The sequence below is a fragment of the Callionymus lyra genome, chromosome 10, assembly GCF_982586985.1.
Source record: "Callionymus lyra chromosome 10, fCalLyr1.hap1.1, whole genome shotgun sequence".
NCBI classification, from domain to species: domain Eukaryota; kingdom Metazoa; phylum Chordata; class Actinopteri; order Syngnathiformes; family Callionymidae; genus Callionymus; species Callionymus lyra.
In genome coordinates, this window is record NC_141827.1 from 8,319,025 (window position 1) to 8,391,113 (window position 72,089).

At 37.2% G+C, this 72,089-nt stretch overlaps 3 protein-coding genes across 7 annotated transcripts in view; all 3 read right to left on the reverse strand.

Annotated features, from left to right (window-relative positions):
* Nucleotides 1-19,197: 19,197 nt before the first annotated feature.
* Nucleotides 19,198-33,362, reverse strand: rbm6 (RNA binding motif protein 6). 4 transcript variants are annotated; one of them, XM_087800414.1, is made up of 22 exons: nucleotides 33,221-33,362; nucleotides 32,727-32,793; nucleotides 29,636-31,103; nucleotides 29,454-29,543; nucleotides 29,302-29,371; nucleotides 28,567-28,640; nucleotides 26,581-26,655; nucleotides 26,135-26,447; nucleotides 25,158-25,315; nucleotides 24,994-25,094; nucleotides 24,858-24,921; nucleotides 24,686-24,770; nucleotides 24,574-24,620; nucleotides 23,527-23,641; nucleotides 23,349-23,446; nucleotides 22,257-22,769; nucleotides 22,125-22,193; nucleotides 20,897-21,124; nucleotides 20,754-20,828; nucleotides 20,560-20,681; nucleotides 19,596-19,647; nucleotides 19,198-19,514 (listed from the first exon to the last, which is right to left on the reverse strand). In XM_087800414.1, the coding sequence occupies exons 2-22, from the start codon at nucleotides 32,771-32,773 to the stop codon at nucleotides 19,416-19,418; spliced, it is 3,963 nt and encodes a 1,320-aa protein (XP_087656540.1). In that variant the 5' UTR covers nucleotides 32,774-32,793; nucleotides 33,221-33,362; the 3' UTR covers nucleotides 19,198-19,415. The 4 variants fall into 4 exon arrangements, with proteins under 4 accessions (XP_087656540.1, XP_087656539.1, XP_087656538.1 ...); XM_087800413.1 differs by having other exon boundaries at nucleotides 24,574-24,623; XM_087800412.1 differs by having other exon boundaries at nucleotides 24,686-24,785.
* A 473-nt stretch (nucleotides 33,363-33,835) lies between these two features.
* Nucleotides 33,836-49,846, reverse strand: LOC148070142 (caM kinase-like vesicle-associated protein). Its single transcript, XM_087800309.1, has 11 exons — nucleotides 49,635-49,846; nucleotides 40,320-40,447; nucleotides 40,056-40,187; nucleotides 38,903-38,977; nucleotides 38,699-38,837; nucleotides 38,508-38,628; nucleotides 37,704-37,779; nucleotides 37,501-37,634; nucleotides 37,356-37,434; nucleotides 35,271-35,358; nucleotides 33,836-35,193 (listed from the first exon to the last, which is right to left on the reverse strand). Exons 2-11 carry the CDS (start codon nucleotides 40,412-40,414, stop codon nucleotides 34,912-34,914), a joined length of 1,221 nt encoding a protein of 406 aa, XP_087656435.1. The 5' UTR covers nucleotides 40,415-40,447; nucleotides 49,635-49,846; the 3' UTR covers nucleotides 33,836-34,911.
* Nucleotides 49,847-65,409: 15,563 nt separating this feature from the next.
* The window catches only part of LOC148070143 (macrophage-stimulating protein receptor-like), a 31,580-nt gene continuing 24,900 nt past the window's right edge, over nucleotides 65,410-72,089 (reverse strand). Inside the window, exons 19-22 of one of the 2 annotated variants that reach the window (XR_015712944.1) lie at nucleotides 70,951-71,116; nucleotides 69,300-69,436; nucleotides 68,136-69,234; nucleotides 65,410-67,975 (exon numbers count right to left, since the gene is read on the reverse strand). Coding sequence is in view for 1 of the 2 variants with exons in the window: in XM_087801646.1 (XP_087657772.1) it covers nucleotides 69,030-69,234; nucleotides 69,300-69,436; nucleotides 70,951-71,116 (508 nt within the window). In the remaining variant the exon portion in view is untranslated. Of the gene's footprint in view, nucleotides 69,235-69,299; nucleotides 69,437-70,950; nucleotides 71,117-72,089 lie in introns of both variants that reach the window. The other variant, XM_087801646.1, reaches the window with a different exon arrangement.

Consider the following 72,089-nt stretch of genomic DNA (forward strand, 5'->3'; position numbering starts at 1 on the left):
CAGTATATATATACATGTTTAATTTTCTTTAGTTGAAGTCACTTTTTTATTGAAGTACATTTTTATTTTAACAAATTTGAATTAACTTTTTTATATATTTTCTTTAAATTGAAGTACATGTTTAAAACTTTTCTTTTAATTGATGTAAACTTTTTCTCTGAAAATGTTTTTTTTTTTACTTACCTTTTTTTATTGGAGCAACAATATTTTTTTTTCGAATATATATATATCTTTATTTGAAGCAAGTTTTTACTCAATTTATCTTAAAGTTCAACTAATTCTGTCTCTCCCAGTTGAAGTGAACCTATGATGAATATTACAGACCTCTGTCATCATTTTAAGTGGGAGAACTTGCACAATCGGTGGCTGACTAAATACTTTTTTGCCTCACTGTATTAGTTATAATTTAACATATTTGATAATGATGAAAATTCATGTTTCTGCCGAGATAAAAACAAATACGTCAACAGAAGAAATAAAAAAACTTGTACGTAGTCTAAAAATACAAACTTTTAATCAAAAATGTAACTAAAAATGAGCAAATTCAGTAGATTTTTAATGTTATTTAGGGCGACAGGATTACATTTTCTTTTTTAGTGTGGTCGTATCAAGACTTATGAGTTTTAAACTCAAGAGCGCCACCTTGACTTTTGTTGTAAAAGCAACCGCAGCACAAACATACCAGTAACTGAGACTCAGGTGTTACTTCATTAATGACAAACACCGACGACGGAAGATTAACAAAAAACAAATAAATACTAAGAGGTCAGTGGAACCTCTTGGTCCTGGAATGCATGCATGGAAACTATTAGATTTATTTATGATTCAATTGAAAAATATATATATATATATTATTTTGAATACAAAAAAATGTAGTGTTGATAAAAATAATTATATTTATATAAATTTAATATATATTTTAAATAAAAAAACAGATATTGGAACTTTTTCACATCACTAAAAAACATTTTAAAAACGATTGATATATATACTGTATATATATTTTTTCCTTTGTTTTTTTAATTGAAACACTACATACAATTGTAACATACAATTATCCTTCTCATAAAAGGGCCCAAGCAGAATAAAATAGTAGTTAATTATCAATTACTTCTTTTTTACTATGTTTGCCTCTGTCAATTAATTTAAAAAAATAAGGTTTTTCAAACTTTGTGAAATTTAGAATTTTCTTTTTTGATTGAAGCACATTATTTAACAATAAAGAGACAAATCTCACATTTTAGGAAGCTTCTTTTTTTATTAAGTTGGTTTAAGCAGATTTTGTGTTTATTTACATTTTTTTATTATTAAAAACGGCAGTTTTTAATTTTGTATTTTTAATCTTTTGCAACTTAAATCTACATAAAAAAATGTATGAAATGTAGTTTATTGTGTTTCTGAGCTGTTTTAATGCACATTATTAGCATTATCTTTGTTCTTTGAACAATAATATTATTAACCACAACATCATGTTAATAATAGACACTTACCGGTACTTTTATTATTATTATAATTAAATTATCATCATTATAGTTTTGTTTATAAACGAGTCCTCACTCCATGTGAGTGAAATGACAATAAAAACTCTGCGAATCTTTGACAATCATTCGTGTCGTTGAGTCAAAATCACAAATCTTATTTATCCATCAAAATGCTGAGTCATCATTTTACCGTAGAAATCCTGCAAATTATGACTCAGCAAAATGATTATTATTATATTATTATATTTCTACCGCGTTCATTCCAACACGTCGGGTTTCTTGGCTCAAATTAAAACAATATTGTTGAAGGAGGTCGAAGGTCAAGTCAACCTGAGCTCCGCAGCCGAATATTCTTAAATTGTGCAGCTCTGCCGAGACGTGACCTCTGACCCCGGAATATCTCGTGTCGGGGACGAGAGGATGAAAAAGTGCTGACGTAAGCAGAATTAAAGCCCAATTAAAAGTTACTGTACGATGATTGAAGCCGCAGATGTTGGTGAAGAAACACAAGTGAAAGTTCAGTTCCTCCATGTTTCTCTCAGGCAGCGGTGAGTCTGGAGGTTCGACCCCCCGACACCCCCCAGCCGGGTTTGATTATCGGGGTTAACCTTCAGAACCTGCTGCGCTCGCCCTGCGGTCTATTATGACTGAGAGGAAGTCGTAGCGAGAGTCAAACACACTGTCGACGTGATAAGATAACAGAGACGAGAGTCGCTTCTGGGCGAAGAAACGTCCGGATGGAAGTTTGAAGTTCGTCCGACAAGTAAAGAACACGACTGTTAAAAAACAAACATACAAACAGTAGAGTTATGGAAGTTTATCACTGAATTTAACATTTCAAAATGAGAAACTTGGATTTTTTTTTATTGAAATATTGCTGTTTTATTGAAAAAGGCAATTCGGCCAATCATGTGACGCGAAGATGATCATGTGACGAAGCAGAAGCAGTGGGCAGCACAATTATGAATTCAAACAAGCTACGAATAAAGAACATTTAGTCTTTAGTATTTGTTTATTTTAAGTTTTTTATATTGATTTTTTAAATTAGTGGAATTCGAATATCAAACTCTATGTATAAAACAAAAGTTTTGTTTGATTAATTAAATAGTTTATTTTAGTAGTTTCCTTGTTTAAATAATAATAATAATAATATCACTGGTCAAATGTGGTTGTTTTTGTTATAAATGGACATATTGAAAATATAAATAATATTGAAAATAGAGTTTCTGCCGAGATGAGAACAAATGTGTTCACAGATTAATAATAATAAAAAAAAATCAATTTAATTTAAAATTGCCTTTCAGGAGAATCAAGGTCGTGTCACAGAAACCAACAATAAAGTCACACAATACAATAAGATCAAGAGAAGGAGGATAAGAACAACACAATAAAACAAACAAGTTGTTAACAATAAGTTTGACGTAGTTCAAAAATTTGTTTTATTATAAAAATAAATAAAAACCTGTTTAATATATAAAGCTCAGAATTAAATTATTTAATAAAAACAAATTCAAACTTTCAATAAATAAATTCTTAAATATACACTAACATGAACAAACCACAATCTGGGCGAACGAGAGGTTACGAGAGCAGACTCCATTATGACTTAATAATGGGTTCACTCATCCTCCAGCCAGCTGTAATCACACCCCGCTTTGTTTATACAACGAATCCCTTGGAGGTGGAGACTAACTGGATTGATGACGTGCACAGACACAAAAAATAATGAAAATATATATATATATTTGACCAATCACAGCAGAGTGGGTGTTCTTATGGTAAACAAGATTTAATCTCCAGAAAAAAAAAAAGTTTACAGTGGGCGGGGCTTAAGATCATTTTCTCATGTAAATATTTCAATGAAAAGAGAGTAACAGACACTGATGATACAATAGAGTCACAACATATATTTAAGACTCACTTAAATCAACACTTGAGTTGTTCCTTAAACACCAAAAAATAGTGTTTAAAGTTGAGTTATTGCTTCAAAAAAAGCATAAAAACAGACTTCGCTCACATCAACGTCCATCTTTGTTCGTTTAGCTTCACTCCAGGCACCAGAAACACTGCGAGTGTGAAACGGCTCGAAACTAATGGGAAGAAGATGTGGAATTCAAGATTTACGCAGGTCCGGTCAGAGTTCCCCCGTCGGTGCAGGTCCAGCCTGAACCCGCCGTAGACCCGGACGAGACTCGACTACAAGAGGATGTCAAACGGTTTAGCAACGTCTCTTAAAAACCTCCTCGCGCCACGAAAACACTTTCGTGCGAACAACAGTCTTGATGCTAAACAGACTCCACTTGATTATTTGTGCAACAAAAAAAGTCATGGAAACTTTTCTTGTCGCTTCGTTTATATCGATTAATCTCAATATTCTGAGTCAAAAATGTTTAGCAAACAAAAGTTATTTTTGTGTGTGTGTCTATGTGTACTTGTGTGTCCATCTCTGCGTGTGTGTAGCAATACAGGTGTGTGCATGTTTGTGTAAGTGTACAGGTGTGTACGTGTGTATGTCTATGTGTGTGTGTGTCTATGTGTACTTGTGTGTCCATCTCTGCGTGTGTGTAGCAATACAGGTGTGTGCATGTGTGTGTAAGTGTACAGGTGTGTGCGTGTCTATGTCTATGTGTGTGTGTGTCTATGTGTACTTGTGTGTCCATCTCTGCGTGTGTGTAGCAATACAGGTGTGTGCATGTGTGTGTAAGTGTACAGGTGTGTACGTGTCTATGTCTATGTGTGTGTGTGTCTATGTGTACCTGTGTGTCCATCTCTGCGTGTGTGTAGCAATACAGGTGTGTGCATGTGTGTGTAAGTGTACAGGTGTGTACGTGTCTATGTCTATGTGTGTGTGTGTCTATGTGTACTTGTGTGTCCATCTCTGCGTGTGTGTAGCAATACAGGTGTGTGCATGTGTGTGTAAGTGTACAGGTGTGTACGTGTCTATGTCTATGTGTGTGTGTGTCTATGTGTGCGTGTTTGTAGCAATACAGGTGTGTGTGTGTGTGTGTTCGTGTCTATGTCTATGTGCGTACGTGTGTGTCTATGTGCGTGTGTGTCTATGTGCGTGTGTGTGTGTGTGTGTGTGTGTGTGTGTGTGTGTGTTTGTGTGTGTGTGTGTGTGTGTGTGTGTGTGTGTGTGTGTGTTTGTGTGTGTGTGTGTGTGTGTGTGTGTGTGTGTGTGTGTGTGTGTGTGTGTGTGTGTGTGTGTGTGTGTGTGTGTGTGTGTGTGTGTGTGTGTGTGTGTGTGTGTGTGTGTGTGCAAACAAAAGTTATTTTTCCCTCGAGTCGAACCGGCGATAAAAATCAGAAAAAAACGAAAAACCTAAAACTTTTCGTCGCTGAAACTTTATGACGAGCCTTTATTGAAACAGGCCGTCGACGTGCGTTCAGAGCAATAAAAATAAAATAAAAAAAACCCGCGACAAGGTCAAACTTAAACTGTCACTTCCAGACCCGGGGTCTGTGATCCAGACACGAGCCCCGGGATCTGTGTTCCATCAGCAGGTCCAGATGATCCTGGATCAGAATGAGGTGAGATCTGGTGTCGCACCTTTTTCTCTCCTCGGTTTCCTCGGCGGAGGGCTCGGGTCCGAGGGCCGCTTCACGCCTCGCCTCGCGGGCCTGATGACGAGGACCAGATGTGGTCCAGATGCTGGGCCCGAAGAGGAGCGCGAGACCCCCGGGGGATCCATCAAACCGTTCGCCGGTTTATGCTCAAGTTCTCTCGGCGTGCGGACGATTCCTCGGGAAATATTCGCCTCGTGTCGGTGAGAAGTTTATATTCAGGCGAAGAAAACTTTTGGCTTTTATTGCGTTTTTAAAAAAACTAGTTTTTTTTTGTTTAACAAGTTCAAAGTCAAGGTCATGATGACTTTTCTAATAGAGTTTTTTAAATGTTTGTGATTCATTTGGCAAAGTTTCCCTCATGATTGTTAAGCTTGTCCAGGGATGTGTCGCGGGGGCAGCAGCTTCAGCAAAGAAGCCTGGATCTTTAGCATCTTTAGCATCTGTAGCATCTTTAGCATCTTTAGCATCTTCTAGCGCGACTGAAAATAACCAAAAAGCCGTAACACGTCATAAAATTGACCCAAAAAAAACCACCTCATGTGGAGAACGAACATCTGGTTCTCTTTCCCAAACCAGGAAGTGGCGAGTCCATGACATGATTGTTTCAAATAATAAAAGCACAAAAACAAATGTTCAAAAGTAAATCAGAAAAGGATTCACTGGCAACAGAAAAGCAAATCAACTCTCAATGCGTCACAGTTACTCTGTGACAAGACTTTATACGTCGTATATATAGTTTACAAGTGTTTAAATGTAACTTTTTATACATAAATATAGATAAATAAACGTTTTTTTGAGCGTAAAAAAAAAATAGAAAATATTAACCTTTTTTAATTAATTACAGTGTTTAGATGATGTCAGTATATTAACCAGCAAATATTCTAATAAAGGTTTTTTTCAAATTCTGCTTTTACAATTTTCCCCTCCCTAAACCAGGCAAGTGTGGCCCGGGGGCCATTTGCGGCCCTTGAGCAGATTTATTTCGGCCTTCTTTGCAAAATGAATGAACCGTATCATAACATAACATAACATACACATTTTGAAGAAAAACTGTTTGAATCAAACAAAAATATTTTATAACAAGATCATGATTCAATGAAAAAGCTTCTGTTTGTGCGTATATGTGTTTGTTAGTGTGTGTTTGTGCATATGTGTGTATGATTGTTCAGGTGTGCTTGTGTCTTTGTTGTAAGGTGTGCCTGTGTGTGTGTTTAGGTGTGTGCGTGTATTTGGGCATGTGTGTGCATGTGTGTGTAAGTGTACAGGTGTGTGCGTGTCTATGTCTATGTGTGTGTGTGTCTATGTGTACTTGTGTGTCCATCGCTGCGTGTGTGTAGCAATACAGGTGTGTGCATGTGTGTGTAAGTGTACAGGTGTGTACGTGTCTATGTCTATGTGTGTGTGTGTCTATGTGTACTTGTGTGTCCATCTCTGCGTGTGTGTAGCAATACAGGTGTGTGCGTGTGTGTAAGTGTACAGGTGTGTGCGTGTCTATGTCTATGTGTGTGTGTGTCTATGTGAACTTGTGTGTCCATCTCTGCGTGTGTGTAGCAATACAGGTGTGTGCATGTGTGTGTAAGCGTACAGGTGTGTACGTGTCTATGTCTATGTGTGTGTGTGTCTATGTGTGCGTGTGTGTAGCAATACAGGTGTGTGCATGTGTGTGTAAGTGTACAGGTGTGTACGTGTCTATGTCTATGTGTGTGTGTGTCTATGTGTACTTGTGTGTCCATCTCTGCGTGTGTGTAGCAATACAGGTGTGTGCATGTGTGTGTAAGTGTACAGGTGTGTACGTGTCTATGTCTATGTGTGTGTGTGTCTATGTGTACTTGTGTGTCCATCTCTGCGTGTGTGTAGCAATACAGGTGTGTGCATGTGTGTGTAAGTGTACAGGTGTGTGCGTGTCTATGTCTATGTGTGTGTGTGTCTATGTGTACTTGTGTGTCCATCTCTGCGTGTGTGTAGCAATACAGGTGTGTGCATGTGTGTGTAAGTGTACAGGTGTGTACGTGTCTATGTCTATGTGTGTGTGTGTCTATGTGTGCGTGTGTGTAGCAATACAGGTGTGTGCGTGCGTGTGTGTGTGCGTGTGTGTGCGTGTGTGTGTGTGTGTGTGTGTGTGTGTGCGCGTGTGTGTGTGTATGCATTTGTGTGTCTGTGTGTGTGTGCGTGGGGGTGTGTGTGTGTGCGTGTGTGCGTGGGGGTGTGTGTGTGTGCATGTGTGTGTGTGTGTGTGTGTGTGTGGGGGTGTGTGTGTGTGTGTGTGTGTGTGTGTGTGTGTGTGTGTGTGCAGGGGTGTGTGTGTGTGTGTGCGTGTGTGTGTGTGTGTGTGTGTGCAGGGGTGTGTGTGTGTGTGTGTGTGTGTGTGTGTGTGTGTGTGTGTGTGTGTGTGTGTGTGTGTGCAGGGGTGTGTGTGTGTGTGTGTGTGTGTGTGTGTGTGTGTGTGTGTGTGTGTGTGTGTGTGTGTGTGTGTGTGTGTGTGTGTGTGTGTGTGTGTGTGTGTGTGTGTGTGTGTGTGTGTGTGCGTCACTTTACGAGCCATGACAATAATCTCATTTGCAGTTGAATCAGTCACGGCCACACGCTGATGTCAGATGTTGAGCCGAGAGTGAACAGATGTGATGATGTGGAGATTAATTCTTCTTTCCACAGAGACGCTGAAGACAAGTTAACAGTGAACCCTTTCATTTCCCTTCAGAGCAACCACTGCAATGATGGCGCAGAAAATTATTTTTTAATAAATACACGAGCAGAAAAAACATCAATTGTTTCAAAATATAAACCTTAGTTTTCTTTCTCAATAATCTGACAACTCTTTGCAACTATAGCTTTGGTTATTTCCTTGCTTAACAGTTTTTTTTATATGTAATCAGTAGAAAACATTTCCTAGATCATCATCATCTGTCAATCAGCCTGCTTTCCATTACTTAGAAAGTGACTTTCATTGAGACACTAACCCTTATTTTGATGTTTTAGAAAAAGTCTATTAACAGTTTTTATTTATATCCTACGAACTTAAAAATACGTCTTTATTTTAAGATTGTTTTTAGAGGACGTCGCTAGGCTAGCTGCTAGGCTTAGCTGCTAGGCTAGCTGCTAGGCTAGCTGCTAGGCTAGCTGCTAGGCTAGCTGCTAAGTTAGATAGTTCTTTATATTTATAGGAAATCACAAAGAATACTGAACAGGTATTACGATTATTTTAAAATAAAAGGTGGAAACTAATGAAAATTAAAGCAGGTATTGATAAAAAATCTTTGTATAATTGAAGTTATAAAACTTTCCAACCATATGTGGCACTTTTGACTTCAAAAATCTTGACCCTCCGTCATGTTAAACATTTTAACTCAGTGATCCACTGCATGTTCTGTCTTTGCCGTTCCTATAAGAGGGCGAGACGTAATAAAAATGTTTATATTCAACTGGTTCTTAACATCTGTATTGGTTTGCAAAGTTTACGTTTCCACTCGGTTTCCGCTGCTGAGGTTTTGTTCAATTAAGAGATTTGCGGTGCAGAAATATTACGATATTGTTTTTCAAGAGAATTTCAAAAGATCGGATTCTCCGCGAGAACCGCAGACCGAACTGTGGTCATGAGTGAAGCGTCTATGAGTGAAGCGTCCGTTTGTGCAGGTCGTATGTGACTCGAGGCCCTGGCTCCGTGTGAGCTTTAAAGATGTTGGTGTTTAAGATAAGGGACGGAGAATATGGATGTCAACTATACAGTTACACTTCTAATTAGAGGTCTTTAACTTCCTCTCCAAGATGCAGTAAGTTCCTCATCAACACCATGTTTTGTACGAATTACTTTATAAAGTTGATCTGAAATCTGGGCGAACAAGAGGTTACGAGAGCGGAGTCCATTATGACACAATAATGGCTCCAACCCTCCTCCAGCTGTAATCACGCCCTGCTTTGTTTATATAACAAAAACCTTGGAGGTGAAGACTTCACGGATTGATGACGTGCGGTGACAAACCTCGACCAATTAACACTAATTAACACATTAGTTGAACTTTAAGATAAATTGAGTAAAAACTTCAAATAAAGATATATATATATTCGAAAAAAAAAATCTTGTTGCTCCAATAAAAAAACGTAAGTAAAAAAAAAAACATTTTCAAAGAAAAGGTTTACATCAATTAAAAGAAAATATATAAAAAAGTTAATTCAAATTTTTTTAAAGTTAAAATAAAAATGTACTTCAATAAAAAAGTGACTTCAACTAAAGAAAATTAAACATGTATATATATATATATATATATATATATATATATATATATATATATATATATATATATATATATATATATATATATATATATGTGTGTAAATTAACTTCAAATAATATATTTTCAATCCAAAAAAAGTTACTTGGATAAAACCTTTTTTTTTTTTTATTGAAAGTACATTTTTTGATTGAATAATAAATAAAAAAAACTATATACATAGAGCTTCTAGTAATCCCACGATGTAGTAAATTATCCGCTTTAATCCAAAACTCTGTTTGCACCTGATTAGTTTCACATGTGATTTATAAATCACCACCTCTGTGTTATTTCAAGTACATTCACACGAGATAAACGACGTCTGTAAAATAATCTGTTTTACTGAAATTACGCCCGGATACGTCGTCGCATCCGTTTCTACTTCAGGCAACGACGCCAGTCATACCTCGACGCTTGTGTTGGCGAAATCCAGTCGGTTATTTCAGCAGATATATTACATAACAAATCACAGACATGGCACATTCGCACAGGATTAAATCTCCGACATTCTCCGCAATGATTACAAGTCGCCTTTGGTCCACAGGTAATACTTATCCCGTGAGAATCGGGCTCAAGACACACACCCCAAAAATAAAATCAGCGAATGAAAGGAAGCGTGATACAGCGAGGTGTAAGGATATGACACCTTTACTGTAATCCATCATCTAGATTTAACACACATTTCAAATAATCAATAATCTTTCCTATTTAATTCATATTAAATAATCATTGGCTCTCTTTAGAATCCACTTGCTCAGCTATTCGTCAGGTCAAACCTACACTCACACTGAGAAAGACAAAACAATCTGTCGATGGTGAAGGACAAGGACAGACATCTGCGTAAGTCAACTGATAAACAGATTCTCTCTAGAAGACATCAGCTGCGGTAAATTTCCACAACCACCACGTGAGACGGCCATCTTAGAAGACAAATGTTTCGAGTATCTGACCAATCATACATGCACAAATGACTAGAGGCGTTTACCTGAATATTCATACTAATAAAAGATCCATTCGAAGACGTCTCTGCTTTGCCAAGGCCCATGAATCATGCAAGTTGTGTCTCTGACTTTTGCATATTTCACTCAACCAGCATTTTCTCTTCAACTCAGTCCGTCCTTCTTGACCACTGTACACTGTACTCCATGTTCATGGATCAAACCTGACATTGAATATCGAAAAACCGTTTGTCATCTGTTGCTAATGTCCTCCAACGTCTGGATGTTTGACAAACTCTCACGTAACACTCGACTCCTCCGGGCTAATCTTCCGTATTTCCACAGCTGTTGAGTTTCAAAGAACGGCTCCTTCGTCTGGCTATTAAATCCATCACACGGCTCATTACCTCACCACGGCGGCGGCGTCTTCTCCCCACTTATCAGCACCTTCGGCGCATATTTGTCCGACTCCCATATCAAAGGCCGGGAGCGCCGGGAGGATCCAGGTAGGACTGCGAGACCAAGGGCGGAGATAATGAACGGCTGTCACGGGATACGACGGGGGATGCGGCGCGATTACGGATGACATATAAATTGCTGTGTAATTTCAGATGCTGAGTTGTTCCTGCGCCGGAGCAGGTCTCCTCTTGTAGCGACAGACGATATTAGCCGCGGCCGCGGGGATAACATGCCGTTGTGAGGCCGCGTGGATATGCCAAGGACGGCAGATCAAGCGCCTTCTAGGGTTTCATGAGAACACGGTGCAACACGGAACGCCGGCGCGAATGATTTTCCTCGGCTGTGTCAGCTAGCTACCTGTGGTCGGGTAATCTGCGAGGGGGGATTTAGTGCGTGAGTTCCGAGGTTGTGGTGGAGATGATGGAAGCTGAGCTGGAGAGGTTTTAAAGCCGCTTAACGCCGAAGACAGTTCATGTCAGGATTCATCCAGAAAACCATCGACTGTGGAAGTATTTCATGACTTTCTAGTCATTATTCCTGCTCTGGTGTTGAAGCCTCGTGAAGCACTGACCTCGTGCTCTTCGCTCAGCAGGGGGCGCACTTGGCTCTCAGTGTCTGGTTTCATCAGGATAATAAAGTTATTTAAAAGCTTAATATCATACAGTTAAGAGTGACATCTAGTGGCTACGAAAAATAGGGCAATGCTTCGTGAAGCCTTATGAATACTTTATACTACATGGTTTAACACTCGCTCACACACAAACACAAACACTCAGGCACATAAACAAACACACAAAAAACAATCATGAATGCACACACAAACTCAATCGAACGCACACACAAACACTCATGCAAACTCAAAAAAACAAGAACACACACAAACATTTATACACATATACACACTCTCACTCAAACGCATACAAGCACTCACACATACACAAACAGACACACAAAAACGCGCATACAAAGACACACTCATGCAAAAACACATGCACACTCAAAAACATCGACGCACATATACACAAACACTTTCGCACGCACACACACAAATGCAAGACAACAAACATACACACTCGCTCAAACTCACACAAGCACTCACACAAACACACACACACAGAGACACTCGTGCAAAAACACACACACACACACAGATACACCTGCGCGCACACACAAACGCTCTAGCACACACACACACACACACACACACACACACACACACACAAACACACACACACACACACACAAATGCACGACAACAAACATACATACACACACTCAAATAAACACTCACACACTAACAAACACAAACATACGTTAATACACACACAAATACACACATGCACCTACACACAAGAAAACAAACGCACCATAGAAGAAAATGTTTTCCCCAGTAAGAGAATGAAAACTGTAGTAGGGTTTAGGAAATAAAGAATATTAGAACGATTGACCTTCGAAGAATGAAAAGACAATAACAAACATTTTCTCTGTAACAGACACTTTGATAAATACACATTTTGTTCGACCTAATTCTCTGAAAGGTTTTGTCTCCTCGGATGGGATGAAGACATGAATATGATCTATAACCTGAGCCTTTCCGAGGTCCCACAAGGCTCTGTATAGGGCCCTAAAACTATCTCTTCATGACAGAAATCTTCTAAATCCACTGGTCTCAAATGAAGGTTTGAATCTAGAACTTGATGTTTCTTTGTGTGTTGTTTTTTTCTTGAAGGAACTCCAGAAGATACATATCTAACACAACCTGTCCATGAAGATTCTCATCCATGTAGGTCATTGTAATTTTCCTTGTAAGTAGCTCCTTAAAACGCAGTGAGCCCTCTCTCCAGAAACGTCTCCAAGAATCGACAACTGGGATCATGTGATGGTCGCACCTTGCTGGACAGTGAGGGACAACAACCCTCTCCAGGTGTTAAAGACCATCCCCTGGCCCTTAGCACCCTGATGGGTTTCTACGAGTCTTACCAGGCCTCACCACCGTGATGGGTTTCTTCTACCCTCACCAGGCCTCAGCACACCAATGGGTTTCTAAGACCCTCACCAGGCCTCAGCACCCTGATGGGTTTCTTCTACCCTCACCAGACCTCAGCACCCTGATGGGTTTCTTCTACCCTCACCAGACCTCAGCACCCTGATGGGTTTCTTCTACCCTCACCAGACCTCAGAACACCAATGTGTTTCTTGAGTCAACTGGACTATGTAGAGTTCTAGCAAGACATGTCGCCTCTCATCCGAGAAGCTCCTTCAATAGTTCTTCAACTGAAGAAGCTTCTCGGGCGAAATGTGTTCCTTGAACCACTTGGATTCTTCTGACCTTGTCTGGACCATTATATATGCTCGACTACAGCAGGTGGGTTTGTGGCCCATATGGAAGCACAGGTGCTGGACCTGGCTCCCCTGGCATCCCAAAATCCACTCCAGCTCACCATCAAGCCAAGGGTGCAGAATCCCGACTAATCCCGACACCTCTGCCACATCCCTCGGACACATATTTACAAGCCACGATTTCTCCGGATGACCTGAATAAACAAAAACGACCTTCTCTCCACTCCAAGAAGTGAACGGAAGACAATAACATCTGCAGGTTCACCGGCAGCCACATCTATTCTCATCAGAGAGAGCCACAGATTACTATAATTCCTCAAAGCTGACAAACGCCGGTACAACAGTTAATGTGCGTCGCAGTGCGATCTCGCGCCTCCAGGACGATGAATAATTCCTGGAGTCATTTTCACTCCCGGAATTGGCAGCAAGGAAGGTGATTGTGTTGCGAAAATGCCGTCGTATCAAGAGAACGCCAGGCAGCCGAGGAGGAGGAGGAGATATACTGTATATCCCGAAGCCAGTCGGGTGTGTTGGGTCGTAGTACCGGCTGAACGAGGGACGGCGGCGGAGATCACGTCTTCATCTGGTCCCCCCTCGCCCCCCCCCCCCCCGGCACTGATGGCTTTATCAGCTGAGGAGAACCAACACAAGCCCGATGAAAACACAACGGTTTAAAACCGCCGAGCCCCGAGACGACTGGGGGTTAAGAGTCGGTTGTTGCCAGCAGCTTTCAGCGCCCCCCCTGATTCACCGCACAGTCGCCGGGGCCCCCAGCGACACAGGTACCGCTGCTCCGTGAGAGCCTCGGAAAAACAAAAGGCCGGATCTGTCATCGACGGAGTGCGGCTGGGATCTGGAGTCCAGCTGTTACAATGAGTGCTTGGGAAAAAAAAAAAAACGGTAATCCGGAGCAAAGTCCAAGAGTGATGAGGCTTCACTTATCTGGGAGTCTGCGGCCCCTCGTGAGGAGGGCCTGGGTAGGGGACTCTGGATCTTTTGTGGCACCGAACCAAAAGGCTTCGGTAGAACCGAGTTTTAAAACATGCCTCGTCTGTCGTGACAAATTTCGGTACTAAAAGATACTTGATCGAGACTTGATGCTGCCGGTGATGTTTACCTGATTGTCTCATGAGCTTCTCAGTAGTGGCTGATGAAGCTTCATGAAGCTTCATGAAGCATCGTCCGCCTTTTCAGAGTCAATCTTTGAGTTATTCTTGGAATTAAACCTCACATATTTTTATGACAAGAGCGCCACCTACTGTACTTTAAATATTAGGACAATGCTTGGTTAATTTGTGACGGGACAACGAAGCTTCATGAAGCATCGTCCTCTTTTTCAGAGCCAATCTTTGATCCATAATCTTCGATGTTGAACATTAATGAAACTTCACTTTTTTTTAAAGCCAAGAGCGCCACCTACTGTAATCTAAAAATGAGGACATTGCTAGATTCATTAGTGAAGGGCTGTTGAAGCTTCATGAAGCATTGTCCTCATTTTAATGAAAACCACAGGTATTTTTAAGCCAAGAGCGCCACCTATGGTGCTCTGAAAATGAGGACATTGCTTGATTCATTTGCGACCGACTCATGATGCTTCATGAAGCATCGTCTTCACTTTCAGAGACAATCTTTGCTGTACATTCAATGTCATTAAACTTCACATATTGGGAAAAATTGTAGCGCCACCTATTGCTCATCACGCAGGAAAAATACGTGGTGACCACAGGTTTTGTATAAACAGTACAGTGGTTGCTATGATGCCGTTTACCTATCACTTCTCTTCCCGTCAGTCTTCTTCAGCTATTCCACCAGGCCTGCACTCTCTTCTTCACCTCCCTTGATCTGCATTACTCTGCCAAGACCTCCTGGCCTTTTATAGTATATAGTACTAACTGTGTATTGTTTTTGATTGTTTAAGCGCCTTGTGACCCTGGACTAGAAAGATCTTTACAAATAACTATTACTTACTTACTTACTTACATATTTACACCATTAGAAGGAACCCAGTGAAGAGCCGAAGCCAATCCCAGCTAGCTGGGGTGAGAGGAACGTCTTTAACAAACCAAAAAAAATCAAATGTAATGAAGAAGAGGAAATAAGGAAACTGTTATTTCAAGATATGAACGTTTCAGGAATGCATGAAAACTCGAGCAAGTGTTTGTAATTTCCACTTCATCCAACGGCTAATAAACTCCAGAGGAAAACAGAAATGAAATGTGTCGTCCATATGGCCGAGATGTTAAAGCCATCAGCGGGTTTTCATTACTACCGTTAACAACCTCACTGTCAGCGGTCCAGGACCGAGTACACACTCGTAATAACGACTGACCCACAAGTGAGTCGTTTTAATTCTGCTAATATCGTTATTATTATTATTAATAATATTCCTGCACTGAGTCTGGGCTCCTCGTCCTCCTGCAAACCTCATCAAAGATTCACTCCTGCATCAATAATGGAAGGAGACGAGTATGAAAGACGATCCTTCGCGACTCATTACGACACTCGACTCACCTGGAGAGTCAGCGCTTCTTGAATTATTGAAGAACACGGAACTTAAAGTCGTGCAACTCTCAGCCACCGTCTGCAGGAATGTTCCCTCGGGATTTAAAGCCAGAACGAAGGAGCGGAAACAACCGCTTTAATCGGATTAAACTATTATTTAATGTCCATGTTGTGGTATTTAAGGAGGAGTTTTTAAGGGTTTAATTTTAGGAGGAAGTCCAAACATAAAACGAAAATTGATTATAACAGTTGATAGTTATCAACAACAATACAATAAATGAATTATGTATAAATAAATGTTTGGATAAATATCAAAATGTCAAAATAAATAAATGACTTATGTATTAATAAATGCATAAATAAATGTATAAATACGTAACAAAATGTATAAATGTACAAATAAATGTTTGGATAAATATCATTATGTCAAAATAAATAAATGACTTATGTATTAATAAATGCATAAATAAATGTATAAATACGTAACAAAATGTATAAATGTACAAATAAATGTTTGGATAAATATCATTATGTCAAAATGTCAAAATAAATAAATGACTTATGTATAAATAAATGCATAAATACATTTATAAATACGTAACAAAATGTATAAATGTTTAAATAAATGTTTGCATATATATCAATATGTCAAAATGTTCCTTTTTGTCAAAGAATGGAGCTATTTCACGTATAAATACACATTTTGTCATTTAACATTTTGACATTTATTTATACATTTTGACTTCTTTTTATATTTAGGTATTTATACATTTTGACATTTTGTCAATTTGTTGTCCGTATGTAAATTAAGTGGGCGGGTCGAACATAAGTCTAAGCCAGTGATTGGTTAAACAGGCGAAACAGACTAAAGTAATCGATGTCGATCTCAAAACTATCTATTTATTTATCTATTTATTTTTCTATTTATACATTTATTTATACATAAGTCATTTATCGTCCTTCATAGATAATAGGTCATTAAAAAAAAAACTTTATTTAAATATATATTTTTAAAGCGGTTTTGAACCACAAATAATGTACTTATGAATTAAATAAATATTTATTCTCCATGCAGGGAAGTGATCGAGTTCTTCAGCTCAGTCTGGTGATCTTGGAGGAAAAAAAGCTCAAACTTGTTTCTCTTCTGTTTCTCATTTGCTTCTCAAATCGATCGGAACATTTAAAGTACTTCCTGCGGACGAGTGTTGATGGAAGAGTTCGGATCGTTTAACATCCAAATAAAAAGTTAATACGAGGAAGAAAGACCACAACAGAAAATCTTGTTCAAATCAAAACAGGTATTTTTGGGGGTTAGGGTGGATTATTGGGGTGTGCAGCAGCGCCCCCTACCTGTGAGGGCGTGAGTTTCCTCTGAGAACACAGGTTTCCTCCCAATCTTTAAAAACTTACAGAGGTTGATTCAAGCGTTTTCTCTCTCACCCTGTGTAGCTGGGACATAACAATGAATGTGATTAAATATAGTACGAGTTTTATAAGAATTATAGAAGATAATTTAGACGATGATTAATTTAATTATTTTATATTTCAGGTAAACATTTGAAAAAAACAAAACTATTAAAGCAAAATTGTTTAAATGGAATTATTTAAATACAAAAACATATATATATATATTCAAACAAAAAAATAAACGTATTTTCCAGGACAAAACAATCAAATGTAAAAAAGCTAATAATCCAAACCAATTTTAATTATGAAATTATTTAATTATAACATAACATCTTGTTAAATCATCAGTTTTATAAATAATTTAAAGAAAAATCAGGGAAAAATAAAAGGAAATTTAGGTGAATAAAGTGGAATACATGGAATATATAAATGGGAGTACACTTAATAATAAACATTTTTACTTTCTTTTCTTCCAATTATTTTCCAATAATTTAAACCTTAAATTCATAATATATATATAAGATTATAAAACCCCAAAACTTCTTAAAATTAAAGAATTTAATAAAATGTATCTAAAAAAAATACTCCAAATAGAATAACGTGTAAAAATATGAAGTTAGACTTAAAGGTACTAAAAATGATTGAAAATATAGTATTTAAACTAGAAGAACTCTATCAAATATTTACTGAGCAGGTCATTATTCTACTGACGATTGACTGAACAGAAGTAAAGACGTGTCACATGTATAAGAGATTAACTTGTGAATCATACGAGAGACTGAAGATAACAAGAAATATAATTACATTTGTGACACTGAGAGAAAAACATTTGCATTTGATCCGGTCGTATTGAAAACTAAGACAAGAGAGCCTGAAGAACATCTGCACATAATCCCGGCAGGTGATACGTTCTCCATTTAAATGCAAATTGTGGATTAAAAAAAATGTATGATAAGAAGAAAAAAAATGGTTATTCCTCAGAATTCAGCACAAATGCCCCGATAATCCACAGATACAAGAAAACCGGCTTTTGGATCATGAGCTTCTCAGTAGTGGCTGATGAAGCTTCATGAAGCTTCATGAAGCATCGTCCGCCTTTTCAGAGTCAATCTTTGAGTTATCGTTGGAATGAAACCTCACATATTTTTAAGACAAGAGCACCACCTACTGTGCTCTGAAAATTAGGACAATGCTTGGTTCATTTGTGATGGACAATGAAGCTTCATGAAGCATCGTCCTCTTTTTCAGAGCCAATCTTTGCTGCAAAATCGAGTTCAACATTAATGAAACCTCACACGTTTTTTTTTTAAGCCAAGAGCGCCACCTACTGTAATCTGATGAGGACATTGCGAGGTTAATTAATGAAGGGCTGATGAAGCTTCATGAAGCATCGTCCTCATCTTCAGAGTTCCTCTTTGAATAACTATTAACTATAACTAATAACTAAAGAAACAACACATATTTTAAGCCAAGAGCGCCACCTATGGTGATCTGAAAATGAGGACATTGCTGTTCTTTAGTGACGGACTGATGAAGCTTCATGAAGCATTGCTAATTTTTTCAGAGCCAATCTTTGCTTTATAATAGTTGAGTTCAATCGTAATGAAGCCTCACACATTTAAGCCTAGAGCGCCACCTATCGTGCTCTAAAAATAAGGACAGTGCTCGACGTATTTGTGACCGACTCATGATGCTTCATGAAGCATCGTCCTCACTTTCAGAGACAATCTTTGCCGTATATTCAATTTTCATTAAACTTGGCATATTTTGAAAAAACCATAGCGCCACCTATTGCTCTCTGAAAACGTGAACATTGTTACACTCGTGATGAGCTCATGAAGCTTCATGAAGCATCGTTCTCATTTTCAGACCTCATTGGGTGGATTACATGTGATGCGAGGGTTCATTAGAAGCTCAAAGACGAAGATTGTTCAGCAAATAGCGCCATCTAGTGATCAACGAAGCTTCATCATCACATGACTTAGAGGAGGATATTAACTGAAGATGTAAGAAGCCAAAAAAAATGAATAAAATGTAACTGTTGTCAAAATTACTAAACCGAAATTCATATTAACGTTAATTTATTTGATTAAAAATGTCGACACTGTTAAACTATTTAAATAAGAATAAACATCTGATCTTCACTCAATTGTTTCATAATCATAGATCAAGTAGTTTTGAGCTGAGAAAGTGTTTTGCTGCCCCCTTGTGGAGCCACAAAAGAAACGCAACCACGAGTTGAGCAAATTTCTCTTTTATGTAAAAAATACGTGAACATACATCACTGGCATTTCAAGTGTAAAAAAAAAAAAAAAAAAATCTTTTAATTTAAAGACCAGCAGAAAGATATTTGCAAAAGAGAATTTTCAGCTCAACAGAGACTTAAGAAAGAAATCATGACTCTTCAAACGAACGCTGGTTCCTCTGAGCTGCACTTTTGATCAGGCGACGACGGGTCACTCCAGCTCTTTGAAGCGAGCGAACATGGCCTTACGTACGGCCTGTTTGTACGAGGCGTAACCTTCCCACACCACCGGCTCCTTCTTCTTCTTCTTCTGCAGGACAGTTGAGACGCCATCGGTCAGAAAACAAGGAGGATGAAAGAGAAAGTGTGTAGAGAAAGAAATGACACCGACCTGGACGGGTTCTGCTCCTAAACCGGGCCTTTCGCTGAGCAAACCTTCATCCCTTTAGGAAGATTCAAAATTAATATTTTACATTTGACTCAGTCAGAAAAATTTGATTAACATTTTTGTCTGTTGACCTTTGACCTTTTTTATCGTGTTAAATGAGTTACAATTACAACTTTATTGACACGGTCAAAGACGTGATGTAGTGCTGCTTTTTTCGTCATCGAGTCTGAGACGTAAAAGGTGTCATTAGATCAACCAGCTGTCAATCAAAACAGCTGATCAGGTGTTTGACAGATTGAGGGATTGAACTCAATGTTGGGAAGAAATGAAGCGAAACTTTCATCACGCTTGGATGCGTCGGTGAATGTGGGCTGGTTATGAAGTTATAGTATGAATTAAAACAATGTTCTTACAAGTGAAGTATCACATTTTAACGACTTTTTAAAAGGTTTTTCAAGCCATTTTGATGCCAATTAAGGTCTTTTTTAAAAAGTGATTTAACTGCAAATCCTGTTTTATTTTGTAAATTTACTATTTCCTGTCTGGATAAACTGGAAAATAATGCCATTTTGGCTGAAAGGTGCGGCTTTTCGTACGAGTCCTCTGGAGCAGGGGATCCTAATCCCTATTCCGTAGACTGGTACTGGTCCATGAGACATTTGTTATCGGGCCGATCATTATATAATTTATATAACTTCTGATCTATTGATTATTACTTTCTGAACTGTGTTTTATTTTGAAAAAAGATAGTATTTTCTCTGAAGTGACTATTGACACTGATGATGATGATGCTTGTTTCAGTCAAGTTCAGTACAAAAATAAACCTGAAAACTAGTCAAAATGAATGAAACACAAACTATTTACACAAACCCTGAGGAAATTATAGCCAAAATCTCTGATTTTATCAAAGTCAGCAGCAACACTACGAGTTGATGTTTCTGTAGATGATTGATTGACTTTAGCTCACCTCGAACTTCCAGCCCAAGAACCATGTTGTTGCTGTTGTTGTTGGTTTTGTTGTTGATGTGTTTTTTTCCGTTTAGTTTCCGGCAACTTGCCGACGTCTTTGACACTCTTGGAGGACTTGACCTGCGATAAAAGAGAAAATGTAACAATGCATTGTAATAACATTGTAATAACATTGTAATAACATTCACTCACTTGTTTTTCTTGGAACTCTAGAGCTTCCAGTTCCTTCTTGGATCTCTTGATCTTCAGGTGAATTTCCATGTTTTGCTGCGGACACAGAAGAACGGAGGTTCAGACCAGCGACCCCGGTGGTTCAGACCCGAGTCGGTCTCTACCTTGTGCAGGTCCGACAGCTGCTGGTGGCGGATCAGAGCGTCTTTGTTGGGGAACTGACGCCGGCACAACAGACACGCCATCTTCTTCCAGTCCGTCAGCTTGTCCTCCCGATCGTCCGAGCGCTTCATCTGGCTGCCCTTCGAAGAGTCCTCCAGGACCTCCTCCACCTCCTCGTCGCTGCCGGCCGCGTAGTCTGAGGCCAGGAGGCCGAGGGATCCCATTGGTCGCTGGAGGGTTAGAGAAGCAGAAACACTTTAAAAACAAAAACTATTTCCCCTCATGGTTCCCCGAGGGGTAAAAATATCAAATATACAGGAAGTGCATGCCATGTATAAAATGCCAAACCCTGATTAAATTAACATAATAATAGACATTTATTGGAAAGAAACTTGCAATAAGATACGCATCACGATACAAGGACAACGATACGATATATAGTAACAAGTATATATTCGTAGTATTGTCGAGTACTTGACTCTGGTGTTACAGAATTTACAGACCACATGACTCTTGACGAAGTCGTAACCGATTTAATTTGTTTTGAAACCAAAATATGTCCAAACATCAGCTTTAAAAGCTGCTGGAGTCAACTGTATCCTCTCGTCCTCAGCCATCGCCTCAATCTCGCTGGATTTAGTTTTTAACTTTAGAGGAGGACGTAATAACTGCTGCCATCTAGTGGTCGGAAGTTTAATTGCGACACAAAAATGAACAAAGGGCATGAATTAAAAAAATAATAAAAATATAATAAAAAAAAAGCTGTAAACCATTTAATAACTATGGGAAAAAATTGAATCCGATTTGAAGCAAAAATAAATATTATTTGATACAGTGCAAAATATTGATACAGTATCATTAAAAAAACCTTTAAATAAATCACCATATCGATATTTTAAACACCTCTAAAATACAATTAAATATAATGGATTAGTAATCAAAAATGTACATTCAATGTCACTGTACACAGGAAATATTGCACAACTGTATAATAATACCATCTATAGATATAAATATAAGTTGTTAAATCCAGACACAGGTTAAAAGTTAAATACAAAGAGTCCTGAGTGGTAGATTATAAAGAGTCCAGAGTAAACGTTAGTTATTTTAAGTCCTTAAATAAAAACATATTTAGACACTAGTGATGTATAATGAAATAAATAGAAATAAAATAGTCAGTTTCAACATGATCTGCAGTCAAAAATCAAACGAGTCGTCGACTGTCTTTACCTTCGACTTCTCGTCCTTGGTCTTCCCAGGAGCGAGAGGCTTCTTGAACAGATCTTCTCCGGCAGAGTTCTGAGGACAGAGCAGAAGACTTAGAACCTGTGGATCTTCTCAAGGATGAATCACGTTCGTCACCTTCCGCTCAAAGACGGCGAAGCCGACATCTGCAGACTTGGATTGTCTCCTGTCGTCGTCCAATCCCGACCTCGCCATCGACGGTGAGCGAACGCTGTCCTTCTGCCGGTTCTGGATCTTCGCCCAGCGCTCCATGTCCTTCATGATCTTGACGGCGGCGAGACTCTTCGGCTTCTCCTCTTTACCGTCCCGTTCCTTGTCCCTTTTCTCGTCGTCCTCCTCCTTTTTCTCAGGGGTCGCCGGTGCACTCTCAGCAGGTTCTGGAGCAGCGGGAGCAGCTGGAGCTGGTGGAGCCGCTGGAGCAGGACCCGGTGGAGGATTCGTCTCTAGTGGCTCCTCTGTGGTTTTCTTCAGCTCCAGAGGAGCGTTTGCGGCAGGGTTGGACAGGATGGCGTGGTCTTCGGCAGTCATGGTGACGGTTTGGTGCTCGGATGACCCGCCGGGAACAGGGATGTAAGTCTTTGACGAAGCCTCCCAGTACAAGTACTCTTGGTTTTGAGCATTGTAGAAGTACTGTTTGTGGAGGAATACATACATTTTTAGAAGAAGATCTGTGTCATCGGAATATTGAATGGTTGTATTTTCCATTTAAAAGTATTTTATTCAAATTCTGTTTTTTATGTAGCATTGAAAATGATTTAATAATTAAATTCAATTATTTGTATATTGACGAGTTGAATTTGTTGGTTGTTTTTTAAATAATTTGATTTAAAAAATTTCATTTCATACTGGACTAGTTTTTGACACATTTTTTTTATTATCTTCTAATTCCATTAATAACAATAAAAAAAATGTAAATTTAATATTTAATTTGTAACATTTTGAATTTAAAATAGAAGATGTTGCAATAAGAGTGAATATTAAATTCAGAAATGTTATTTAAGTAAAAAATCAAATGATTAAAAAAAATTAAAATAAAGTAATAATATAAATATAATATAATTTTTTGTTAAATAATTAATACCAAGAAAATGTCAACCTTTCAATATAACAAAAATACTAAATTAAATTATTTCAATAATGCAATGCTTTAAAAATCATCAAGATTATAATTAAAAATAAATACACTTTACATGTTTTTTAATTACTTACGCGGGAGTTTGGATCGTAGTACAGTGTGGTTTCCGGGTCATAGTAGAAACCTGATGTTGCATCGTATAAATAGCCGCTGACATCAGGCGTATCCGTACCTATGCGGGGAGAAACATGCGTTATATGAAGTTAATTTTAAAAGACAAATGTAGTTTAAACAAAACTCCGTCACACTGACCATAGCTGTACGTCTGCGCTGCATCAGGAGCGGCAGCCATTCCTCCCGATTCCAGAGAAGCTCCTGCAGGAGGCGCTGACAGATCTGTAGCTGGAGTCTGGCCATAACCAAGCCCCTAGAAATACATCCCATAATTAGAGGCACCATTAATACTGGGCTTTGGATATATTCAAACCAGATGTAAATATCAAGTGATTTTTTTTAATATTATGAAAAGGTAAAGTAGGAGTTTCTGATTGGATGGTGATCTGTCGATTAAAACCCTGAGAGAACCATTAGTGATGGTTTGATGGAGCTTCATGGAGCAGGGTCATTATGTTCAGAGTCCACTAGATGGCGTCTCTAAACTATTTTCCTTTGTTTTGAACAACTGTTCCAATGAAACATCACGTCATTTTTAATATGATGGCGCCACCTACTGCCCTCTAAACAACATGACACCGTTTCCTCACCTTTATCGTGAGCATAAGACGGGCTAAACATTGTAAATTAAAAGTATCCATTTTGTTTATCTTTAATCCTTTTTCTCTTCCCTGTACAACACCTTTAACGATAATCTTTTTTCTGAGAAACAACTATCAGGCTGTTGCTCCTAAGCTTTGGAACGATCTTCCTCTTTCTTTGCGCTTGATGGAGTCTACTGACTCCTTTAAGAAACATCTTAAGACGTTTCTATTTGTTCAGGCTTTTCTTTGATTTTCTGGAACTCCTGTTGTGTTATCAGTTTTATCTTTTTATCTTTAAAGTATATACTTTATTGAATATTGTTTTGATTGTAAAAGCGCTTTGTGACCCTGGTCTGGAAAAGCGCTATATAAATAAAAATGACTTACTTACTTACTTCAGAATTCCTCATCCAAATGTGGTTAAAGCTTGTTTTACATTTAAATTAAATTAGAATTACTAGAACCATCAAACCCAAAGCTTGCACTTTACATTGGAAACTTAAGGCACAAATAGAATAACGGTGAATCAGATCATTAAACATGACATAAATAAGTATAATTAAAATCCATGTTAATTTTCCTTTTCAGCACACAAACCTACCTGAGCAAAGCTGGGGTCTGGATTGTTGGGACCAGCTGTTCTATCACCTGCTAGAAGAGACAGAGTAAGTCGGATATGCAGGAAGATTCAGTTTTGGAATCTCAAGTCTCACCGTGCACAGCAGGTGGCGGGAACGTGGGCGGATGCATAGGAGGCATGAAAGGTGGCGGGTGAGTGAAGGGCGGTGGGCGCTGATGCTGTGGAGGAAGAGACTGACAGAGAACTTCTTCTTAAAACCCTCTGATCAAACTTTCTATTGAATGTTACGAGAGGACGATACACACCATGCTAGCGTCAGCTGGGTAACCCATGACGGAGCTGCCGGGTTTATCGAAGTCTCTCCTGAAACTAGAATATAAAAAAGCAATGAGAGGCAGGAACCATCGATGACCTGCGAGGTTAGACGATCAAACAACTCACTCTCTGTTCTTCAGAGGTTTTGCAACCTCGGCGTAAACTCTGACTCCGTCGATATACAGAGGTTTGGGCTTCGTGAGGAGCTCCACCAGTCGTGTGACTTGCTGTAGGGAAGATGGAAAAGATTAAGAAAAGAATACGACGAGATCCTTGACATGAATAAATACCTCGTGCGAGTCCATGTCAACGAAGCAGAAGCATTTGGACGACGGTGGCTTCCCCTTCACCAGACGGACGTTCCTCTCATCAAGGTACGCAAAGGGATCCAAAGCTTTGAGGAAGGTTTCTACTGTGGTGGTGGGCTTGACATTTTTGATGATCATGGCTGTGAAGGACAAAAATGTTCACTTAAATATCGCAAAAAGGTGTTCACCATATGCATTGATAATCAAAGCACTGTATCCATATTTTAAAAAGACCATTTAATTAATTTATTTTGGCTTGAAATGATCAGAATCAGAAACTTTTAATGCCAGTGTTTATTTACATCATTGGTTTTTATGGTTTATATTTCATTTTAGTTTATTTTTAAATATTTATTTACAATAAACACACACGTCAATGGTGTTTGTTCATTTTTGTGTTGCAATTCAATTTCCAGCTTTAATTACGTACTCCAAAGCAAAATGAGCAATGAAATCCCTTGAGATTCCGGTAATGACAGAGTACGAGAGGATACAGTGATTCCAGCAGCTTTTAAAGTTGATTTTTGGACATCATTTGGTTTCAAAACAAATGAAAGTAGTTACGACTTCGTCAAGAGTCATGTGGTCTGTACATTTTGCAACATTAGAGTCAAGTACTGGACAATACTACAAATATATCGCTGGTACTACAGTATCACAATATATTGTATCGTTGACCTTGTAGCAATGGTGTGTCACAACATTAATTCTAAGTCACTTGTTCCAGGAATCGTCTCCTATGAAGACTTATCTCCACTGACTATACATGTAAGAGAAACTTCTAGGACCATTTCACACATGTAAGGACCTAATATTGACCTTAACCTTTGTCTTTTGAGGAGACCAAGCATACAAAGAAAGGATAGAGAGCTACAAACTCAACAGTCACAACAAAAATCAACAAAAGTCAAAAGTCAGTGTTTACGTCTCGGATACAAGGATATGAAACATCGACTTACTTTTACTGTCCTTAAAGATGGACTCGGAGTGATGTGAAGTGGGATGTGCACCAAGATGAGGAGGCGGCAGGTGATGGTTGCCCCAAGATTCTGGATACGAGTCATTTTCCTGCTGTTGAAGACGCTGGTCCACCTGTTGCTGCCAAGCCTCGGGCGTCAGGTCAGAACTTCTCTGCAGGGGAGTCTGAGCCAGAAGATCCACGGAGCCTTTTGAGTTGTACCCGTTCTGGTTGCTGCCGCTTCTCTCCTCTGGCGTTCCATCAGTTACAGGCAGGGAGGCATCTTGGAGGCGGGCTGTGTTCGACTCCAACTCCTGTTTTTCAATCCCAATGAAGCAACGGTGTCAGTTCATGATGTCATTCCAAGTTTTTACTGGCTGATTAATTAATTTGCCAAGAAACTAAGGTTTGATTCATTATTACACTTAAATAAATCTTAAAACTCACAAGTAAGGCGCTTTTATGTTCCTCTGAATGGACGTACTTCATGGAAACCGTTTTACTGCCAACCTTCAGGGAACCCTGAAAGAAAACGTGAAAAGTCAGTGTAAAAATTGATGAATTAATTCAAATAAATGAATATAAGTAAAGCTCAGAGTGAACTATGTTGACAAAGGCCCTTTTCTTATTCTAGTGCTGGTGGTCAAATGGCCATATTCTGGTTAATCTCACTTAAAAAAGGAGGTATAGTTAATGACAGTCAGGAATGAATCCTGTGGATTTTACTTTTCAAACTACTGTCTACTTCAATAACAATCGTGGAAATGAATTCAGGCTTTAAAAAAAAAAAGAAGGATCAACCACCAATGACAACCAGCGTTTACAGGTTGCGTGGTCAAATCCTCAAAGACAAAAAATGTAGTTTTACGATATAACCGTTTCCATTTTAATCTTTTGAGGAAGTAGATTTTTTAATAATACCTAACCATTTACGAGTCTCCAATGATGCAAGTACCAAGAAATATTAACTCACTAACCACGTTCTCTGAATCCATTTGATGGACTGATACACCTGATCCAGGTGAATGTCGAAAGATAAATAAAAATTGATCACATGATGCCCGGTTTACTCTACAATCAACTAGATATAAATGCGTAGACGGATCTACAAGTAAGGAGGTAATTCATATTCGAGATGGGTCTCCACACAACATGGAGAATAAAGAAGAGTTCAGCCAGGTTTAAGAAGTTGTAACAAGGAAAGTTAGCTGAATTCCAGCAGCAAAATGTCATTGATGAAGATTTCAAGAAAGTGACAAGAGGAAATATTCTTCAGTGGTTTAAGCTCAACCACATGCATTATTCAGCCAAAGACAGAAAGTTTATGGCTCTTGGTTGAAGACGAAAAGAGACCAATGAGCAATTCAAGTCAGTGACTAAGAAGACTTTAAACAATGAAGTTACAACGATGGAAAGATGCTTTCCTTAAAACAAGTAATTGGACACAAGAAGTTGCATATTTGGCAACAGAAACTTAAAATAAGAAAATCCACCAATGTCCAAGGAAAAATACACGTCTGTTTCCAATCGTCGTCACCCCACGCATTTTTGTGTAGCCCGGAATAGGTCCAACGAAATGGTCTGTGATCAATCAAATCTCTGTTTATATCCAAATGAAATACTTTCCAGCAGTATCTTTAAAACCAGCGTAATCAAAGTAACTAAGACATAAACTACTCGGTACTCGTCGAAATCTGTAATGCTTCATTAAGATTAAGCCTGAAAACACAGGCTAACAGAGCTAGTGTGTAGCCATTCATCAGCCTTTTTGCCTCTAACTTCTAAATCACAAAACTAAGAGCAATATTGGGAATCCTCTCAGTGTTTTGCACTCAAATAGCATAGATGCATTTGTGGTTTGGAAAATCCCATTTTCAAAATAAAGTTGAAATAATTCAAGTGTAATGACTAACGAAATTTTAAAAAAGCACCTTAAATCGCACAAGAACAATCTACCCAAAAGTATCCATTGATATGTACATACATTCTTAATAACTGTACTTCAAATGGAAAAAATGTAGGCACTTTGGAATAGTATCAACGATATGACTGGACTGTCGAAATATTGGTTTAGAAATAAAAACGTAAGATTGACATTAAACACCTCATGAAAACTACTTTAGCGACGTAGTTTTGTGTCAACATTAAAATAATCACTAATTATTCATACAAATAATCCCTCTTTCGTACTGTATAAAAGTAAAAAATCTTTAACCGAGTCGGACTTTTACTGTGTTCTGACTTTAAGTTGGAAACTAGCCTTTGGTCAATATGATAAGAGCTGTTAATTGTTAATGACATCTGCATAACAAAGTTAATCAAGCCCCCTTTTGTCGTCATTATCTTTTCCTTGCGCATCTACTAAATGCCCTCTCAACCCCTCATATTCCTGATGGGCGAGGCGGCCTTCGTAGATTGGCGAGGATAGGCCACCTTGTTGGACTCCATGAAGCGGACTGCATCCTCGAGCTTTAAAAACTCCACATAGGCGGTATCGTAGCTGTAACCTGGGGACAGCATTTGAAATACAGATGGTTTTTGTTAGTCAATTCCAGTAAGGACAGTCTTTTACAAACACGAGAGCAGGTCAAAATCACAGCGAGAATACATTTCTCTGAGCGGTTCAGAGCTCAAGATGTTTTGGGTCCAGTGTGACAACCTGAACTTAAGAGTCATTCACAGCAAATGTTGAGGAAAGACACTTGCCACGGCAGTAGCACATAGAGCTCGGGTTTTCAACGAAAACTACATATTTCAGGTGTTTGAATTTATATTTAACCCGACTTGATCATTTGAAACATGATTTAGAAAAGTGAAACACATTGACATTTTTTTAAAAGAACTAAATCTGTGACTCATTACAGGAGAAAAGTCATCTGGTCTGTGAGAGGAATTTTACCCAAAGACACATTTGCTCGTCTACAACATCACATATCACCAATGTTGCCAGTAAAAACAGTCGCCATGAGACACAGTTGGCGAGACATCAACCCCACCCACACCAGAATCATGGCTTTACTGAGTGGGCTCATTCGAGAGCAATCGTATCGTGAGGATGAATTAAAAAGACAGCCATAGCTTTTCAAATGTCGATTGAAAACGAAACATCAAGGGACTTTTTGCGATCGAATGCCCCAAAAGAATTCTGTACAGAAAGTAAATAAATACCTGGAACGACGTTCTTGATCTTCATCCCACGCATGAGCACACCATCATGGTCAGCAAAGGCATCCAGAATCTGCGACAGAATTAAGGAAATTGTTGTTATATTAAAATGTTATATTCATGCGTAACTTGGTCTTCCTTTGAAAAAACATTACCTGCTCCATTGTAGCAGATTTTGGAATGCCTGTTATGGAGATGGATCTGGAAACCTTGTCTTCCATTGATGCACTTCTGTAATCCTGATCCTTTAAGGAATTTTTGTGGACACAAGTTATGAAAAGCCAGTTCAGAGCTTAAGCTATCAGGTAAGTGCTAAATCAACCAAGACCACACCCACCTGAGAAGGAGGTCCACTAAACTTTGAAGAGGCGACAGGTTCAGAGTCTTTGAGGAGTGTCTCTGGAGGGTGCAACTCTTCACTTTTGTAATCGAATATTCTTCCAGGTCCGGTTCTATAGTCGATGTCCCTGTAGTCTTGGTCTTTCTCTTGTGAAGAGCCGCTGTTTGAGAAGTCCCTACCTTCGTCTACATTGCACCTGACGGGTCCTGTACTGTGTCTTTTGACATCATCTGTAGGATTCTTAGACTCATTCAGGTCTTGACCTATATCTGGAGGGAAATTAAGTCTTTCATCTCGACTTGATCGATTAAAACGGGGGTTCGGGTTACCCTGCCCGTGCCAATAAGGGTTTTTGCCTTCCATACCAAGACCACCAGCATTAGGGTTTACAGTTGGAGGTTGACAGTCTTGTGGAGCGATGTTGCCAGGAGGTGGCTGATCCATCAAAGAGAAACGATCCCCGGGAGGAAATCCATCTCCCTTCCTCACAAATTCAACAGGAGGTGGACCCTGTTTGGAAAATGGTGGAGGGCCCTTAGCGCCATCTCTACCAAAATACCCAGGGAAGCTTGGTTCTGGGACTGGTCTCATCTCTTTGTTCACAAAAGTTTTTTTATCCTTTTGACGATTTTTCCACTCTTCTGCTAGAGTCATTTCTTCACCGCTTCTGTAATCCATCAGTGGACTTTCACTGGGCTCGGGATAATCCCCTTCCCTTGAATGTCCTGCATCACTCGTGTCTGGGATTTTATCAGATTGCGTTTCATCTTTTGGAGGGAAACCCACATGGCCGAATCGTAAAGGAGAGCGATCCCTAGCTCTAAAATCCTGTGGAGGACCAGGGCGGTTGCGAAAATCCATATCAGAGTCAAATCCACCTCGCTGGCTGAAACCAGGTCCTCCTCTTCTATCAGAGTCTATCCTTTCATGTGGGGGAATTTCAAAAGGGCCCCCCATTGGAGGCCTGTCACATCTTTGTCTAAACTCATCACCTCTGTCTTGCCTTTCCATAGGAAACCCCCGCTTGCCTTCCACGTTAGGATTGTTTGGCCGAGACATTTCGTAGTGAGGCGAGTCCCTGTCTCTCATGTCCATATATCGACCATGTTCCCGTTGTGGCATCCCTCTCCCGCCCATATCTGGCTGGTTCCTGCCCGAGCCTTGGAAACCATGTGCATTCATTGCGTTTTCTCGAAAGGGACCGTCATATTGCCTTCCAAAATTAAAATTCTTCTCTTCCCCAGATCTGAAGAAATCTCTGTTGGGCTCTCGGCCACGCATATCACGTGGGTCCATATCATGACCTCGCATTGGTGGACCGTCCATCCTTCTCATGTCCATTGGTGGGAAATCTGAAGGTCTTGAACCTGTGTGGCCAAAGGGACCCATGTTCATTCCCTCTCTAGATCTAAAATCAGGCATAGATCGATCTCTGCCACCAAATCTCTCTCCACGTGGATCACCTCTGAAATACATAATAATTGGTTAATGAAATGTATAGGACAAACTAGCCTATTTTTTAAAATTAAAAGTATTATTCTTTCACAATAATTTGAGTCGATGGCTTTGAGATGCAAAGGTTGAAAAGTTTTAAATGACAAATATGTTAGCTACAACAGAAACGATGGTCTAGGTGTCAATTCATATAATAAAAAGCAATTGCATTGAGATTTACGGCGAGGAATATGTTTTATACCTCGCAGAAGATGTGTGTTATAAAGTGAAGAAGATGTGTCTTATACATAAAAGATGTGATTTATACAGAGAGGAAGATACGTTTTATACAGAGATAAAGATGTGTTTAATACAGAGATAAAGATGTGTTTTATACAGAGATAAAGATGTGTTTAATACAGAGATAAAGATGTGTTTTATACAGAGATGGAGACGTGTCTTATACATAAAAGATGTGTTTTTTATAGAGATAAATATGTGTTTTATACAGAGATAAATATGTTTTTAATACAGAGATAAAGATGTGTTTTATACAGAGATAAAGATGTGTTTTATACAGAGATAAAAATGTGTTTTATACAGAGAGGAAGATGTGTTTAATACAGAGATAAATATGTTTTTAATACAGAGATAAAGATGTGTTTTATACAGAGATAAATATGTTTTTAATACAGAGATAAAGATGTGTTTTATACAGAGATAAATATGTTTTTAATACAGAGATAAAGATGTGTTTTATACAGAGATAAAGATGTGTTTTATACAGAGATAAAAATGTGTTTTATACAGAGAGGAAGATGTGTTTAATACAGAGAGGAAGATGTGTTTAATACAGAGATAAATATGTTTGTAATACAGAGATAAAGATGTGTTTTATACAGAGATAAATATGTTTTTAATACAGAGATAAAGATGTGTTTTATACAGAGATAAAGATGTGTTTTATACAGAGATAAAAATGTGTTTTATACAGAGAGGAAGATGTGTCTTATACATAAAATATGTGTTTTTTATAGAGATAAATATGTTTTTTATACAGAGATTAATATGTTTTTAATTCAGAGATAAATATGTGTTTAATACAGAGATAAAGATGTGTTTTATACAGAGATAAAGAGGTGTTTTATACAGAGATAAAGAGGTGTTTTATACAGAGAGGAAGATGTGTCTTATACAAAGAAATTCGTTTTGTATAGCGGTTCAAACAGGGAAGATGCGGTTCAAACAGGGAAGATGCGTTTTACACAGAGAAGATGTGTTTTACACAAAGATGTGTTTTATACAGAGAAAAATATGCGTTTTATACAAAGAACATGGGTTTTATCATTAAAATGTCATGCTCTCTGGTGTTTAGCGGCTGGAGGTTACAGGGTCAAAGAAGTCATTTAAAGAAAGTATTATTGGATGGACTTTATTTTAAATAATACTTTTGGAGCGGATCATACTTGGAAATATTCTGATTCTTTAAGTCATATTTACAAAAGTAAACACGGTTGGACTTTGTCACTATCATGCATACAACCAAAGGTCAATGCCATTATTAACTACTAAAGTAAGGTTAAGTTGCAATAGAGAACATTTAAAGGTACAAATACATTAACAGTAAAAGTAAGAGTAAGAATGAAGAACTCACCGAAAGGCTGGACCACCTCTCTGTCCATGGCCCGGTCCGTCCCACATCGTGACAACAGAAGGAAAACCTGAAGGGAGAACGAGATCATGCAATAAAGTGTAATGTTTAACAGCAATGTGTCGTAAGCGTGTTTCCTATTTTCACGGTTTAATTCTGCTGTGGTAACCCAATAAAAAAAATGGCTGCATGCGTCACACCAACACGGCTAACTGTGCTAGCTAACATGCTACACTGCGCTAATAGCACGTTTTTATAACCACACACCAGGTCCAAAATATGTTTTTAATCCCGTTTTGTTTTGCTTTATGCAACACGAGTTCAACACCGATACTAAATTGACAAGATAAGAAGGTGTAGAATGGTTAACCTAGCTAGCATTACATGCATTAGCAACTGAGATTGCTAACCTAGTTGATACAAGCGTTTTGTATACAAATAACATCATTGTAATAGTCCTTTAGATATATCGCGAAGGAAGATAGATCAAGACCCACCTTTGATATCGACTTAATCCGCGAAGATATTCCTGAGGTCGGTAATAAAAATCTACAAAAGCTATTTATAAATGGGTGACACTGTGTAGACTGTAGAGCCGAGCTCCGACCAGCACACCACGTGATCACCGAATATAGCCGAAGATGGACGAAGCTTGACGCGACAACGAGACACGTTGTTTTTTATTTATTTTAATTAATTTTGTTTTGCTTTAAAATGTACTCGGATAGCAGTTTGACCGTGGAGGTTGTTTTATTTTTTATTTTTCTATTATTTAATAAAAAAAAATTAAAAAAAAAGTTGCTTCATAAAAAAAAACGTAAAAAATGTAATCAAAATAAATAAATAAATAAAATACATTTGTTTTAATAACTTTTGGGGGATTAAATAATGTGTCTTCCCTTAACGTGACACAAATACACAAAAGATGCAAACTAGTTTGTTTTGCAACATTTTGTTTAATTGAATATTTATTTTGATTAATGTAACTTGAGAAAATAATGATAAAGAAACAAATATGTACCTGCATTAGTGATGTTTAAAATGCAATACCATGCAGAACACTTTTTAATGATCTATGGTCCCAGTCAAAACAAATAAAAAACAGTTTCAGCAATATTTTTACCTTTAGTTTTATTACTTCACAAGCAATGCTGCAACATATGCGCTTTAAGAGTGTGTCATAAATGAAAATAAATAAACAAAAATGATACATTAATCAAGTGTGGTACAAAAAATTAAAAAACGCAAACACCGATTGTGTATTTTGGAGTGATAGCACAACAACAGCTATAGATGACAACACAGAGAAGAATTTCATCTTAATGAAGTCATTAAGTGACGTAACGCAGGATTTAACAGTAGTTCAGTGAGGACATGCACACGCACAAATAATACAATAACAAGCAGTTCTACGTTAGAGTTTGAGTCAGTACTGCAACACATATTAAGGCACTTGAACAGAAAAGAAAACAAACAAAAAAAGCGAAAAAAAAAACGTTCTTATAGCCTTATATGTTTACACTTATTTTTGAATAAGAAGGTTGATTATTTTACTTTTCATATAAGAACATTTTCTCTCCTGCTTAACAAAAATACATTTGTGCATTTAAAAAAATGCGAGCTTAAATAAAAAATATCAAGATAAGACTGTAACTAAAAATCCTTGTTTTTAAAACGAGTAAAACCGCTGAAATAATCAAATTATTCTGTAATGTGGTAAAACAAGTCGTTCATGTTACTCTCTTTTTTAAATATATAATCTCTGTTTAAATATTACTTACAAAAATGTTTTTTTGCCAATATTACATTTTATTTTGTTAATGCCATTGAAGCTTTATTATTATCTTTTTCCACCCGTAACACTCTTTTTTTCTCTCGTTTTCTTGACTTTTCTCCAGACCAAGCTATAAAAAAATATAAATCATGATGACGAAAACTGCTGAAATACTATATACAGTAAATACACATGTTTTTCGATGAAGAACGGAGGAGAAGCTACTTTTCAAACCAGGTTTTAAAGGGAATTTAACACTAAGAACAAGTCAAAGAATGTTGAAAACACAGCGTGAAAACAAGAAAATTTGGGAAAAACATGAAACAATTCAGCAAAACTGTGGACCAGCGAGACGATACACGCAACAATACTTATTGGTCAAAACTGCTCATGTGCCGTCAGGACGTCTGACTCTTAATCCGCCTTCCATTGAACGTCGCCATTGTTCCGTCCCTGCTCGCCGTGTCTCGGCGCCGCCGCCTGACCCGAGGTGTTGTCCGTCTGATTGTCAGGAGCCTTTTCGCTAAGAACAGACTTGATGCTCGGGGCGCCGGCGCCGGCATCGCCGCCCGGAGCGGCCGCCGTGGCGCCGGCGCCGGGCTTGTTGGGATCCTCGGCGGTCGGACCGGCGGCAGCGGCGGATCCCTGTTCCGACGCCCGCAGCCTCTTCATCATGGTGGTCACTCTGACGGCCTTCTGTGAAGGTTCAGGCGTGAAAAAAACGGTTGGAGTGAGACGTCCTCGTACGTCGAACGTTATCATTACATCATTACCTTCCACTTGGCTTTAGCGAAGTTCTTCTCTATCTGAGCGCACACCGCGTCCTTGATGTTCTTGTCTGACGCGGCGTTTCCTGAAATCCTTGAACATTTGTAAAAGACAAGATGTACTTTCGTTATTCCCACGTGGGACGAATATAGTTATTAAGTACTAACTACATCAACACGTTATACACATCAAGACATACACATATTAAAAATAATAACAAAAACTATAATTAATAATAATAATGAACAAAACAATAAAGAAAATAAAAATACAATAAAAAATGTAGCGCAAACATAAAACTTGTGTTTTCTCAGGGTCAAGGTGACCCGGAGGCCCGGAAACAAATGTGTTTGTGCTATCCCTTGTGTTTTCTCTGAGTCAAGGTGACCCAAAGGCCCGGAAGCAAATGTATTTGTGGGTCAAGGTTGACCCGAAAGCCTAAAAACAAATGTGTTTGTGGTATTCCTTGTGTTGTATCTAGGTCAAGGTGACCCGAAGGCCAGGAAACCAATGTGTTTGTGGTATCCCGTGCGTTGTCTCTGGGTCAGGGTGACCTGAAGGCCCGGAAACCAATGTGTTTGTGGTATCCCTTGCGTTATCTCTGGGTAAAGGTGACCCGAAGGCCCGGAAAAAAAAATGTGTTTGTGGTATCCCTTGCGTTGTCTCTGGGTCAAGGTGACCCGAAGTCCCGGAAACAAATGTGTTTGTGGTATCCATTGCGTTATCTCTGGGTAAAATGACGCGCAGGCTCGGAAACAAATGTTTTTGTGGTATCCCTTGCGTTATCTCTGGGTAAAGGTGACTCGAAGGCCCGGATACTAATGTGTTTGTGGTATCCCTTGTGTTTTCTCTGAGTTAAGGTGACCCAACGGCCCGGAAGCAAATGTGTTTGTGGTATCCCTTGTGTTGTCTCTGGGTCAAGGTTGACCCGAAAGCCTAAAAACAAATGTGTTTGTGGTATTCCTTGTGTTGTATCTAGGTCAAGGTGACCCGAAGGCCAGGAAACCAATGTGTTTGTGGTATCCTGTGCGTTGTCTCTGGGTCAGGGTGACCTGAAGGCCCGGAAACCAATGTGTTTGTGGTATCCCTTGCGTTATCTCTGGGTAAAGGTGACCCGAAGGCCCGGAAAAAAAAATGTGTTTGTGGTATCCCTTGCGTTGTCTCTGGGTCAAGGTGACCCGAAGTCCCGGAAACAAATGTGTTTGTGGTATCCATTGCGTTATCTCTGGGTAAAATGACGCGCAGGCTCGGAAACAAATGTTTTTGTGGTATCCCTTGCGTTATCTCTGGGTAAAGGTGACTCGAAGGCCCGGATACTAATGTGTTTGTGGTATCCCTTGTGTTTTCTCTGAGTCAAGGTGACCCAAAGGCCCGGAAGCAAATGTGTTTGTGGTATCCCTTGTGTTGTCTCTGGGTCAAGGTTGACCCGAAAGCCTAAAAACAAATGTGTTTGTGGTATTCCTTGTGTTGTATCTAGGTCAAGGTGACCCGAAGGCCAGGAAACCAATGTGTTTGTGGTATCCCGTGCGTTGTCTCTGGGTCAGGGTGACCTGAAGGCCCGGAAACCAATGTGTTTGTGGTATCCCTTGCGTTATCTCTGGGTAAAAGTGGCGCGAAGGCCCGGAAACAAATGTGTTTGTGGTATCCCTTGCGTTATCTCTGGGTAAAGGTGACCCGAAGGCCCGGAAACAAATGTGTTTGTGGTATCCCTTGCGTTGTCTCTGGGTCAAGGTGACCCAAAGTCCCGGAAACAAATGTGTTTGTGGTATCCATTGCGTTATCTCTGGGTAAAATGACGCGCAGGCTCGGAAACAAATGTTTTTGTGGTATCCCTTGCGTTATCTCTGGGTAAAGGTGACTCGAAGGCCCGGATACTAATGTTTTTGTGGTATCCCTTGCGTTATCTCTGGGTAAAGGTGACTCGAAGGCCCGGATACTAATGTGTTTGTGGTATCCCTCGTGTTGTCTCTGGGTCAAGGTGAACTGGCTCCCATAAATACATGTGCAGTGGTAGAGGTCGTTCATCACCACGATGTTAATACAGTCGGTGACGAGCACTTCAAGGTATCTGTGAAATAAATGACAAATACCATTCATGGGCGATGGCTTCCTGTGCGGTCAGGCGCTGGTCCTGGTCCACTTCCATCAGAGAAGCCACCAGAGTTTTGGCTGTGAATCAACAAAAGTGTTTGTCACTCATTTATTTCAACTCGCAACAAGGAACTAGAATCTTACCAGAGTCGGAAATATCGTCCCAGTACGGAGAATCAAACTCGTAGTCGCCGGACAAAATCTTCAAGAAGAGATTTCTGTCCCTGTTGTCGGAGTCGTCCTCGGTGTCGTCGTAGAACGGAGGATTCCCGGACAAACTTTGGCGACGGAAGAACATTTGAGTTCACGGCGTACTTACCTGAGATTTAAACCACGTATCAACTCACAGTATATACATGATGACACCGATGGCCCAACAGTCGACAGGTCGTCCGTATCTCTGCCTTGCGACCACCTCTGGAGCTGGAAACAAAATATTTATATATATCTCAAAATAAGTATAAATATTTGACTGAAGCAGTAGCGGCTGGTGAACATTTTTTTAAGGTGGGGCTCTTTGGGACATTTTTATTTGTTCAGGCTTTTCCTTGATTTTCTGGAACTCCTGTGTTGTTCTCAGTTTTATCTTGACCTATAAAGTATATATTTTATTGAGTATTATTTTGATTGTTTAATCGCTTTGTGACCCTGGTCTGGAAAAGCGCTATATAAATATAAATTACTGACTTACTTACTTAAGTAAATAAAGGTCATCTGTAAAGCGCCTTTAATCTGATCTCTTTGGGTAATGATGAATAATAATGTTTTTTTTAGTTTCACTTTAATTATACTCTTATATACATTATACAGAATAAACAAAATTATTAAACAATTAAAAACCAACCTGTCGTCTGCACCAGAACAAGAGAGATACTTTTTACCAAATGATCACAAACACACACAAATATACTGCAAAGAAAAAATTATATATATATATTTATTTAAAAAACTTAAGCAAATTAATAAAAATAACTAATATTAACAAAAAAATAAAAATAATAAAATAATATATATGACGACACAGACACAGTTTTGAAACTAAAATAAATAAAAGATACAACGATAAATAAAGCATAAAAAAACAAACATCTAAATCATTGGGAGGGCGGCCTGCTTAAAAGTATAAATATTTGACTGAAGTTATACTTTACCAAGATACTCAGGAGTCCCACATGGATCCTTAATGAATCCATTCTCCAGTTTGGCCAGCTGGAAGTCACTGATGACGATCTTTGAATGTTTCAATCGATTAAAGTAAACCAGGTTCTCCAGCTGAAAAGAAGAAGTGGTTCTTCTCAGACGATCTGTCTTTCCTCCACTAGATGTCACCAGTGAGCTCTACCTTCAGATTCCTGTGGACGATGTTGAGAGAGTGCAGGTAAGCCACAGCCTCCAACACCTGCCTCATGACGTTGCTGGTGTCCCTCTCCGAGTAGTAGCCCTGGTCCAGGATCCAGTCGAAGACCTCTCGCCCTGTCGCACTGGGACATATATTTAAAATCGTTAGAACAACTCGTGGACTCTTGCTTTCTTAGCCTTTACTCACAGCTCCAGGAAAACGAAATATTCTTTCTTGGTTTCAAAGACGTCGACCAGCTGCAGAATGTTGTGATGTTTGATCCTGGAAGAGAAAGTTTTTAGAGTTAAGAGATCAAATCGTGTGTTGAGGTAATTTAAAAATATATATTTTAATTTAAAGTTGTAATGTTTTAGTGGAATTTACACAAATCATATTTATTATAATCGAATAAACAATAAAAGTGACACAAAACTAACATCAAAATTGAAACTAGACCATGACTTAATTATAACTTCTCTCCTTCATTGATGAAATATTGATGTAACTTTATATAGCAATATTTATTTTATTCCCAATACTGTATCAATATTCAGAAGCACTGTATCAATATTTTTTAACCTTAGAAATAAGAATTGATTTCAATTCAAAGTGACATTATGGTTTATATTTTAATAGCGTGAATATAAAAGACACTCATTCGATGTTTTATTTTACATTTTTTTTACACTCAAATATTCACTGCGTTTATTCATGTGTTTGGTGCGATTAAACCTCCGGCCACTAGTTGGCAACATTCGTCATTTCCTCGGTTCCAAAGTAAAAACAAAACTGGTCAAATGGAAAGTGAAAAAGAAAGTCCAAGAGTCCAGCAGCTTTTAAAGCTTAAGTTTGGACTCATTTTGTCTTTAAAACTAAGTTTAAAGTTAAACAATTAAACACTGACAGATACTGGATGTTGCTCCAGGTTCTTTGTTAATGCACTTCATTGTTAATATACGTTTACATATTTTGTTAATATTTTGATTATATAAAGAATTTGCTTATTTAGCCAGAAAAATTACTTTAAAATAAACAATATATCATTGTTACTACAGTATCACAATATATCAGGATATATTGTATCGTCACACATTTATCATTGATTTTGTGTTTTGGTATGTGAATTTGTAATTTGTTTTCAGTGATTGTGTGTTTTATTTCTGAATTTATTTTATTTTATTTTATTGATCTAATAATGAATGATTATTAAAAAATTAATATAAATCCATTAATTGATTGAATTATATATATTTTTTTCATTCTATTCTAAACTGTCAACACCAATAAAAAACTGTTTTGTCTCGACAATACTGTCATTTAACTTTGACTTTACAATTGATTATTCATTTCAAAGACTCACATCTTCAAAATCATGATCTCATTCTTAGCAGCTTTCCGGACTTTCCGTCCGTCTTTCTTGTTGAACTTCTTGCAGGTGAACATCTTCAGGGTGTTCCTGTCCTTCGCCCGGTAGATCTCGCAGAATTCATCCCTTGAAAGAGAAGAAGAAGAAAAACCTTAAGGTTTCGTTCCTGTGGCGCTCACACACACACACACACACACACACACACACACACACACACACACACACACACACACAAACACACACACACACGCGACTCACGATTTAACAACTTGTCCGAGGTCGTATTTGTCGGCGACGTCTGCAGGATTGTTGTAATCCTTCTTGTCCCCGAGTGTCAGACAACCAAACGGCATGGCAGCTCGGGCCCCAGCCGGGGAAGATACAGCCTGGAGACCAGATGTTACAAATGTTTAAACACCAGTGGTGGAATGTGATGTTCATCAGGGGCCTCCATCTATACCGGGGTTGATGTCAAGGGCCATATACAGGGGCTGATGTTAGGGGCCATATACAGGGCCTGATGTTAGGGGCCATATACAGGGCCTGATGTTAGGGGCCATATACAGGGGCTGATGTTAGGGGCCATATACAGGGCCTGATGTTAGGGGCCATATACAGGGCCTGATGTTAGGGGCCATATACAGGGGCTGATGTTAGGGGCCATATACAGGGCCTGATGTTAGGGGCCATATACAGGGCCTGATGTTAGGGGCCATATACAGGGGCTGATGTTAGGGGCCATATACAGGGCCTGATGTTAGGGGCCATATACAGGGCCTGATGTTAGGGGCCATATACAGGGCCTGATGTTAGGGGCCATATAGAGGGGTTGATGTCAAGGGCCATATACAGGGGCTGATGTGAGGGGCCATATACAGGGGCTGATGTTAGGGGCCATATTCAGGGGCTGATGTGAGGGGCCATATACAGGGGCTGATGTGAGGGGCCATATACAGGGGCTGATGTTAGGGGCCATATACAGGGGCTGATGTTAGGGGCCATATACAGGGGCTGATGTTAGGGGCCATATACAGGGCCTGATGTTAGGGGCCATATACAGGGCCTGATGTTAGGGGCCATATACAGGGCCTGATGTTAGGGGCCATATACAGGGACTGATGTTAGGGGCCATATACAGGGGCTGATGTTAGGGGCCATATACAGGGACTGATGTTAGGGGCCATATACAGGGACTGATGTTAGGGGCCATATACAGGGGCTGATGTTAGGGGCCATATACAGGGGCTGATGTGAGGGGCCATATTCAGGGGCTGATGTGAGGGGCCATAAACAGGGCCTGATGTTAGGGGCCATATACAGGGCCTGATGTGAGGGGCCATATACAGGGCCTGATGTTAGGGGCCATATACAGGGCCTGATGTGAGGGGCCATATATAGGGGCTGATGTGAGGGGCCATATACAGGGCCTGATGTTAGGGGCCATATACAGGGCCTGATGTGAGGGGCCATATACAGGGGCTGATGTGAGGGGCCATATACAGAGCCTGATGTTAGGGGCCATATACAGGGCCTGATGTTAGGGGCCATATACAGGGCCTGATGTGAGGGGCCATATACAGGGGCTGATGTGAGGGGCCATATACAGAGCCTGATGTTAGGGGCCATATACAGGGCCTGATGTTAGGGGCCATATACAGGGGCTGATGTGAGGGGCCATATAGAGGGGCTGATGTGAGGGGCCATATAGAGGGGCTGATGTGAGGGGCCATCAGACAAAAATAAGGAGTGAAATATATAACATCAAGTAATAAAATGAAGCTGAAATACATTTACTTATATGATATAAAAACGTTTTCTTTCCAAATATACTTTTATTTATTCACTTAAATCTTTCTTCACTGAAGTCTTTGAGGGACAAAAGTCCTAAAACAAAAACCCCTTTATTCATAACTAAACTAAATACAAAATAGAATATTCACTTCCTACTTGATCTTTGACCCCATGAGGGCCACATAAATACAATCAAAGGGCCGCGGGGCCACACTTTTCCCAGGTCTGCACTAGAAGCAAGTCTCTCACTTTGTCATCATTGTATTCATATTTAATTCAGTGCAACAATCAATTATATCAATCATTAGAATCAAATATAAGAATTATAAGCTAAGAATAAATGCAAGAAAATACACAAATTTAAAAATTTAATCTAATATCCTTAAATTAAACGTTGAGTTGAGACAATTAGGAGAAAAAAAAAAAGTAGAATAACATAACAAATAAAATAATATAGATGTTTCTTCAAAAACACGCAGAAAATATATGAAAATATTTATGCAAAACATGTAAAACATTAACGTTTAATCTATATTAATGAATATTTTATATTGAATTTGTGACCAACAACCTCCCTGGCTTCCATAAATACAGATGCAGTGGTAGAGGTCGTTCACCTTGACCCTGAGATAAGGGTTAAAAATAACATTTAAAAAAAATTAAATCCAGTTTAATCTTCAATATTACATTTATGAATTCCATCAAACCCTTATTCAAATCTAGAGACATTAAAAAGCCTTTAAAAACAATGTAAAAGAAGATCAATAGATCATTAATAAATAATAAAAAGAAGGCACTTCTTCAGAAAAATAAAAAATATTGGTAACACGCATGTGATCCATCAGAGTTCAAAAGGTTAAATGAGATTTTAAAAAGTCTGCAAAGTAAAAAGTGCTGCACACTGAAGCTCAGAAGAGATTTATGGTTTTAGATGTTATCATTTGAGCTCAATCCAGCCTGGGTTCAAGTGTACGGAATATAAATGAACTTTGAAAGTTCAAAATTTGAGGCCAACTTTCCCCGTCCCAGAAACCTCCATGACATCATCAGTGTTGGTCCAGATGAGCAGGTAACGGGACAACGTTTGGACCTCTTTTGTGTCCGAGGTCCTCAATCTTTCAATGCTTCGACTAATGGGCTTAGTTGAGGTTTGGTCCAATTGCTTCTGTTACTAGGACTGAGAAAAAATAACAATATACTTAAATATTTTTTTCACGATACTGTTTTGTTATTTATCAATTATATATATATTTTTTGGTAAATATCTTTTTGTTGATTTTTGTGTTGCAATTAAACTTCCGGCCACTAGATGGCAGCAGTCATTATGTTCTCCACAGCTTAAGAAACAATGTTATCCCGCGAGATTCCAGGGAAGACTGAGGACGAGAGGATACTGTCGACTCCGGCAGCTTTTAAAGCTGATGTTCGGACATATTTTGGTTTCAAAACAAATGAAAGCAGTTACAACTTCGTCAAGAGTCACGTGGTCTTTGAACACCAGAGTCAAGTACTCGACTACAGTACTTACTACAGTATCACAATATATTGTATGGTTGCCACTGTATCGTGATATGTATCGCCAGATTCTTCCGTTTTTACAGCCCTATCTATGACTGTGTAGTGTTAATAAAAGCGTAAATGTAATTACATCAACGCAATAAAATTCATCTGCCAAATCATGAGAGTTTTAATGTGACTTCTGTAAAGTCGTCACATTCACTTAACAGCGTCAACCAAGTTATGGTCCTCAGTCACAGTCTGACAAACAAGACTTTCCTTCGGGATGTTGTCGTAGGTCGTAAAGTACGTCACATCATAAGCGCCTCGTCACGCCGATGTCATGGGCAACCACTCGATGTTCTACACTTCAACACCAGAAAGGTCTCCTGGTGGAGAAAACTAAAATTCAAAGCTTGTGTTACGATCTTTTACACCCCAAAGCTTGTGATCGTACGTGAAGGTAGGAACATAGATAGTGATGGTCTGATGAAGCTTCGTGAAACAGTGTCATTATGTTCAGAGTCCACTAGATGGCGTCTCTGCACTATTTTCCTTTGTTTGGAACAACTGTTCTAATGGAACATCATTTTTAAACTGATGGCGCCACCTACTGACCTCTGAACAACATGACACTGTTTCATGAAGCTTCATCAGCACATCACTGAACACAGATAAGTTCAGTGGTGACAGTTTTGGGAAAGTTTGTTTTCTATGTGAACTAGTTAAATGGTCAGTTCAACATTTTTAAAATGAACTAGTTCAGTTCATCGTTCATAATTCAAAAGTTCACGGCTCAGACAATGAACTAGTTCATTACTGGACGAAGATGAACTGAACGAGTGTGACGTTCAAAGACACCAGAATGAACGAGTTCACGGAAGCTTTCATCAGGCAAAAAAACCCAATACGTTCAGTTCACGTTCCTCCAAAGTATCAACTATCATTCAATGAACTCGTTGAGGAACAATACTGGTGGCGACCATATATCTGTAGTACCATAAAGTATACTTTCACGATTTAGCTACAGTTTAGTCTTAGGCTATTGTCCGGCCTCAAAGCTAAATAAAACTCTTGACGTTTGGGACTTTGTTGAAGGTTGTTTTCGGAGCTAGAATACTCCAGTACCAGGGACAAGCTCCCAGTCCTAGCAGGGGGAATACAGTGTATAAATATAAGCGACTCATTAGATTCTGAGAAAAACATTTGACGACAAAAGAATTTCTAACAACACTTTGTAACCAAACCATTGTTATATTGTGGGTGAAAATATATCCAAATAACATTTTTCCTCAGATCCCACCGCACTGATGGATCATCAATATTCATCCACTCGCTTCAATGACACGACCCTGTAGACGCATTTTTTTGTCTTTGTATTCAAATCAAGGAAAATATTCTGGAAGTCTCTCTCACACATTAACAAAGTCGCCAATTCTACACTGGAAATGTGGATTTAAAATCAGTGAATCAGGGAAAGAATGATCCGGTAATATTAACAAGCCACGTAAATAACTGCATTATAATACATAAATACTCTATTTATCTACCGATTCATACAACCAATGATTTGTTCATGCAATAAAACCCCAATTTGTACCATTTATAAACACCTATATGACTTTGCACACTGTTTTCTGTGGCGTCGACGGTACTGGCGCTGTAGTATTTTGACATAATACATGCAACATTTACAGACTTGTCTTTTTTGTTTTTGGCAAGACCTGCAGAAGAAACGGCAGCCAGCGAGGAAGAGTGGGAGTAAAAAAGAACTCCGAGCGAGCTGCCGTCTGGAGCCTTAGACCTGATCGGAGGCTGACGTTGTTTCTTCGCTGCAGCATCCAGTGGAGAATGTAGAGCAAGAGAGCGCCATCAGAGATGATGAGCTGGAAATCGATGTTGCCATAAATAGTAGTAGTACGTTGTACTGGAGCAAAGTATGACTTTAAAATTCTCTCCAAATGTTCTTTAGGTTGAACGCCGAATGTAATACGACTAATCAAAGTTATGGTAATTCAAAGTTTTAAGTCTTTATTACTTCAACAAGATTGAGTTTCTTTTTGGTTAAGCTTTTAATCCACCATATGCTCTCAATATCCAAGAGGTTCAAAAGCATGTATAAATGTTTTTAATGCATTAACAAATGTATTTTGTATTTATTATTCATTTACATTTTCACATAACACTTCCCTCCTTTTTGTGTATAATTTTTTGTGTATATATTAATCCCTCAAAACATTTTTTTTAAGTTAATTGAATAAATGTTTTGAAAGAAACTCATCTATACAAGAATAAAATTGCAACTTATTTAGCTTAATAAAAGTCACGGCCTAATGACGCATGTACTTCTTTTTAAGGGATTTTTTCATATTTATTTTTGCTTGACGGCCCCTAACAACATTCACATAATTTAATGTGGCCCTTGACGAATTTTAATTGCCCACCCCTGGTGTAGAGTTTCTAGGAAGACGTTTCACTTCTTCAGCTTCTTCAGTTCCGTAGCTGAAGAAGAAGGTTTTTCGGATGAGAGGTGGAAACGTCTTCCTAGAAACTCAGTCCAGTTGCCTTTTGAACCTCATGGATCACCATGACCGAGATGAATGAGAACATCACGGACATGCTTTCAATAGTTTCTTCATCCCCATCCTCCTCAGATGCTTCTTTTTCCTCTCCTTTTTCAAACTCTTCTTGATTTGGCGAGTCGATCTTTTGTCCCGTCTGAATCGTTCAGTGTCAGAAAGGCTCTCGCAGGCTGGAGGGAATCGATGATTAGGTAGTTATGGACATCCTTTCTTCGTCGGAACACGACCGGTTGAGGGAGTTTAGAAAAAAAAAGCATCGTCCTGTGTCAGCATGTCGTGAGCGTGGTCATCTAAACGAGGAGGGTACTGGAGCCCAGCTACTCGGGGGGAAGAGGCTTGGGACACCCTGGACAGATCTCCAGTTCCTTAAAAAATCACTGGTAAAACTTACTGTTATCGGCTCAGATACATATAAATACAATCATGAAGCACACAAAAATGTTTTTTGTCTCTACACACAGAGTACAAGGGTAGGAGTATATCTTTAGTACTTTATGATGATATAAAAATATATCTATGAGTGTTCTGAAACATGTACCGTCAACACGTTCATTCTACGAATTAAATCAATACAAATTAAATGGTTGAAGTGTTTTTCTGCTGTTTTCTATTTTTGACATGGTTTGTAACCTTTCACCACAATGCTAACAAATTGACCAAACTTTTCTAATATGTTGTGTTGCTGGTTGTAGTAGAGTAGTAGTTGTATTTTGCAACCACCACAACTATACATATAAATATATATATATATAAATAAATATATATATATTTTGTAAATGCTTCTGGTTTTACCATAAAAAGTGGCTGAAGATATAGAGTCTGAATGAAGACGAGATGATAAACTGCGATGAATAAAACCTTCTGTTCGATAATTGTAGTCAAAGCCACACACTTTTTGTCAGGTATACTTCATTAGGAATAACAAAAACACAATCTTCACTTTCATAATGTAATTTCACATCTTTTTCTGACAATCATAACCATTCAAAACAAATTGTGTTATGTCACGACTCAACACCAAACTAGCTAACTGGTGGTATGACGTCGAAAATGACAAAACATTGATTAATTCACAGTCAAATTTTCGGCGCCGATGTTGCCTTGACAGCTTTCAGTCAGATCGGTCAATCATTTGTCTCAGTTTGTACAAACTACTTTCGAAGTGGACCCTCGTATTAGAGAAGGAATCAGATTTGAATGAGATTTGAGTCTGAAAGTTGCTTCACATTATAGCCCTAGTAAATAACGTATTTTGAAGTACAGTAAGATATGGTTGCAGGTGAACATGACTTGTTACTGTGTTGGGTTTGCAACCTTTATTTCTGAGTGAAAAAAAAAAAAAAATGCAAGTTAGAGTATGTACGACTGGACACTTTGACTTTCATTGAGACTGGAAAACTGCATTACGTGCAATAATTGAGAGGGATTTTGGCAGGAATCTAACGATATGTATCACGATACAGGGACAACAACACCATATATTGTGATACTGTAGTAACAAGGATGTATTTGTAGTATTGTCGAGTACTTGACTCTGGTGTTCTGGTGTTCATCTATTTTGAAACCAAAATATGTCCAAACATCAGCTTTAACAGCTGCTGGAGTCACTGTATCCTCTCGTCCTCAGTCATTGACGGGATCTCGTTCTCAATAGTTGTTTTTTTTACTGCAGAGGATATAATGACTGCTGCCATCTATTGGACGAATTTAATTGTGACACAAAAAATGAACAAATGCTGTGAATATTTGAATTAAAGTTGGAAAAAAAATACACACTTTACTATATACAGAATATACACAATATAAACCATGAAGTAATATGTAAAAGTATCGAGTCAGTATCGTGGTAAAACAAAATCGTGATGTCTCCAGAATATAGAATATTTTTCCACTCCCCTGATACTTGAAGTAGACGTGTTTTAATAGACTTATCACATCTTAACATCCCTGAGATAAAGCGTGTCTACTTGTGTCTCCCTTTTTTTAATCACAACGATCTTCCTCACAAAGAGGCGATTCTCCTCCAACGGGAGAACAATAAGAACGATGGCCCTCCACAGTTGCTGAGGCAGGCTCTTCTCTTTTTTTTTTTATCTCGTCTCCTTTTGAAAACTCTGAATGAACTCTTCTTCATAAACGCAAATGCAAATTTTCAAACAATCCACCCGAGCTGTCTGCGCCGACGATGACGCCGTCCACGTGTTCTCCTCGAATGTATGGAGAGCGAAGGTGGGAGAGACGGTCACGACTGGAGAACACAACGATGGTCACGAGCCCTTTTTTTAATTACTCGACAAACCTCCGCAACCGTCAACCCCCCCACCCCCCATCTTTATTTATTTATTTATTCCTTGGATTCAGCCTGAGCCGCTCCCTGATGTGTTTGCACCAAAGGCTCGTCCATCAACATAATTTGAAATCAATGTCAGACATCATCCACGCCTTTAACCTCTGAATATATCACCTCCCAGATCTGCCATATTTAACCGAGATTACAAAAAAAAATGGTAAATATACAAACTGCCACTTCAGTGAGCAAGAAAAAGTCACTTTTCCCACCTGCTCTCCATCACTTTTCTACTTTTAAACGTCACCCATTAACACTTTAGATTAAACTTCTCCAGTTGCAATGTCACTCAACACCAAATCTGAGTCTTAATTCTTGATTTAAACGTCAAATTATTAAGCATTTATCTGGTTATATCTGCATGAAACGATGAGAATATTCGGACGTAGACACAAACACAAACTGTCATCAATAAACCTTTGAATAAACACGTTTAAATCAAATAGAAATAACGAATCAACTCCACAAAAGCAGAGCCTTGAATCAGTTTTCTATTGTGCAGCGAGTTCGGACCATTCGCTGCTTCTTCAGGCATCATCTGACCACTTTCTTATGATGTTATTTTGTTGCCATGGAAACAAGTGCTACAGTATGCACCATGGTAATGTAGATGAATTCCTTTTTCTTTCTTTTTTTAATGCCATGTTAGGCGACTAAAATGCTTCTGAAAACACCCATCATACAGCAGGATAATTGTCTTTTATTTTAAAAGAAAAAAATATATACTACATTTTAAATGACACAGTTAGTGTTTTAAAAAATGTTGCTGAAGGGATGAAACAAAACGAGGCACCTGCAAAATGTGAATTTTGAGGAATATGAATGAGATCCGAGCAGCATGGAGGCAGAAGTTCTCTCTTTGTTGTTGTCATTTTTGTCCTCCTCGTTTCTCCTCCTGTGTTTTTTTCTTTTTTTGTGTGTGGTGTGTGTGGAACTGAGCAGAGACTAAATGAGTCTCAGTGTGAACGGCTGTGAAAAACACGACAAATAATAACGAGGAGACAGAAAAAAAAACCGCATGACAGGAGAAGAACTCGAAAGTACTGCAGTCTTCTGAGAGAATCTGCACTTCTGTCAGTTCAAATAACTCCTTCCATCCACTCGTGGGGGAAATATTTGCATTGCGGTGATTAAATAAGAAATATAGTATATTATTTTCTTTATAAACATTTTCATTGACCAGTTTTTTAATAGTTGGAAAATTACTTTTATCCATTTTTTTTAAATAAAATAAATGTGGCTTATTCAAGTTTATGTAACAGCAACACGTCATTTATCAGGAAAGAAAAAAAAAACTAATGAATGAACGACGGTTTCTGTGAATGACATTATAAAACACGCGTTGCGTTCACGTACCTTCAATAAAGTAAAGTGGTGACGAACAACATCAAACCTCCGCTCCAGCTGCTGCAGATTTTTTTTTTTTTTCCCTTCCTCCCAACTTTTCCTTCCTCGCGTGTATTCAGTTTGTATCTCAGAGCTTCTCCAACAAGTGATCTTGTTCCACAGATTCAGGAGGAAACAGCCGTGATGCAGAGAGAAAGAGGGGGGATGAGGGGGATGCAGTGCGCATGCTCGCACCAGAGCAACGTTTGCACATCTTTTGACGGACGATGTTGGGACTTTTTTAATCCGTCCATTCAAGAACTACATTGACAAAACTGGGTCTTCAAATAGTAGAAAGAACTCTGTGTATCGCCTGATGATGTTTGTTGTAAATACAATTTCCCTCGGGGGCCACTTGATATAAGGTGATTGTTATGAGGGGCCCTTTATTCAAAAGAAAGGACCAAGAGCCAAAATATGACGGAAATTCCAGCGTAAAATGAACCTGAAACCTTTAATAAAATGATATAAAATAGCTTTTTCCCAAAATATGATCTCAATTTTCACTCACTTTGAGGGACACGAGATATTCACAAAAATGTCCAAGAAAAAATTTCCAAAACAAACTTAAAATAAATGTTTTATATATATATATATATATATATATATATATATATATATATATATATATATATATATATATATATATATATATATATATATATATATATTTAATACAATAACATTTAAAAATTCCACAACACGATCTGGAGTTTATAATCCATATGTTGGTGTTTCTTCTCGTTTAGACTATTGTTACAGTTTGTTTTCATGTCCAAACAAGAAGGATCTGTCTCGCCTGCAGTTCATACAAAACTCAAGAATTCTGAGCCGCTCTAGTAGAAGAACTCACATTTCCCCGATCCTTAGATTTCTTCACTGGCTGCCAGTTTCTTTCAGGATCAACTTTAAATTTCTGGTTCTTACTTTCAGATCTATTCATGGTCAGACCTTCCATCAGTTAAGTTTACTGACTAAAATATTAAGACATTTTTATTTGTGCTTTTCCCTGATTTTCTGGGACTCCTGTGTTTGTGTCTTTTAAACTATATATTTTAGCTGTATATTGTTTTTGTTTTTGAAAGTGTGATCCTGGTCTAGAAAAGATCTTTACAAATAACCTTTACTTTAATTACTTACAAGACAACGTTTTACTTCATTAAGGGGCCAGATAAATACAGTCAAAGGGCCACATGTTGCCTATGACTTGGACATACATATCACGATCTTGATGATCTCAGTCTGCAGTGGCCAGTACCTAGTACACGTCTAAAAATATCAACAACGTTTTGAAGTGGACATAAAGACATGGTAAACTAATGTATTAAAAAGTCAAAAAGTTGTTCTTATTAAACCTTTAGATTTAAATGTATTGTTCTTTTTCTTTTAAATACATCTACCTGGACACGTTTCCCAAACTGGGTGGAGGCCACGGGGCCGACCCAGGACACATTGGAGAGACCAAGAATGTCTCTATATTCTCCCAGACAGGAGGACGATGTGGACGTCTTTGCTCCGGCTTCTGCCCCCGCGACCCTGCCTTTAATAAGATGACCCGGAGGACCTTTAAAGCGTAACCTCGGCATCATTTTACAAAAATGCATATAATTGCGACGACCACAGAGGAACACAGATAGATGTGCATCAGACATGAGCAGTGATTGTAGCTTGTAGGCAGACTCCGAAGCTTACATAACGCAAGTGTCCTAAAATGAGTAATGGCTGTTGGGATAAAAGGAAAAAGGCGAGAAGTGGAGCAGAGAACCTGCTCCCCAACTCACTCTCAAACCTCCTACTCCTGTTCTTTCCGAGCGCCGCTAACACATGACTTTGCAGAAGGTGAAGTGTTTGTTTTTTTCACAAGAAGCTTCGTAACGAAGCGATGAAAGGTCCAGAGGTGTCTCCGTTTGAGCGACTGAATGACGGACACAGTCGGGCACAAGTGGGTGAGAAGTTGATCAGAATATTGAATGGATTACTTTGATTATTAAAAATGTTGAAATTAGAATTTTTATTTTTGTATTCTTTCTTTAATCATTCAATTCAATTATTTCTACATCGATGGGTTACATTTCTTTTTAATGAAGAATTGAATTTTAAATAATATATTACTCCATTTTATTTAAAATATTGTTTTATGAAACAAAGATGTTGATATTTATATATATATGTGTGTATATACAGTATATATACTTCTAAATTCCAGGCAGTCTTGGATCAATATTATACCACTATTTCTAAATTTAATTTTTAAGTCTATGAAATCAAATATATTTAATTTAGAAAATGTATCTTTTAATTAGTAAAATTGGAATTTCAAACTGAAAGTATTTATAAAAAATAAAAGATTATTTATTCAATTAACAACCCTTGTGTTGTCTCTGGGTCAAAGTCACCCAGCGGCACAAGGGATACCACAAACACATTTGTTTTCGGGCCCCTCGGGTCACCTTGACCCATAGATAACATAAGGGTTTAAAATAAAATTAAACCTTTACGAATACAGATTATTTAATTCAATGATTAAAGAAAAAATCAGTGCTTAAAAAAACAAAAACATTTAAATAAAAAATAAAATGAAGTTTCAAAATGTAAATGTTAAACTAAATCATTCAATATTCTGATGAGACGTACTTTGTTTAGTTCTTTTGGAGTTGGTTTTGTTTTGTTAAAAATAATTGGTAATACAAACGATACAATAAATAGTGATACTGTAGTAACAAGACATTTTTTGTAGTATTGTCGAGTACTTGACTCTGGTGTTGTAGTATTTACAGACCACATGACTCTTGACGACGTCGTAACTACTATTTGTTTTCAAACCAAAATATGTCCAAACATCAACTTTAAAAGCTGCTGAAGTCACTGTATCCTCTCGTCCTCAGCCATTGGTACTTCATTGTTCCTTTAGCTGAGTATGAAATGACTGCTTCCATCTAGTGGCCGGAAGTTTTATTGAGACTGAATAATATAAACCATAAAATGTGATTAAATGATGTTAAAATATGATAAAAATAAATGGTTGATTTGAAATAAAAGAAAAAATCAATACAGTGATGTTGATTATCGATACAATATTGGGAAACAAATCATTATGAAATATTGTTGTATCAATATTTATCCCATTCTTCATAGCCTGCAAGTCTGTTTGAATATTTCCACAAAAGTTGGACACAATCAAATTTTTCGGGTGAAACTGTTTACTTCGCTGCTGTGCATTTTACATTTTGGTTTAAAAAGTGAAACAAGATATAATTGAAATATTCCTGTCACAATTGAACCTCCTATTGTAAAAATAGCTTCTCAATAAGTAAGTTTTTTTTCTGAAAAAAAGTATATATAGTAAACGTTGAGTCAACTCTTGTACTTGTCGTCGCACCAGTAGTATCGTTCGCTCATTTATTCATATAATCACATTATTTTTAACACTTGTTTACCACGATCTGCTATCTTTGATTCCATCTCTATCATGACATCAGCAAAAAGCTTTTTCTCACCGACTCACAAGTGGAATCTGCGTCACGGAGCTCGCAGGCGTGAATCTGTTTTCCTTTCGATGAAACTACTCCGATGCATCTCTCATCGTTACCATGGTAGCGTCCGGCTAATCCAGCGTTGGTAAGTGCATGAATGGACTGTTACAACTGCCCATTAACAGATTATACTTCCTGTTATAACACCAGTGGAACATCTTTTAACTTTAATATTGTCGTCTACTTCTCTGTGAAATATAGTTTATTTTATGCAATAAAACATGTGTTTTGGATGCTTTACATTTGTATAATAAACACCTTTAGATACCATTTTTTTATTTATTTTTTGCGATGACACATGTCGGTAAATTCAAGGGGAAACTGAAATAAAAAAATAAAAAAACAGGAAGTGGTGATAATTCTGCGAATATGACACGTCAGATCATTAGAAAGATTTGGGAAACGATCGTGACTGACGACTTCAACGAGGAATCTATACCACAGGAAATAATCCTTTTTTTTTTTTTACAGTGTAATCCTGTGGCGCTGCTTCTACGAGATGAGTCAACTTATACCGCAAGTTGGTTACCATGGAAACCAACACCAATAACTGTGGGGTCCTTGAAAGAAACCTTTTGTAAAAAGCTGAAGACAAGATTTGAGGCACCTTGACAGTTTTGACATTTATAATGCTGGACTTCTGGGTGAAGTTCTCTGCAGCATCGCGTCGGAACAACATACGACAAACACGCACAACATCTACTTGATATTTATTTAAAGAACAGAGAGCACTTGAGTGACTTAAATTTGTCTTTTTTTCCCCAACCCTCCAGTAGTACTTTAAAAAGTACTTTAAAAATAATTAATATTATACGAAAACTCCATGTTCTGCTTTTTAAACTTTTTCTTCTTCTTCTTCTTAAGGCCTGTTGACTCAAACCTTCTGCCCACGAAAAGTAGTAACAAGTATATATTTGTAGTATCGTCGAGTACTTGACTCTGGTGTTGTAGTATTTACAGACCACATGACTCTTGACGAAGTCGTAACTACTTTCATTTATTTTGAAACCAAAATATGTCCAAACATCAGCTTTAAAAGCTGTTGGAGTTGACTGTATCCTCTCGTCCTCAGTCATCACTGGGATCTCGCAGAACTTCATTGTTTCATTCATGGTTTGCATTAACCAAAATAAACCCAATTTATTTATGTACACACTTTTTGTTGAACTATAAACCGTGAAATATATGATTAAAATAAAACATTATAATCTGGTGGCTGAAGAGAGTATTGCTATATATCGGAAATTTTTTCACATCCCTAATAACATTGGAAATAACCTTATTTCACGAATTAAATATAAAGAGTAAAATAACTTCGATAAAAATAGTGATGATGTTTTGAAAACAATGTTATTATTATTTAATTATACATATATATATATATATATATATATATATATATATATATATTAAATTTAATTATACCATAAAACAAATGTCATAGACATAAAATATCATTTGAAACTTCTAAAAAGTATACAGTGCTCTTAAATATCGATAGAATATTGTTAAAAAAAAGGTTGTTAGATGTCTTGAACAACGTCAGATGTTCTAGAAATAAAGATATAAATAAACACAATTACACTAAATGTTATTATTTTTACACCCTTGAATATAAAGTTACGATGACACAGATTAAAAAAATAATTTTATGCTATAAAATTTCCACAAACGTTCACATTTAAACCAATAAAATCCCAGAAACATTAAAAAACGAAATATAAATGAACTATGGATCCATCTATCTCTTGTGGCCCCTCAGCCGGATGAGTTCTAGGCCCCCGGGGGGGTCACAGAGAATGTAAGTTTGGCCGGTCAGGCGTGACTTCTTCCTCCTCTGTGACGGAGAGACAACAGACTTTCTTTCGAGATGATCCCATCACACTTTGACGAGAACATCTAGTGCTCTTTGAGTGTTGCCATGGTTACCACAACACAGCCAGACCGGATGTCCAAAGCGTTGATCAGAATCCATCCGTGATGATCTGTGTTGTGGAAGCAAACACTCGCACAAAGACATGAGCTCACAGCTCTTAAAATATCCACACTCGCAACTTCAGTGTTCAGGTCAGGCCCCCAAAAAACAGGTTCTTTACAATAATATTGTCTTTTTCTTTCAATACTTTTACTCTTGTTTTCAACCCACTCAGTTTTACATCAATATCCTCTCAACATGTTTTTTATTTTAGTGTGTTTTAAAGCAGTGTTGGGACGAGGCCAGAGGAACATAGTTGTAACTTGTGTGATGGATGATTCCTGAGTTAAAGGTTTGCAGAAGGGCTGGACCACAGATTGTGCCTGATTCACCAAGAGTGTGTATATCATATACATAAGGAGTGTTGGAGACACTTTAATCTGAAACTCTTTGTTTCCTGGGTTGCAAGAGGATGAATTTGCGAGATAAAAGCGAAAAGATAGTGATGAAAAAAAAAATGAAATAAATTGAAGTAAATATTTTAATATTCACTTCCTGCCTGTTATTTATGTTATTTTTTTAAAGCAAAATTTGAGTCACTGCTTTATTAATAAACACTTTAATTAAGTCATAAAGTGGTTTATTAAACTAAGAGATTTTGAAATGAAAAAGATTAAATTGATACAGGGGTAACCATAAGATATACTTTAATAGTGTAGTAACAAGTATATATTCGTAGTATCGTCGAGTACTTGACTCTGGTGTTGAAGTATTTACAGACCACATGATTCTTGACAAAGTCGTAACTACTTTCATTTGTTCTCAAACCAAAATATGTCCAAACATCAACTTTAAAAGCTACTGGAGTCAACTGTATCCTCTCGTCCTCAGTCATCGCTGTGATCTGTGTTGTCTCAGGGTCAAGGTGAAACAAAAGGCGTAAAAAACAAATTTGTTTGTGGTATCCCTTGTGTTGTGTCTGGATCAAGGTGAACGACTTCCACCACTGTGTATTTATTTCTAAAGCCAAGGAGGTGATTGACCTTGACCCAGCGACAACAACACAAGGGATACCACAAACTCATTTGTTTCCAGGTGACCCTGAGACAACACGAGGTTTGAAGAAAAAAAAAAAAAATAAGAAGAAGAACAAAAAGAGGAAGAACAAGATGACACAATCTAAGTCTAAAGATAAAGATAAAGAACATAGGTCAAAGAAAAACAACAAAGACAAAGGATACAAAGACTAACATAGAACTGAACATCCAAATACTTTTACTCCACTCCTGCCCCCGAACTCAGAATTGTACAGTTTAATAGCCCGAGGAATGAATGAGTCCTTGAGTCTATTAGTGTTGCATCATGGGAGGAGCATTCGTGCTCTCATTCTGCTCATTCTCATTAGTGTTGAGAAAATATAAGCATTTTATTTAAAGGGCCAAAATACTGTACATTGAAATGCAAACGACAAGATACTTTTTTAAGTACAACTAAATACGGGATGTTGTCAGAGGTCAAAAGGTCAACGTCTAGAACAAAGGTGACAAACTCAATCACAAAACGGGCCAAAATCTTTGGTAAATTTACCAATAACTGTAACCGGAAGTTAAATCGATCTTAACTATCTCTGTGTTTGTCGTTTTACACTTTTTTTAGGGCAGAAAAGAATCACTTCAAGGCAGCGAAGACGATTTTTTTTTCCCCTCCGTGAGCGTCGAGGAAAAAAAACCACAATCGAAGATTCGTCTTCTTCTAAATAACGAGTTCCATCCGGTGGTTTATCACCGCCCGGCCCATCTGCTCGCACGTACTCGCCGGAGCAGATTACAAAACATGCATGAAACAGTTTATTAATTTTCACCCATATCTCTAGCCTTCCTACACGCCGCCGCCGCTATCAAAACGCTGGTCGTCATGGCAACAGGCGCCCAAGCCACAGCGGCGCCGGTTGAAGGACGGATACAGTTCAGCAGGAAATCTCTCTTATGCATAATTCTGTTGACTGAACCCCCCGCGACCGGAGAGTAACGCGTTTGTTTAATCGCCAGATGTATTGTCGACAGGCTGTGAAGGTGGTCGCTGTTGCTGCTGCTGCCGCTGCTGCTGCTGCTGCTGCTGCTGCAACTCTGGTTTCCTCCCACAGACCGGAGAGAAGGAGTGGATTAGTTGGTGATGCTTACATTTTTTTTTTGGCTGTGCAGGCTGAGCTCACACCGAGTGTAACCTGCTTTATTCTGAGGAGTATGAGCCAACACTTCGCTTTAAACTTGAGTTAATAATGATGAAAAATGTATTTTTTTCATTTTAAACATCCAAAACATAAGGTTTATTTTTATTTTAGCATTTTCTTTCAATTAACAATTCAACAAAATGACAATAAAGCTTATTTTAATTAGATTTTTAAAGCCAGAAAAGATTGAAATACAGATTTATTGAACAGAAAGTTCACATTGTAACATCGTGTTTTGTTTTTATTGTTATTATTTTGTTGTTGTTTTACATCAAATGTTTTCAGTGTTTTTGGAAGCTTATTCTTTGCGCTTGATGATCTACTGACTACTTCAAGAAACATCTTAAGACATTTTTATTTGTTCAGGCTTTTCCTTGATTTTCTGGAACTCCTGTTGTGTTCTCAGTTTTTATCTTGATCTTTAAAGTATATATTTTTATTAAGTATTGTTTTGATTGTTTAAGCGCTTTGTGACCCTGGTCTGGAAAAGCACTATATAAATAAAAATTACTTACTTACTTACTTACATTAGCAACGACATTTAGCTTCACTGTAAATAAGTAAGTAAGTCATTTATTTATTTTTGTAGAATTTTAAAGTTGATCCTGAAAGAAACTGGAAGCCAGTGAAGAGTTTTAAGGATCGGAGAAATGTGAGTTCTTCTACTAGAGCGGCTCAGCATTTTCGCTGCAGTTCAGAGTTTTGTATTAACTGCAGCCAAGACAGCGCCTTCTTATATAAATAAGAATACACTTATTTATGTATTATGTGATTCACTCTCAATTCTATAGTAAAAATAAAAAAATGTGCAAAATGAAATAAACGTTTTTCTTACTAGGAGAATCTAGAACCAAAACACTTAATATTTTAAATATAAACTAGTTCAACTTGGAATCAATAGTGAAAAACAAGAGATTTATTTTGTATTTTTTTATTTACAATTTAAAAATTGTATTTTTTTTTTTAAACATCCAAAACATAAGGTTTATTTTTATTTTAGCATTTTCTTTCAATTCACAATTCCACAAAATGCTAATAAAGCTTATTTTAATTAGATTTTTAAAGCTAGAAAAGATTGAAATACAGACTTATTGAACAAAAATTTCACATTGTAACATCATGTTTTGTTTGAAAAATGTTTTCAGTGTTTTTGGAGGCATTAGCATCGACAATTATCTTCACTGTAAATAAGTAATTTATATTTGTAGAATTTTAAAGTTGATCCTGAAAGAAACTGGCAGCCAGTGAAGAGTTTTAAGGATCGGAGAAATGTGAGTTCTTCTACTAGAGCGGGTCAGAATTCTTGCTGCAGTTCAGAGTTTTGTATCAACTGCAGACGAGACAGATCCTTCTTATATAAATAAGAAAACACTTATTTACGTATTATGTGATTCACAGTCACACTTCTGTAGTAAAGAAATAAAGTTTGCAAAATGAAATCAACATTCTTACTAGGAGCAGAGAAATGCCATTAATTAGGACAACAATCTACGACCAAAACACTTAATATTTCAAATATAAACTAGTTCAACTTGGCATCAATAGTGAAAAACCGGAGATTTCTTTTGTATTTTTTTATTTACAATTTAAAATTTTTCTTTTTTTATTTTAAACATCCAAAACATAAGGTTTATTTTTATATGAGCATTTTCTTTCAATTCACAATTCAACGAAATGACAATAAAGCTTATTTTAATTCGATTTTTAAAACTAGAAAAGATTGAAATACAGATTTATTGAACAAAAATCATGTTTTGTTTGAAAAATGTTTTCAGTGTTTTTGGAAGCATTAGCATCGACAATTATCTTCACTGTAAATAAGAAAGTAATTAATTTTTGTAGAATTTTAAAGTTGATCCTGAAAGAAACTGGCAGCCAGTGAAGAGTTTTAAGGATCGGAGAAATGTGAGTTCTTCTACTAGAGCGGCTCAGAATTCTTGCTGCAGTTCAGAGTTTTGTATCAACTGCAGACGAGACAGATCCTTCTTATATAAATAAGAAAACACTTATTTACGTATTATGTGATTCACAGTCACACTTCTGTAGTAAAGAAATAAAGTTTGCAAAATGAAATCAACATTCTTACTAGGAGCAGAGAAATGCCATTAATTAGGACAACAATCTACGACCAAAACACTTAATATTTCAAATATAAACTAGTTCAACTTGGCATCAATAGTGAAAAACCGGAGATTTCTTTTGTATTTTTTTATTTACAATTTAAAATTTTTCTTTTTTTATTTTAAACATCCAAAACATAAGGTTTATTTTTATATGAGCATTTTCTTTCAATTCACAATTCAACGAAATGACAATAAAGCTTATTTTAATTCGATTTTTAAAACTAGAAAAGATTGAAATACAGATTTATTGAACAAAAATCATGTTTTGTTTGAAAAATGTTTTCAGTGTTTTTGGAAGCATTAGCATCGACAATTATCTTCACTGTAAATAAGAAAGTAATTAATTTTTGTAGAATTTTAAAGTTGATCCTGAAAGAAACTGGCAGCCAGTGAAGAGTTTTAAGGATCGGAGAAATGTGAGTTCTTCTACTAGAGCGCCTCAGAATTCTCGCTGCAGTTCAGAGTTTTGTATTAACTGCAGGTTAAGTGTTTTCTTATATAAATAAGAAAACACTTATTTGCGTATTATGTGATTCACAGTCACAGTTATATAGTAAAAATATGCAAAATGAAATAAACGTTTTTATTACGAGGAGCAAAGAAATGCCATTAAAAATTACAACAATCTACGACCAAAATATTTAAAATATAAACTGGCATCAATAGTGAAAAACCTGAGATTTCTTTTTAAAATTTTCTTTAAATGTAATTGTTTTATTCAATTGAAACAGGGCCAATTAAGTAAGTGTGATATTGTGAGTATAATTTAAATAAAAAATACAAAAAAAAGTAGTTGAACAAGCAAAACTAAAATCTCCAAAAAAAAGTTAACCAAACAATAAAATAATCCGAATATAGTTAAATATCGCAGAAAAAGTAACATTCTCGAACGATATCTGAACCAATTAAAATATTAAAGGATCATTAAGAGGTTGGAGTTGTTAAAAAAACAAAAAAACAAAAAAAAAAATCCAGTCTAAGCTTTGACACGTCCTTGGTTTGCCCTGTCATGTGACACAGCAACATACTGGGACATTTAACAAGAAAATATGATCAATGATCTTTATTTTTGCATTTGTTTTCTCCTTGTTCGTTTTATTTGCAGTTTGTTTGTGTGCTGTGGACTAGGAATCTAATGGAGATCTCCAGGGGATTAATAAAGTCCATCTTTCTAATTGACATGATATTTTGTTTAAATTAAACCCACAAGGAGAGATCAGTGAGGGTCAATATTAGGGGTGTGAGAAACTTTCGATACACTGATATATGGCAATATTTAACATGGCAACAATATCCCTTATTTGTGCTTAAAATCGAATATTTACTATCATTTTTTTATGGTTCTTATTTTAATTAAGTGTGTTTACAATTAATTTTATTAATTTATAATTAACGTTTAAATATTTATGCCGTTTGTTAATTTTTGTGTTGCAATTAAACTTCCGGGCCGCTAGATGGCAGCAGTCATTACGTTCCTCCGCCGCTAAAGGAACGATGAAATCCTGCGCGATCACAGTGATGACTGAGTACGAGAGGATACAGTGACTCCAGCAGCTTTTAAAAGCTGATGTTTGGACATATTTTGGTTTGAAAACAAATTAAAGCAGTTACGACTTCGTCAAGAATCATGTGGTCTGTAAATACTACAACACCAGAGTCAAGTACTCGACGATACTACGAATATATACTTGTTACTACAGTATTAAAGTATATCTTATGGTTACCCCTGTATCGATTTAATCTTTTTCATTTCAAAATCTCTTAGTAATACATTTAATAAACCACTTTATGACTTAATTAAAGTGTTTATTAATAAAGCAGTGACTCAAATTTTGCTTTAAAAAAAATAATATTTTGTAAATAAATAACAGGCAGGAAGTGAATATTAAAATATTTACTTCAATTTATTTCAATGATTTTTTTTCATCACTATCTTTTCGCTTTTATCTCGCAAATTCATCCTCTTGCAACCCAGGAAACAAAGAGTTTCAGATTAAAGTGTCTCCAACACTCCTTATTTATGTCGTGTGTCATGTGGTCTGTAAATTCTGCAACACCAGAGTCAAGTACTCAACAATACTGCAAATATAACCTTGTTACTACAGTATCACGATATATCGTATTTTTTGCCCCTGTATCGTGATACGTGTAAACAGATTTGTGACGTAAATTGAGTTTATAGAGATGATTGACCCACATTTTACTCCTGTATAAATCGCAGAAACAGTGAGTGTTTCTCATCTCGCATCATTAGAAAAAGATGCGAGATGAGAAAGCTGTTTTTTTTTTTCTCCTCCCAGCATGCAACACATCGGAGCCTCTAAAAGCTCTTTCTCGCTCAATGAAATCCCACCTTCATTGATGGCAGCAAACATAACACTTCCCTCCATCTGTGACCTCCCTGATCCTTCGCCTTCCTTTGAAAGCGAAGCAACAATGGCTGCTCGGCGCCGAGCGAGGAAAAGATTGCCGCGCCATTGAGCAACGCACGGGCGAGCTCAAGGATGGCGGGTTCACTTTACACCGGAAGACATGATGGAAAACTGCAAATATTGTTATACTCGGAGCTGTTTCTTCTTCGGCGACGACCATCAGTTTAGCCCTGAAAAAACAACAACTTTTGACTCTAAAAAAAACGACATGTTCATGTATCAAAGGAGACTCTACTACCGGGAAAATGTTGATTATATTTCAAAGATCTTGTCGTTTTTGTCTCGTTATTTTAACGTGGAGCAGCGTCTGAAACATCTCTGAGTCTGACATCAGCTGAAAATCTCCGCATAGGAAAAGCTTCTCCCAGCAGCTCACCTCACTCACAGCAGGCGCCGCTCAGCCGCAAATATGACGCAAAAGAATTCTAAATTTACTGCAACTCAGAGCATATTGTTAGAGGAGACCTGGATAGTCGTGTTACTACCAGAACAATGTGTTTGAATAATGATCACAACAGTCAGTTTGTATTAGTACGAGAAATACTGTGTAAGGATTAAAGCTTAGATAAAGTAAATTAAAAAAATAATATTTTATACAGGCACGACAAAGAGATAATGCTATTTTGGATATACTTATTTAATTGTAATTATTCGAATTTTATTTAATTTAATTTGTCTTAATATGTCCATGTTTTATGAGGTAATGTGAAGAAAAGTAATTCACTGTTATACTTATTTATACGCTAAAATAAATGTTTGGAAACTCAAATAAAAGTATTCAGATATAACAAAAATATTTTCTATAAAGTTAATTAAAATACTTTCTGACTATGAGCTAACAAGTGATATTAGATGTGACAACAATAATTTATTTAATTACTAAAACAGTGTATATTTTTATATAAACATTTCAAATTGGCTATGATCACTAGAATTCTTTTCCTTTTTTCACTGGGATTTTTTTTTCAATAATTTGTTTTAAATAGATACATTTTCATAAACAGAACCAACTAAGAAAATGTGATAAGGTTTGACAAAAAAAAGTAGTTAAAAGTAGATCAAAACCAACCACAACAACCAAAACAAAAAGGCAAGGCGTTCAAACTACTAAAAAACTGAACAAATGATAAGAGCCAATAATTGAAAAGTAAAAACTAAGTAACATACAGTAGAAAAAAAGGCAAGGATATAATAAGTATGTCCAAGAAAACACAAGTCCAGAAGACAAATACACGAAGGAGGGAGCGAGGGTGAGTCAAAGCTCACACCAGGCAGAACTGGGAACGAGCCGACGCCGGTCTGTGGAAGTCCTGCGTATTTGAAGGCAGGATAATTGACAGATTTTCAGCAGTCATTAGGACGTCCTGCGACGCACCGTCTGGGTCCAGCCCCTGTCCACTGCCGACAGGACAAGGGAAACAAACAAAGGAAGCAAACAAAATAAAATATATCAAAAGGGTAATTTGCGAAAATTTTTGATATACTGATCCAGTTTATTGTTTAGTTGGTTTATATTCATGTCATCAGCTTTGAAACCCATTTAATTGTGTTTTATTCAAAGAATCTACAACAAGCATGCAGGGATATACATGCCTTCATGAGAAAAAGGATTAAAAATGCAGACGAAAAGGCTGCGCAATAGTTGAGCTCAATTCAAAATGTTTCATCTGGAAAAAAAATCAGCTCCAGATTGTCTTAATCACTCTTCATAACGCTCGACTGGCTTGTTCCGATTCACACGACAGCTGCTGTCGACCGACTTTGAACAAACTCTGCTTGTCAATGTGGAAGAACGTGTCAAATATTTATAAACATACAGTCAACAAAAGGAATTTTTGACCAGGCACGTTAGGGGTCTGCTCTCAACATCTTCCCCACCTCGTACTGCAACCTGTGCAGGAAGACACACACCTACATACAGTGTGTGTGTTTGTGTGTGTGTGTGTATGTGTGCACAAGGGGAATAAACCTAAAATCCATATGCATTGTGATGTTTTATTTATGTTAAAAGCCGTAAAAATAGCAATTTATTCCGAGGCTGTAAATAATCTTCATCTCAGGAGGCCAGTATTGAAACAGAATGATATTAATGCATATATAATGAATATGTTGCAGCATTTGTGCGTTGCAGTGGTTGTCTTCATGATCTCACTGCGCTCCATCCTTCTTCTCTTCTTCCCGACACGAAAATGGATAAACACCGACATTAATGGATGTTAGTTTTAGTTGGTTTTACGGAAGGTGCAGAAAATACGTTTTCACGTGATTTATCTTTTTATTATTATTTGGTGACAAACGTGTCAAAGGTTTTTAATTAAACCTCTAGATCATCATTAACTAAAAGGAAATGTATGACTCAGTTATTAATTATATTGTTATGTAACTTATGTACTTTTTTCAGTTTCGATTTAAATTCAACAGCGAATATTTGTCTCTAGAACAGTTAGTTGGCCTGCTTTCCATTTCTTAGAATAAATCCCAGCACTATTGAATTGGAGCTTAAATCTGAGTTCATAGTCTTAGGTAGAAATGTGATTTAACCTTTCACTTTTCATTAAGACCCTAAAATTTTGATTTCAAAAAACACATTTTAATACCAGCTTAAGAATTCCTTCCAAAGAGGATTTGATGGCGATCGTTTTAGGTCCCAAAAACAAAGGTAGTACGAACCTCTACTTGTCCAAAAATGTTGGTATATATGAATATATTGCCAAAAACAGACAATACCAATAATAGAGCATCGAGCAACTTTATTAAACTTCCAACCAATCATGCGACGCGTAGCCGATCATGGCGCTTCAAGTCATCATGGTGGCCTCCGACGCAACAGGTGGCGCTATTATAGCAATATTTTTATATCGAATTTAAAATGCCACGAATATAAAAATATTGAATTTAGAAACTTTATTTTGGAATGATTGGACTTAGAATATCCAACTATGTGTGTAAAAAACAACAACATATGTTTTTAAAAATATACAAAATTTTAAATTTATTTTTTAAAATAAATAAATTCAACATTTTTAATATACAACAATTCCAGAAAAAGGAAGAAGTACATTTCTACCTTTTAAAATTCAATATTCTGATACTCTGCTTTATCTATACTAGTATATTTGCACAAAAAGTGATTTCCCATTTTTAATTGTAACTTTTAAAATATATACTAAACACATCTATTCAATTGTCTAACTTGTTATTTTGACCTTGCAATACATTCTGTTGTTTTTATTTGGAATTAAAATATGAATAAATGATGTTATATAAGGCCTTTTAATATATTGTTATTATGTTTAATACTTATTAATTAGTTCCATGGAATTCTGTTAAAGTATTGCTTTAAGAATACAATTAATAAATCAATATAATAATAGAACATAGTACAGTTTGTTAAAGAATAAGTAAAACTGGTGAATGTTATTCATGTTATGTAATGGAAGTAAAATTAATTAAAAGGAATCAAACAAACATCATGTCACAACACTTACACTAAGTTCATGCAGTCAGACGTCTAAGAATGAAAAGTTATTTATTCATTTAAAGCCTTTTTTATACACAAACTGAAGACGATAACATGCAATATTAACTGTGTCTTGAGCAGAAATACTCTTCAAGCTTTTCTCCAAAGATCTCAAGGAAGGGCGGTCACCACGATATTGCACTTTTTTGTCTTCAGAGATGAAAGCTTTAGCTCCTCTTTTTTTTTTTTGGATCAACACTGCATCAAAAATGCTGCAAATTATCTGAAAGAAGTCGACACAGACGGAGATTGAACAGAAACAAAAAACCCCATTTTTTACAGTAAAACCTCGAGAAAAAAACATTCGACAACTGAAGAAAATCAAGTATCTCAGGGGGTTTAGAGATAGACAAACGTTTCCCTAAACACAAAAAGAGTCAAAAATCAGTGCTTGTTTTTAAAGTGATTTTCTAGAAGGTTGAAGCTATAGCTGAGAGAAAATGTGATGAAAGGTTTTCTTTTTGATCCGTGTGAAGCTCTGGGTGTGCTGCCTGTGAAACACCTCTATTAGGGTGAGCTCCACTGCGGTAGTGAGGAGCATCACTGCAGTGCTGCTGATCTACTGCATCTAGCGCCATCTGTCTGTCAGAGTGGCTACTGCAATAGTCAATATAACATGAATCTGTCCATGTTTTAAAGTAAGTATGACTATTTTTCAATCTGTAAACGTAGGTTCCTCCTCTGGATTCATGTGGTTGAACCATCTAACAACGGAAATAAATAGTGTTTAAATCAAGATATTGTTGTCGGGGGGTTTTCTGGAGCTCATGTTGTGCGACGGGCGGTTCCAACCATGCATTGTGTTGAAGGTTTTTGACTCGGGACCTCTGCCCTGCAGGCTTCCTACTACCTGGCCTTCTGTGCTTGTGCAAATCTCCTGAGAAAGACTCCACTTCCTGTCCTGGCCCAGGGTTGCGATAAAAAGCTTCCCCACTCGCTGTTATTCTGGTGTGTGTGTGTCTGTTCCACGCATTTTTTCGATTAGCGAAGGTGTGTCGTGTTGTGTGTTCTTTTCCTAGCGAGATTATTTCTGTTAGCTTGAAGTTTGACTCTTGAATTTTTTACATTTAAGTTGAGAAAACAGATCCGATCATGAAGAAACCAGTGAGAACTATAACGTAAACAAACCTCTGTCGTCTGCCAGAGATTTGGTTCAGAGTCGAAACCTCGAAGATGAAGCTTCGCGAAGCGTCGACTCATTTTTTGGGGGGTTTACTCAACGGCACTACTGGTTGTGTAATCTTTGTCTTTTAGCAAAGTATTTTAACAAAATCCTCAGGAGCGCCATCTACTGAGCTCTGAAAGAGACACTGCTTCATGAAGCTTCGTCGGCACATCACGACCAAAATGTTACACACAGTGTGCGGCTGAACAAACAGTAACGCAACAAGAAATCTAACAAGAATATACGACTCCATTTTGAAAGAATAATTGTAGTAGTGATGTGTTGATGAAGCTTCATGAAACAGTGTCATTAAGTTCAGAGTCCACTAGATGGCGTCTCTGCACTATTTTCCTTTGTTTTGAACAACTGTTCTAATGAAACATCATTTTTAAACTGATGGCGCCACCTACTGACCTCTGAACAACATGACACTGTTTCATGAAGCTTCACCAGCACATCACTAGCTTTTAACAGAGAGCATCTTTGTTCGTCACAGGGAGACTCTTCATAACACCAGAGACACTAGTTCCATCCAATAGCAAAATTAACTGGAGATGGTCTTGACAATTACATTTTTGTTTTAATGTGAACATCTTTTGCAGGGGCCACTTTGGAGGACAACATTTGGCCCCTGGACCCTGGAGGTTTTGATCATATGCTTGAAGTATCCAGACAAAGAGTGGAGAAGGAGAAGAGAAATGTTCTCCGATCTGAATAATTATCCTGGTCATAGTTGTGTCAACAGTTGACTGTGATTGTGAAGGTTCAGGTTTAGACTGAAGATTAGAATTGATGTATGTCTGCCTTGGAAACGGTGCCCAGGATGTTCACCACTAGGTGGCGGTAATTAGACAGACAGAGAAAATCAACATGTTGATAGAAAACGTCTCAAGTAGCAGCAAAGACGAGCATGTGTTCAATATTAAACGATTATAAGAAGAAAAGATATTGAAACCTGGAGAACTGCAGTCGTGATGAAGCTCAGTGAAGTGAACCGGTCAATATATTACACGAGATTCAAATAAACAGAGATATGAACATCTTGAGATACGAATATCACAAGATACAAATACCTCAAGATACGAATATCTTGCAATACTAATACCTTGAGATACAAGTAACTAAAAATACAAATATCTTGTGATACAAATACCTCGAGATACAAATATCTCCAAATATGAATATCTCGTTATATAAACATCTCGAGATACGAATGTCACAAGATACAAATACCTCAAGATACGAATATCTTGCAATACTAACACCTTGAGATACAAGTACCTCAAAATACAAATATCTTGTGATATAAATACCTCGAGATACAAATATCTCCAAATATGAATATCTCGTTATACAAACATCTCGAGATACGAATGTCACAAGATACAAATACCTCAAGATACTAATATCTTGCAATACTAATACCTTGAGATACAAGTACCTCAAAATACAAATATCTTGTGATACGAGTACCTCGAGATACAAATATCTCCAAATATGAATATCTCGTTATACAAACACCTCGAGATACAAATGTCACAAGATACAAATACCTGACAATACGAATATCTTGTGATAAGAATACCTAAAATATGAATATCTCGTGATATCTCAAGATACGAATATCTTGTGATACTGATACTCTGAGATACAAGTACCTCAAAATACGAATATCTCCTGATACAAATATCTTGAGATACGAATATCACAAGATACAGATACCTTAATATAGGAATATATCGTGATACGAATACCTCAATATATGAATATCTCGTGATGCAAATACCTCGAGATACGAATATCACAAGATACAAATATCTCGACATAGGAATATCTCTTGATACAAATATCTTGTCATACTAAAACCTTGTGATACGAATATCACAAGATACAAATACCTCAAGATACAAATATATTTTGATACTAATACCTTGACATACAAGTACCTCAAAATACAAATATCACGTGATACAAATATTACAAGATACGAATATCATGAGATACGAATATTTCAAGACACTAATACCTCGAGACACGAATCTCTCGAGATACAAATACCTCAAGAACGTTATATCTCATGACATGAGTATATTCAAGACACGAATACCTCAAGACATATATATATATATATCACAATATACGAAAATCTCGTGAACTGTTATCTTGAGATAAAAAAGAATTGTCACCTCCGGGGCTCCGTAGAAACACATGTACCTCCTGCAACTCAGGAGTCAAAATAGAAAAATAAAATAATCTTGTGATTCTTGAAAACACAAATGTACTTTCGTGTCTCTGGTCCCTCAGTGTCACACCAGGTCCTACTGCGACTCCAGAGACTCATGGTTTCAGGCTCCGTTGACAGTATCTACAGTGTTTCTGTTTCATCAGCAGCTCAGGGTGGACGTCCTCATCCGTCCTCATCCGTCCTCATCCGTCCTCATCCGTCCTCATCCGTCCTCCTCCGCCTCGTCCTCGTCCTCCGTCATGGAGGGGTACGGCCGGCCCTGGTCCAGGTTGACGTAGGTGACCTTCAGGTTGATGTAGTGCTCCCCGCTCAGACCCTGCAGGATGCGCTGAACCTCCGAGAACAAGGTGTTGAACAGAGGTCTGTGGTCGGGCTCCGGGTCCCAACACGTCAGCATGACGGCGTAGCTGCAGGTTAAGTTAGCACGTTAGCTCTAGCATCTCAAACTAGGATTAGGATCGAAAGTTCTCACAGAGCGTCCGGGCAGAACTGAGGCTGCGGCAGCCGACGTCCCTTCATAAGGTAATGGGTGATGTCGTAAGGGTCTACGTCGGGGTACGGACTCGCACCTCGGGTCAGCAACTCCCACAGCAGGATGCCATATGACCACTGGAAATATATACATGACATAATCAATACAATATCTCGTTTTGACCAGATTATTACAGCAAATACACAATGAAATTAAACAAAATACTTTGATTAATGAATTGATTATGTGACGTTGAATTATATTTTTACTTTTGTCATTGAAATAATTTATTCAGATATTGAATTAATTCATTAATTAACTTTGAAAACATATACAAAGTAAACATAACAAAGTTTGTAGCAAATGTACACAGATAGCCATAAAAAATAAATAATATATACATTTATTTTGTCTGGTGTTATCTATATTACAAAATATAACGTGGTATTTGAAAATATATATATTATATGCATTATTATTATTATTAATATTATTAAAACACATCATCCAACAGTTATCATTCTATATTTTCCTCATACAGTACTTATGTATTATATATAAATAATAATATTAATAATAATATATTATATAATATTCTTTTGTACCTTTTTTTTTTAAACAGTTTTATTTTTGTACTTTGTTTTTGTACTGTCATCAAGTTTGACAGGTTTTTGAGGATGTGAAACACAGATTTTCACAAGAGTTTAAAATGTTAAGTTTTTGAATAAACAATATTCCTAAAACAAAATAGAAAAACGTATAGAAGTACAACAAGAATGTTGTTTCTAATACATTTTATGTTTTGGTTTGATTCATTGAAATGTTTTAAACAAGTAAAAAGAGAAGTAGAAAACAATTTAAATGTGGAAATAATATAAAGTTGACGACCTCAAACTTTGAGAATATATAGGAATTAAACTTTTTTAAAGTGTATTTATCTATTTATTATTAATATATGTTTTTTTTGTACAGCTGTCATTCCATCTACTAGTTATGTAGCGGAACTATTTAGCCAAGAGACACAAGTTTAAGCTTAAAAGACAGAAAACATTTACTTAGATTTATGGTCTTTATATTTGCACTTTGTTCTTTTTAATTTGTGCTTTGAAACTATCGTCTGCTATGAACTGGAAACCTAATTTCCCGAAAGTTATCTCCGGAGGGATTAATAAAGACTATCTAATAATAAAGTCTTAAACATTAGCAATAATGATAGAAATAATAATAGTTATTAGGCCAATAAGATTTCTCATAGGAACAACAACAACAACAATAATAATAATTTTATTTATTTATTCATGAACACAAAACGTTGATTATAAGTTCTACATGGAGGATCATGATTATAAGGTAAGGTAAGGTAAGGTAAAACTTTATTGATCCCTCAGGAGGTCTCCTTTGGGAAATTGTTTGAAATTATGATCCAAAAGCTGTTATTGATCAGGGGTCTCAAACTTGCAGTGCGACCCCTGGCCCATTTGTGGCCCTTGAGATGATATAATGTGGCCCCTTTATTAAATGTCAAAAACATCACATTAAAATGAAAGTAACACAACAGGAATCCAGAAAAAAACATTACAAAACATAAATACAATTTTGACTAAAGACGCTAAAAGACAAGATAGATATTTGACTAAAAAGATGGACTCACCACGTCAGACTTGGTGGTGAACTTCTGTGTCTGCAGACTCTCGATGGCCATCCACTTGACCGGCAGCTTGGCTCTCTTGTGGTCCTGAATGCTGTAGTACTCTTTATCGAAGATGTCCCGGGCCATGCCGAAGTCTGCCACCTTCACCGTGAACGTTTCGTCCAGCCTGAGGAGGGAAACACCACGTTTGAAAATCGCTTTAGACCAGGAATGTCAAACTAAAACAAACACAATCTTCAGACAGTCGAGCTTGTGGCTCAGAAAAGATACACGGATATTTGTAAAAAGAGTTAAACTTCTATTGAAGCAGTTTGATGAATGTATAAAGTATCGTTCTGGGTAATTAATATGAAACATTAATCTAAACAGTTTTTTAGCAAACCGTCAAGTAAAAAATTGCTCCCACTTAAAAAGAAAAGAGCTTCAATCCCAAAAATATTTTCAATCACTCAAATGTTAGCTCTAAAGTTTAGTAAAACATTTATAAAAAAAGGAAAACGATTTGAATAGAAAAGTAAGTTCAATCAAAATAAAAAAATGTCACTAAATAAGATTATTGAAAGTATAAGACGTAAATAAAATTCAAAATTAGGTGCTGGAGTCACTGTATCCTCTCGTCCTCAGTCATCATTCGTCCTTCAGATGTGGAGGATGTAAGGACTGTTGCCATCTAAAGGCCGGAAGTTTAATTGCAACACAAAAATGAACAAAAATATTTGTTAATTGTAATTAAATTAAATAAATATTTGATTTTAATATATACTTCAATATTATAAACCATAAAATAAATATATGCAAATAAAATATGTGTTAAAAGAAAAAACTGTTTTCAATAAAAGAAAAACTTAGCTGAATCAAAATAATAGTTTCTTAAATCAAAAATATTGTTTTCAATCAAATAAAAAAAATGCTTCAATTTAAAAAAAAAAGTTTACCACTAAAACGTTAGTTCAGTCAAAATATACTGTATATATTAATAATAAATATAATAAATATATATATATATTATATCACGATTTCATTGGAAAAGTATGTTCAATCAAAAGAAACAAAATTCTTATTTTCATAAATTAAAGTGGATTAAACTTAATATTCAAATATGATGTGATCAAAAGAAAATGACTTATTTTTGTTATTTA

What these genes read in the sequence shown, in the direction of transcription:
- rbm6 (XM_087800411.1), bottom strand. Translation starts at nt 32,773, where the DNA reads ATGTGGGACGGACCGGGCCATGGACAGAGAGGTGGTCCAGCCTTTCG. An exon ending in GATCAAGAACGTCGTTCCAG is followed by an intron (nt 28,641 to 29,301) that starts GTATTTATTTAC and finishes TGCTGTCCCCAG; the next exon opens with GTTACAGCTACGATACCGCC. An exon ending in CCCGCCACCTGCTGTGCACG is followed by an intron (nt 24,624 to 24,685) that starts GTGAGACTTGAG and finishes TGTCTCTTCTAG; the next exon opens with CAGGTGATAGAACAGCTGGT.
- LOC148070142 (XM_087800309.1), bottom strand. Translation starts at nt 40,414, where the DNA reads ATGCCGTTTGGTTGTCTGACACTCGGGGACAAGAAGGATTACAACAAT. An exon ending in TATTTCGTTTTCCTGGAGCT is followed by an intron (nt 38,838 to 38,902) that starts GTGAGTAAAGGC and finishes TATATGTCCCAG; the next exon opens with TGCGACAGGGCGAGAGGTCT. An exon ending in GGTGTCATCATGTATATACT is followed by an intron (nt 37,635 to 37,703) that starts GTGAGTTGATAC and finishes CCGTCGCCAAAG; the next exon opens with TTTGTCCGGGAATCCTCCGT.